This window comes from Falco cherrug, chromosome 5 (genome assembly GCF_023634085.1).
Source record: "Falco cherrug isolate bFalChe1 chromosome 5, bFalChe1.pri, whole genome shotgun sequence".
Lineage (NCBI taxonomy): Eukaryota > Metazoa > Chordata > Aves > Falconiformes > Falconidae > Falco > Falco cherrug.
Window position 1 is genome coordinate 8,440,825 of NC_073701.1, and position 70,742 is coordinate 8,511,566.

Sequence of the window (70,742 nt, forward strand, 5' to 3'; positions counted from 1 at the left end):
ATCCCCAGAAAGTTAGCCTCAGAATAAAAGCCACAAGAAAGAACACAGGTGGGAGAATTTTGCTGCCACAGTTCTCACCACTGGGCCTACTATACATTTCTTACCCAGACAAGTGTGAGCTGAGAAGGGGAAGGAGACTGTCCCTTCACCAGAGAATAAACCACTGTCCCACCATAGTTCTTACTGTGGCATGGATATGCAATACTTGTAACAGTGCCAAGTCACAAGGCCAGGGCTCAGGATAGTGACGCAGGAACATGAAATGCTGACTGGTGGGATTACCTGGCTGTCATCTAGTGCAAGTAACTACCAAATTATAAAAACAGGCTTTTTTTTTAAAAAAAAAAAAAAAAGCTATTTCCAGTTAAAACATCTCAATGACAATGAGGCCTTTGCATGGGGTGGGAGAAAGGAGTGAAAATGAGATAAGTTCCTCCAGTGAACCCGCAAACCAAACAAGGAGCCTCAAGATGGGGCACCCACCTGGAGCTACAGCACAATGGCAGCAGGTCTACTCAAGGACTTGCATAACTCCTCCCACAAGAGCACAGGAACATTGAGCACTATCAATTGCACCAGACAGGAAGAGTAGTGCGTGCATAGGGAGGCTCACTCCTCACCACAGACATAATTCAAAGAAGGTTTTGTGTTGAGACTACCTCTCTCCTTGCCCATCTTGTGAGGAGTCAGCATGTTCGCTTTAGGTTCAGTGGTTTCACTGTGGGATCAAAAATAGTAAGTTCTGACTGAAGTGAAGATCTGGTTTAAAAAGGAAGGATTGTCCCGATTTGTTTCTGATTGAAGACTAGAGAGGTTTGTGCCCCCTCTGATCCCATTTGGTGCCTCTAGAGCCTCTTGGTCATCAGTTTGTCCCATTCCATTGCTTTGACCATTCAGAACTGGACCCAGTTGGACTGCTGAGGAGCCTGATTGGGAACAGCACTGAAATAAAAGAAAGGAGAATCAAAGGAGCAGATCTAGTAAGACTTCTTAACTTACAGCTCTTCCAGTGCCCGTCAGGACATTACGCTTCTTGTGTACAGTTCCCTTCACCAGTTTACCTGGATGCAGTGCTGAAGTCTCCCCAGAGGTCTGTGGTAGCTGATGCTGGTGCCTTGGATGCAGATGCAGGGGCATCTAAGTCTAATAGAATATCTAATGCAGAAGAAAACAAAAAGGAAAAAAAAAAAAAATCAAGGTAATCAAGAAGAAAACCTTACAAGCATTTAAACTGTCATCTTACACAAACTGCTGCATGCAGGCACAGAGAATCTTTGAAGGGACTCCAGCTATCCCACCAGAAGAAGGAAGTTACAACTTTGCTGAAAGTGCGCAGAGCATCCAGCTCATGCCGCAGGGGTACACTCTTCAGGCACTCTTCAGTCCCCGTGCAGCACACCAACTGGCAGATTTGTGACGTAATACCTCTCCCAACAGACATGGCTTAGACTCAGCCCAAGCTCAGCAATTATTAACAGTTGCCAAAAAGGCACCACCTTAACCATACGAACCATGCACTGGAGCCCCGCCCTATCCAGAAGCTTGTGGTTTCTTCTCACTGATCTGCATACAGCACTGCTGAAGTTTCTGGCTTCATTAGGGTATCATCAGCTCTCCAGACACCTCTGTATGGTCACGCTTTTCACACAGCATCCGGAAGACTGCAGCAACCTCTTTGTTACAGAATCACAGAATGGTTTGGGTTGGAAGGGACCTTTAAAGACCATCTAAGTCCAAACCCCCTGCCACGGGGAGGGACACCTTCCACTAGATCAGGTTGCTCAAAGCCCCATCCAGTCTGGCCTTGAACACTTCCAATGATGGAGCATCCACAACTTCTCTGGGCAACCTGTTTCAGTGTCTCACCACCCTCACAGCAAAGAATTTCTTCCAAATATCCAATCTAAATCTACCCTCTTTCAATTTGAAACCTGGGCCCTTTGTCCTGTAACTACAGGCCCTTGTAAAAAAAGTCTCTCTTCATCCTCCTTACAAGCCCCCTTTATACACTGAAAAGGCTGCATAAGGTCTCCCCAGAGCCTTCTCATCTCCAGGCTGAACAACCCCAACTCTCCCAGTCTTTATTCACAGGAGAGGTGTTCCACCGGCCTTCTGATCATTTTTGTGGCCTTCCTCTGGACCCGCTCTAACAAAGCCATGTCTTCCTTGGACTGGGAACCCCAGAGCTGAATGCAGTACTCCAGGTGGCGTCTTAAGAGTGGAGCAGCAGGGAAGAATCACCTCTTTCAATCCGCTGGCCATGCTTCTTTTTGTGCAGCCCAGGATACAACTGGCTTTCTGGGCTGCAAGCAAGCGCACATTGCTGGCTCATAACCAATTCTTCATCCACCAGTATCCCTAAGTCACTGTCTGCAGGGCTGCTCTCAATCCACTCATCCCCTAGTGTGTATTGATACTGGTAATTGCCCCACTGCAGGTGCAGGAACTTGAACTTGGCCTTGCTGAACTTCATACACATACATGCGTGTATATGCATACATACACACATATATGAAGTTCAACATATACATTTTAATGATTATTTTTATATGTAATACATACTATATAAAATTATCTACATATTTTTAATATGTATAGCTATATCCACAATCCCACTACACTTTGCACCTCTTTCTGCTGTTCATACTAAAGCTTGCAGTCTCCCTATTCAAAGATTGCCAAGAAGTGCTTTTCTTGCATCTTTCAAGAAGAACCACAAGTCTAGCTGTATTTTTCTGCAGAAAGCAAGTGACCATGCAGTACTTTTCTGGATACCCTACACAGCTCTGCTAGTGCCCCTAAAGCACACACAAGTTCAGAAAAATCCAACTACTTAAATTTCATACCCATCCCACTGTCCTAACTGTTTTGACCAAGTCGCTTGGTTTCTCCTTTCGCAAAGAGAGAAGCTACAATTCAGTCCTTGTTGCAAGGAGAACAAGCAAGTACTATTAAACAAGCACGGAGATCCTCACGTCAAACACAGCAAAGCCCTCAGGAAAAATTATGTCTCACAGGCACTACTGGCACCAGACTGAACACCGGTTCTCTAAAGCAGGCCTCCTGCCTCTCTTTGCACCTACTAGTATCCAACAGACTGTTTGCTGTACGCTGACATTTACCTGCATTGCTCACAGTACTGGATTTCTGCACGGGTGGCGGTGTGACATGGTTGGCAATGGCTGTGGAAGAAGGGGGAGGTATAGGAGGGACTGCAATTTTGCCTCCTGGTGGGGGTGGCAGCAGGCTTAGGCCCCCCGATCCAGACACACGGGGTTTAGCTGCTCCTCCTTTCTTTGTTGTCATGTTCTGTATAAAAAGAAAGGACAAGTGAGGAAGAGTCTCCACTGGCATATGCAGAGAAAGAAGCAGGGTAAACTGTGCTGCTTACCCCAATGTTCAGTTTGATGGTCTGCCCTTCCTTAAACCCCAAGTCTAATTTGGGACGTGTGTCAGCTTCCTGGGACTCCTTGGAGATCTCAGTCTCCTGCTTCACCCACCTAAAAAGAAGAGGAAGATGTAAGACCCTGTGGCAAAGGGGAATGGGGTTTCAGAAAAATGCATGGCTCCTCTCCCCATCCCGCCAAAGAACTACCTTGCCTTGACAGACCAGCTACCTCCCTACTCCCAGTGTAGTACAGCAAAAAGCTGGGACCACCACAAACCCAAGAGACTTTCTACACTGCATCTGTAGTATCACAGGACCTAAGCTTAAGACTTATAGATCTGACTCTGCAGGACTCTCAGCTCATACAACAGTTGGCAGCACACTCAAGTGTCCCTGATGGAGCCAGAGTAGGACTTCAGGACCATCCCATGGAAGCCTGCACTAAATGAACATGCACCACCACCCACCATGTTCTACAGGCCAGAGGAAAAACAGCATTCCAGAAAAGCACAACTCACTTGAAGTGATCCTGCAAAGAGACGTTGAAGTCAAAGGCATCACCACGATCCGTGAAGCCAATGCCTATAAAAGCACTTCGTCCTAGCAAGGAGACAGGAGGAGTCATTGGAGGTGCCCTGCAAATGGGCCCTTGTGTTCATTTACTCCAAAATCCTTCTGCTTCTCCTACACCACTCTGTGCTGCCTCCCTCCGACACACCTGCAGCTGGACGCTAGCAGCTCACAGCAGTTCATTGTTCCTAGACTTCAGGATCCACCCTTCTTCCCACGTGGCACTCTCAGAAACTGAACGTTCCTTCCCAGCCCCTGGACTCTGCGCAACATAAAGAACCCTCCTATGTTAACCTTGCCTTCCTAGCCCTCTAGGCACACTACCCAGACCTTACAGTATTCCCAAAACCATTTCAATCCACCTGGCGCACACCCAGCTCCACCAGGCTAAGTCTCCTCCACCCCTAACCCTTGGCACATACACGATCTTGCAACTCACCAGTCCCATCCTGAATTCGAATGACAAAATAGCGGCTGGAATCTGTCACAGTCTCTACTGCAATGCCAGGGTACTGATCTATAGGAGCCTGGGCAAAGAGTTCTCCTGCAGACAAAGAATTGAGCGTTGAGAGCAACCTCTTGCTAAAGCATGGCCAGGGTTGCCACGCACAGCTCTGAGCAGGCTTAGAAGCACAGGCTCATAAGCAGCAATCATAGTCACAGTCTTGTCAAGCCACAGCCTTTCCCTTACCTGAAACCTTGTCCTCCAGTTTTATGTATGCAGTTTTGCCTTTGGAGGTGACACGAAGCCGCCCTGTCCAGTCTGGATGGTCCAATTTCCAGTCTGATGCCCTAAAAAGAAAAGCAATTGTTCACTGACCATGCATCAACGCCTCCACTTATGTCCAACCATGTCAGCAAAAGTCTCTGCTCACAAACCTTCATCACCTCCAGCTGCCTTATTCCACTTCTCTCCCCAAACAACATATGAAGCCTCAGCTCCTCCCTGTTGCTGCCAGTCAACACACAAGGCTCTGACCAGCCTCTTTCCGCTGGGTAAAGGCAAACAGATACAGTCCAGAAAACAGCAACTCTGACTTTACCTTGATAAGCTTGCAGACGCGTGAAGACTGAAACTCACTTGGAACAGCAAGCCCAAAAGCAACTAATAAATGACTTGTGAGCATCAGGAAGACCCCAGAGTTAGTTACTAGCATGTTGAAAAACTACTCAATTATTCTACCCTATTGCTGTAAAATGGTATCAAGTACTTCTGGGCAAAGAGGCAACTAGCTTACACTAGGGAAAACATCATATGCACAGCCATCTTGACTAGCCCAAACTCTTTGCTACAGACTGTTGTGAAGGGAAAAAAAAAATATCAAAAAGGCCCAACCTACGGATTTTACAACTGGAAACAAACACCTGTGGCCAGACACGACATCCACAGTGGCAATGGTTTGCCAAGGTCATCAAACCTTGTACCACCAACAGCTATGGGCGCTTCAGAGCGCAAACCCCCTTCTCCAGCAGGTCTGTGGGCTCGGCCTGCAGCTGCGCTCCCCTGGCTCTAGCTAGAGAGAGGAGGGCTAGGGAGAGGAAGCATTTTTAACTCCTGGTCCTGCAACCTGTTCTCAAAAACCATGCTGAACTCCTGCCTTCTTCCCTGCTAGCTGCGAGAGCCCACAGGCCAAGTTCTGCATGCCGCTACACCACACCGCTGACAGCCCAGGGAACTGGGCAAACCGGGGGCAGCGGCCAGCCCCGGAGGAGCACGTTGCTCAGGTGCCCTCACGGGATTCACAGAGCGGCCGCTGCTCCCCACGGCGCGGGGCACACGCTGCCGCCGCCGGGCCCACAGCCCCCGCCACAGGCGGCTCAGGCCGCTGCGGGCCAAGGCCCCGGGGGACGGGCCTGACCCGCCTGCAGCCGCGGGCCACGGCTGCCTGAGACCGCGCTCGGGGCTGGACGCCCCAGCCCGGGCCCGGCCCCTGCAGCCAGGGCTGGGCTGGGCCGCACCGAGCCGGAGCGACCCTGGGCCCCGCGCACTGCCTCACCTGTACCCGCGGTTGGAAGTGCGCGGCGGAATGCGGTAGACGTTGACATCGGGCTTCACACAGAGGACGGACTCGTACTCCAGCTCTGCCGCCGCCATCTCGGCCGCCGAGCCCAACCACCCGGCACGGAGCGACGGGCGGGAGCCTAATAACCGGGGACGCTTCCGACCGCCATCTTTGATGAGGGCAGACAGCGCCTAGGGACGCTGGGGCGGCCGGGCGGGAAGCCAGCCACGTCAGAGGCGCGGCAGGCGGGCGGGCAGGCAGGCAGGCGGGCGGGCAGGCATCTTGGATCCTGGCAGCTCAAAGCGCGGGGGCGGGGAGGAGGCCATCTCGGAGCCCATCTCGGAGCCCCTTCTGACACAGCAGGGGGCGTTGGCGCCATCTTGGATCCTGGCAGCTCCGCACGGAGCCTGCCGCGGCCATGTTCGGTTCGGGCCGATGGAACGGTGCCGGGCGCCGTCCTGGGCCTGGGCGGAGCCGTGGCGGGAGCGGGCAGAGCCGGGCGGGATAAGGCGCCCCCGGGGAGGCCGGGTCCGCGCTATGGGGCGGCCCTGACTGCCGGCAGCCCCGCGGGGGGGCCGGGGGAGGCCCTGAGGCACCGGCCTCCCGCCAGCCCGGTACGCGGCGGCACCGAGCGAGAGGCGGCGGGGTCAGGCCGGGCCGAAGCACGGGGCTGGGCTTTGTGCCGCCACACGGTTGTCCTGGGGGGCTCGTGGGCTCCTGGTCGGCCGCGGGCCCGGGCGCTGCCCCCCGGCGCGGGGTCCTTTCTGCAGCCTTGGGCCGAAGCTTGGGGTTTAAGCGAATGGAGTTTGGTGTGGCCTGTGGCGCCAGGCTCGGGAGGCCTGTGGCAAAACGCCAAGCCAAAGAGCAGACGCAGCACAAACCTTTACAAGCTTTGCAGCTAGAAGTGGTGAAAATGCCTGCTATGTAAACGTTAACTTCAGGAGTGTGACTTCCCAGAAATGTGGCCAAAATAAGTGTATAGATGCTAGTTTTATTTATTAAATATGGTAAAACTACTAGCATTTAAGCTGCTGGGTTTTTAATAGTGACTTTCTAGTGACAACTGGCGTTGCAGTTCACTGCTATGCAGTAGCCTATGCCTGAGTCTCTAAAAAGTACTAAATACTTACTCTGAAAAGTGGAAGACAAGGTGTGAGAAAAGTTACAAGCAAACTTACGTATCCACAGAGCCAGGGGTGGGCGTAGCGTGAGCTAATTGTGCTAGGAAGCAATTTAAGCTCTCCATGGAAGACAGTAAGCACAGTTTATTGCTGAGGGTAAAGCAAAAAGTGAATGAAACAGCACTACGTTTGAGGAATTACTTTTTTCCGGTAGGGAGTAGTGTTAGTCAGTGCAGTGAGAGCTGAAATGGTACCTGGAGGTTTGTTTCTTGCTGTTCCCAGAGATAAATGGAACAAGATGGTAATGAACCTCAGTCACAGCAGTCAAACAAGCTGTCCTGTCAGGCCAAGCATCCAACTAGCCCAGCACTGTATCTCTTGACAGCAAGTGGTGCAGAAAAACTTTGAAACAAAGAAACGGGGTCTGTACTGGTGATTCCATAGCCCTAGTAAGTGAAGATATTTTGAAGCCAAGGACAGGAATTATCTTGGGTCATTAAGAATAACAAAGTAGGATAGTTGTAATTTAACTAGCATATCTAAATGTAATAAGCCTAGTTTTCCCCAGAAATTATGCTCGCAGCTGTACGAGTAGATACACGGGAAAGACGCGTGACTGGGGTGAGCTAAGTACCTGAACAGATACAGAATGACGCAAATGCGCAGCTTCCTTTTCCCTTTCCCTCTGCCAGCTTGCTCTGCCTCCCTGCAGTGGGAGGGAGGGGCTGACACGCTCTGCTTTGTGGCAGATTTCGATGCCCCAAGGAGCAGAGGCTCACACCCTGCTGTGTGGGTGCCCTGCCAGGCTGATTGCCGGGGCGGACAGGTACCAGCCCAGAGAAGAGAGATTTGAGCCCTTTTATGCAGCCTGCACAAGAGCTAGTAGGAGTAGACAGCACTGATAACCAATGCCACAGTGTAAAGGCAGGCTCTGCCTCCCTGCTTGCAATATGCTAGTGTTGCATTGCTTGCCAGGCTGCCAGAAATAAGGCGAAGACGTCAGTGAGAGGCAGACCTTGGAGAGGAACAGAGCTGCTTAAATAAAGCCTATAAAACAGTACGGAATTACACTTTCCTAGTATACTATCCTAGCAATCTGTAGTATAACGGCTCTGTGGGCCAGAGGTTTGGTGTGCATTTGTTAGCAATATTTACAGACTCCTTTAGTGGATTCATCTATTTGCTTTTTTTAAACTTAAATGTTTGGCTGCCCATATCATCCCTGGAGCCGTGAATCTAATTATGCAGTATGAAAAAGTGTAGTTTTGTTATAAACTTCTACCTGATCATTTAATTTGATACCTCCTAGTTCTTGTGCTACAAGAATTCATGTCACCTTCTCCATGTGTGTCTCATATTGCCACTTTGATTCATCTTGGGAAAGAGACATCTTTCTCATCTATTTAGCTTGTCCGCCAAAAGAAGCCATTCTGATCCATGGCTATCTAATAATTTTCTGTATCATTTCTGATTCTATAATTGTTTTTAAGATCGAGGACCACAACAGCATTCGGTATTCAAGAAGCAGCTAAATACTTCCTGTTATATTTACCTTCCGTTGTGTGTTGACATGATTTTTCATAGAACTTTCTGCAGTGACGGGTGTTTTTTCTTCGAATGGTAGTAACTTACCTAGAGTACATCACCACTCTGTGTGTACAGTTGCAATTGCTTTACTGTTTAGTAACTGATAGACTGGTGCAGTTTTGTTGTAACAAACCTGAAATGGCAATATAAGTGGTAACTTGCATTAAGGTTTTAGCCGGCTTGTGGTGGCCAGTTGAGACTGTACATCAACATAAACTTCAATATGATCATCCTCATGGACAAGCTGATGGAGTACGCGCTAGATAAAGCAGTGAGGGGGACTGAATAGTGACTGAAATGCTGGTCTCAGAGGGTGGTGATCAGAAGTACTAAGTCCAGCTGGAGACCAGTCACTAGTGGTGTCTGGCTGCGGTTGACACTTGTTCCAGTACTGTTTAACTTTTTGTTAATGACCTGGACGATGAAGCAAGGTGCACCCTTAACAAGTTTGCAAGTGATACAAAGCTGGTAGGAGTGGCTGATGATTGTGACTGTTCAGAGGAACTGACATTGTGGAGAACTGGGCAGACAGGAACCTCATGTTCAGGAAGAAGTGCAAAGTCCTGTGCCTGCGGGGGGAACAGCCCAAGCACTAATACATGCTGGTGGCTAACCACCAAAGCAGCTTTGCAGAGAATGATGATGTTGTGGTCCTGGTGGACAAAAAGCTGAACGTAAGCCAGCAATGCACCCTCACAGCAAAGAATGTCAATAGCTGACAGGGCTAGATTAGGAGAAGCTCCGCTCTGGTTCATTTTTCAGGCGAAAACGGAAATACTGAGGCTGATTCTTGTATGCCTGCCCTTTGTCATTTCTGCTAGCGGTCTTCATTTCCCAAATCAGGTGTGTACGGAGGAAAACTATTGTTGCACATTTGAAACGCCTTGCCATAGATGTCTTTTCTTGGTATAGTCTTGCCACATTTTGTGCTATCAGCATTTCAGTGAACCACTTCTAACTTTTCATCCGTCAAGTTCCTTCTTTAAAAGAAAAAGAAAACAACAAGACTTTTAATACCCTGAAAGGTCAAAAATCAGATTAAAATCCCTTTGACATGACCAGTTATAGTTTGAGTACAGTGTGCTGTATTTGGTGAACTAAGCTCTCTCAAGCTAGGACAGAAGCTGATCTGGATTGATAAAAATTCCCCAAATGGGATTAGCTAGGTGAATGTGCTAATCTGATAAAACATGGAAGTGGATACAGGACAACAGATCAGACACCTGACGGTGGCATGGCAGGGTTTGGAATTATGGATTATATCAAGCAATGGTCAGCATTATGCCAACAGGCAAGACAACTGATGCAGTTGTCTTATGGAAACTATAGTAAACTATAGTCTATGCTTATCTGTAATGGTTTGACACTGGCTGAATGCCAGGTACCCATGAAAACTATTCTGTCACTCCCCTCCTCAACCAGACGGGAGAGAAAATAGAAAAGGCTCATGGGTTGAGATAAGGACAGGGAGATCACTCCGCTATTACTGTCACAGGCAAAATGGACTCAACATGGGGAAAATTAGTTTAATATATTACCATTCAAATCAGAAAAAACACCTTCCCCCCACCCCACCCCTTCCTCCCAAGCCAAACTTAATTCCCAGTTTCCCTATGTTCTCCCCCCAGGCAGTGCAGGGGGACAATGAATGGGGGTTACGGTCAGTTCACCACATTAGTTCTGCTGCTCCTTCCTCCTCACACTCTTCCCCTGCTCCCATGTGGGTCCTTCCCACAGGAGACAGTTCTCCATGAGCTTCTCCAGCATGAGCCCTTCCCATGGGTTGCAGTTCTTCACACACTGCTGCAGCGTTGGTCCTTCCTATGGGGCGCAGTCCTTCAGGAACAGACTGTTCAAACGTGGGTCCCCCATGGGGTCAGAAGTCCTGCCAGCAAACCTGCTTCGGTGTGGGCTTCCCACAGGTCACAGCCTCCTTCGGGTATCCGCCTGCTCTGGCGTGGGGTCCTCCTGGGGCTGCAGGTGGGGATCTGCTCCACCGTGGACCTCCATGGGCTGTGGGGGCACAGCCAGCCACACCGTGGGCTGCAGCACCTCCTGCCCTCCTTCTGCACTGGCCTGGGTGTCTGCAGTTGTTGCTCCCGCACAGTCTCACTCCTGTCCCACTAGTGCAGATATTTTTTTCCCCCTTTCTTACTATGCTGTCACAGAGGCACTACCCCCATCACTGATGAGCTCAGCCTTTGCCAGCAGCGGGTCCGTCTTGCAGCCGGCTGGCAGTGGCTCCATTGCACATGGGGGAAGCTTCTGGCATCTTTCCACAGAAGCCACCCCTGTATCCCCACCCCCCACCAAAACCTTGCCACGCAGATCCACTGCACTATCGTTCCCTTGCTTTCTATTATTATTTTACTCGGGCACTATATTATTTCGACGATGTTGGGAGAGCTTCATTTGGTTGACTATTTTATCAGCAGATCATATCTAAATATTCAAATATCAGTCATTCTAAACCTTTCCATGATGATGAAAGAACATACTTAGCACACACACTTGCACATACAGGAAAAAAGCAGTTCCTGAAATGTCATGTGAGTTCTTTTCTTCAGTCACTCCAGAGACGAGACTGATGGTACTTGCTCTCTTGACACATCGACATACCTGCTTCACTCAGGTAGGTATAATAAGCTGCAGAATTCTGTTTTCCTCTTCAATTTGCAGTTCCTTACTCTTCACTCCTGAAAACCTCTTTCTCCCCTCCAGTTCCCCCTTCCATTTTCATAACCACATAGCAGCCCTTTTAGCACTTTTGAAAACACAGCGTGGGCGGTATTTTCTTTTTGATTCATCCCTCAGTTTGCTGTGGAGTAGGGATTTGTACTACTATCTTTACAGCATTCCTTGATTCCTTACCCCCTTCATACCAATTTCTGTAGCTATATGGGGAGGCAGGAAGATGCAGCTCTTGCAGCACTGCTCTCCCATTGTCCCTGTAAAAGTCGCTTCTGCATATATCAGCAAGACCACGGGAAATGGAACAAATTTGTTAGTTTTTAATTTAAGCCCCTTGCTGCCTTCCCATGACTTCTTTCACAGCTTTCCTTGCAGGTCACCCTCACCTAAAAGCCTCTTAGCAGTTGTTAGCAAAAAAATGGTAAATTACAATGTTTGTAAAACTGTTTATCTCATTTTCTTCATGATGAAGTGGTTCTAACACTTACGTGTCACTCCACATTTAGACTATATGCTATACAAGAAAGAGATTGCTGATTTGGGAATTATTTTTTTTTTTAAAATAGTATTGATATTTAGTCCTGCACACAACAGTCCCTGACTGTCATTTAAGTACTGGCATAATAGAAGTTAAAATAGAATCAGTCTGGGTTGTCTTATTTGTGTCTCCTCAGCTGCTTCTGCAGAGTGTATTCAGCTGTCACCTCTGCAGTTTCCTTGCGTTCTGGGACCTTTCAGCAACACAGCTGTCTTCATTGATTCGGCAAGGGTTTAGTTAACAGGGGTTTTATAAACAATTCTATTAATGCCTAAAGGACAAAGATCAGGCTATTTTTCTGTTTTACCTTGACTTTGCTAGGTTTACTTTCCCTTCTAAATTTACTAAGATGTAAGTCCAAGAATAATTGAGCAATCAAAGTTTTTCCACTACTGGTCTTATAGTTTTAAAACATCACTTAAGTATTCTGTGGCTCAACTTCATTGTCTTGCAATAAGACACCTTTTCTTACATCTAAAATGGCTCAAGAGCATTACTGCTATTACTCTGTGTTTTCATTTTTCTTTCTAAAACTAAATCCCTGTCTGTTCTTCTTAAACTGCTCACTTCTGGCTTTTCGTCTCGTCAAGACTAGGTTTCCAAGAAATGTGCAGAGAGCTCAGAACAAATACAGGGAGAAGGAAGTGCTTGCTGAGACTTCCCTAAAAATACCCCTTAGCAAACAGAGTTGCTGTCCTGTCCTATTTATAGTGTCCAGAAAACGGAGCAGGGTTATTTCTTTAAGACAAGCATTGCTTTCTTAACATAAACCCATTTCACTGGTTGTGCCAGAAGAAATCACTCATTTTAGAGGGAAAAGGAACTAAAATGCTGACTTACCTTTCCAAAGCAGAGCGTATGTAAGGGAAGACAGGAAAGACACCTGCTGACAGTGTGGGCATGTGAGCGGAGAGCTCCAGTTTGGGGGGTAGGCATGTGAACAGACACCTCCATTCCCGAGATTAAAAAGAACCAGACTGAAATCAAAGGGGATGACAGAGGTACGAGAACTGAACGGTACACAGCCCCCTGGTTGAGTAGTGGGCCTTACGTAGCTTAGCCACCATGGGAATGATGGTGGTGTATAATGGTCAGATTAGTAAAAGCCTTTGACAGCTCTGTACTGTCACCTGACTCAGAGACGCTTCAGTACAGATAAAGGGAAGACTTCGGGGAGGAGGTGTGAATTGCTTACTAATTTGCTTTCTGTTCTATAGCTACAGAAATGCCTGAACTCCTGGATCACAGCAGTTCACATGAACAGGCTGCTGTGTATTATGCATCAGAATCCATTGTCTCCATTGTTGTCTTCATCATCGTTTTCATCTTCGGTATCCCTGGCAATGGACTGGTGATCTGGGTAGCTGGTCTGAAAATGAAAAAGTCTGTGAACATTGTCTGGTTCCTAAACCTTGCTGTGGCTGACTTCATGTGCTGCTTGTCCTTGCCGTTTTTTGTTGTTCACCTGGCCCTCCATGAACACTGGCCATATGGTTGGTTCCTCTGCAAAATCATCCCATCAGTCATAATCTTCACTATGTTTGCTAGTGTCTTCCTACTTGTGGCCATCAGCATTGACCGGTGCCTCCTTGTGATGAAACCTGTCTGGTGCCAAAATCATCGGACAGTGAAACCTGTATCAATAATATGCCTTGGCATTTGGATCCTAGCCTTCATTTTCTGCTGTCCTGTCTTCTACTACCGTGACACTAGCACTCTTGAGAACAGAACTCACTGTGGGTACAGTTTTGGAGATTTTGAGGAGCAAGATCATATAGAGGGTTCTGTAAATGAGTTATTGGAAGAATACCCATCTTTAGCCTACAACGGTAATGACACATGGGGAAATTCCTACGAAGATCTCTCTTCTGTGCCGCTTCCCTTAGTGCTAATTAACATCACTAGAGCTGTCTTTGGCTTTGTACTCCCCTTTGGCATAATGGCAGTTTGCTATGCTCTTATTGCTTTCAGAATGCGTGCCAATCAGTTTCACAAGCCACGCAACAAGATGCTGCGAACAATTGTGCTCGTGGTAGCTGCATTCTTCATCTGCTGGGCTCCGTACCACGTAGTTGGGATTCTGTCCATTGTACCTACTCTTGAAACAATGGAGGAGTCATTGATCCTCTGGGATCACCTCTCTACAGCACTTGCCTATGCCAACAGCTGCATTAACCCCCTGCTCTATGTTTTTGTGGGACGGGACTTCAGGGCAAAGGCATGGCAATCAGTGCAACAAATCTTGGAAAATGCCTTTACTGATGAACCAACACGTTCGACCACTTACTCCCTTCATGGAAGCAAGAGTTCAACAGAGAAGGATGTAAGCAGCACAGTGTAATGCAGAACCACTGTAGAAAGAGGGCCATGGGCCCGCACATCAATCACTCTCCACAGCTTTTCTTTTGCTCCAAGACATTTGAGTAATTTGCAGATCCACACACAGGACACCAAGACTGTCCAGATCATAACAGCTAACCGCTTTTACATCCTGCTCTAGAGAGATGGGACATTGGAAGTACCCAGAATAATAATCTGAGGGAAGACTCCGGTGAAGCAGGAAACACAGAATGCTCTATAGAAGAAAGCAAGATCACGTAGTTTAACCTCCAAATTGCTGGATGAGAATGTCATTAGAATTATTTGCGTATGTCTATGTTCTACATCCGTCGTTGATAAACTGCAGATGAAACTAGCTTTGATGTATCTCCTTGGAATCTCTCATCCCATCTTTCCTCTCCTTTGTCTACACTGGGGGTCTAACAGGTATTTTTCCTGAAGATTTCCCTAGAGGACAGCACTACATTTTCTTACAGCAGTACAGCACTTGCCCCAGCCAGCTGCACTGAGCCGATTCTCACGCCCTGGTAGATGCCCAAGATACTTCTTTGTCGCAGCAAACAGTAACTGGTCCGACACACATGCTGTAGCTATGTCCCTTAGCACGCACTCACTGTCCCCAACACTCCCTCCACCACCAGAGTCCCAAATCTTCCTTTCCAAAGAACAGCCAGCCGTGAGACCTTTCAACTCTTTGACATCCTAAAGCCTCAGTCACAAAGTACATACGGGTGTGGGCTGTTAATTTAGCTATGTCCACACCCAAATTCTGTTTCTAAGGTAAAGTAGGTGGGAACTGAGCCCACCTGACGGGCGCCGCTGAAAAAAAATTCAATACTGGCACCAAAAGAGTTAAACCATAAACATTCACTTTTTCTTTTTATTAAGAAAGCATGCACAAAAATAAACTCGTGAGACCACGCCCCTCTCTCCCTGACCACAGACACAAAGCACAGGGTGGGCACACCACGCCGGAGGGCCCGAGTCCCTCTCTGGGACAGGCGGCATCCCTCCCGCCCTGGCCCTGCAGGCCGGTACCCGCGCACCCGGCAGAGCTCCACGCCGCCCACCCGGTGCCTTCCCATACACTAACAACGCACATTGATTTCAGGGGCAGAGGAACGAGGCTAATTTGCACACTGACCGGCATGTATTTACATATGCAAATGAGGCACAACTTAATATGCGAATGAGGCAATTATGCAAATTAGGAGCACTTGGATACGCAGAAGGAGCCATCTCTGTTTGTTTTTCTTCTGGTGGTGTGTTCAGACTTCCACAGGGCCGGCTCTCAGTAACATCCTCTGCAAAGCACTAGCTGGCACCTACCAGAGGTCACCTCTCGTGGTTGTCTCCAGTGCTGCTTTCCACAGAAACCCATCACACATGCTTCCAAGCTGTATCATTCCCATCCTGAGGCAGCAGAGATAACAGCTGACTCCGTGTTGAAGTTGTCTGGGATTCCTCATTTCTCTTGGAAACACTCAATGACGAACTCCCCCCCCAAACCGCACACTTAAAAAAGAAAAAAAAAAAAAAAAAACCCAAACAAAAATGTCCCGTCGTTCCCCCCTCCCCCGCAATACAATGAGACTCTGTCCACTTTCCTGACAAAGATCCAATTGGTTTATCCCTACAGCAAACTGAAAAAGCAATGCTGGTTCCCCACCTTCCTGCAGTCAGAGCAGAGGCTGTTACTCCCCTGCCCCAGGTCTGTCAAGCAGCCATGATGCTTTATTCCTGTCTTGGTTCCCTTCACCGGTAAACAGGGAATAAGGGCTGGGGGGAGGCTTTACAAAATATTAAGAGGACACAAGAGGTTTGACAGAACAGAGCCATACCAGAAAAAAGGGGAACGCAGGACACAGCTCTGGGGAGGAGGCGTCTCAACACTCACTCCTGCTCCTGCACCTTTTCCACCTTCCTGATTTGCAAGTGCTGACAAAACTCATCGTTCGGGATTTACGCTAGATTCCGTTATCTCCCCAGCTGAACTGCAAAGGGTCTGACCCACCCTCCTCCCTTTTACACTACACTCTTTTGCTGTTCGGTTTAAAAATCTGCCCCGCTCCATCCTCTCTTATAATGCACCTCTTACAAAAACCACTTGTGAGGGCCTCCCAGTTACTTGACCGGAAGGTCCAGCCCCTTGCCCAGAAGTCCTCTAACGCACCTCCGCTCTGAGCAGCGGCTTCCTCTTCCCACCATTAGCTCATTCACAAAGTGGGAACCACTGCCTGAGAATTTGCACCTATGCAAGACTCCTGTCGCTGGCACTCTCAAACCACAGACAAGGACAATCTCCAAAGAAATATGAGGGGCAGAGGCCCAAATAACAACAGAACAAATACTGATAGGAGAAAACTTCCAAATTTGCATATGCAAGTAAGAGCCTCACTACATATTTTGAAGGGCTTGAAGGGGTGGGGGGTGAAATTAAAAGCTCTGGGGAATAGAATTTGCTGAATCACATGTGACACCCCTGACTGCTTATTTTACCTGATGGGTATGTAGGCTTCACCTGGAGACTGCAAAAGGCAGTGTAAAAATAGGCCAGGATTCCCTCAAAAACCTCTCTCAGTCCTCACCGATGGCACTGCGTTCTGAAACCGAACTTCTCTGCTGAAATACCACCTCTGCTACATTCTCCTTTCCCAAACTCGGGTCTACCCTCCCAGCTCAGCTCAGCTCAGCTCTCCCTACCTCAGGGATTACGCTCTCGTACTTGGGAACTCTTACTTCTTTTCTTGCTTTTCCTGCCGGTGCGAGAAAGTTCACAGAGCTAAGATCACCCCTCCAGTGTCCCTTTAGCCCCCTGACCTTTACAACATTAACGAAGCGACATAACTACAGGCTCCCAGGGTCCACTAGGCTCTCTCACTCCAGTAGCCAATACGACAGATTCACCGGCCACCTTGAAGGGAAAGAGGGATTGTTAAACGCAAAATGATGGAGGCAGAGAAAGATGCACTCGAGGATTCAGCCTTCCGAGGTCTTTTCATGGCACCAAGGACCCATCTTTCCGCCCTCTACAGGGCACCACACAATACGAAAGAGCCGATCTGATGCGTCCGAGGCCACCAGAGGAGGGGGAGGGCTGTGCTCAATTATTGGTAATAATAATAATAATAACAATAATAATAATAAACAAAAGAAGAAAAAGAAGATAAAACAGGACGCAAGGAAGGATTATCTTCGGCAGCATCTTGCGGTGGCTTCTCTGGCGGAGATAGAGAATATATATCTATATACAGGCAAGGCAGGGAGGCTGGGGAGGGTGGTGCTGGCACCATTGACCCCATGTCCCCCTCCCCTCCCGCGTCCTTCACAAAGGACGGGCTATCAAGTCTGTAACTCGCTAGGTGATCAAGTCCCAGTCGAAATCATCGGGGATTTCCTCATTGGCGCCTGGAGGAGGCCCTGGAGGCCGAGGGACCAGATGGTGAGCTGAGCCAAAAACAAGATAAAAAGAAGAGAAAGGAAAGAGAACAGTTAGAATAAAAAAAGAGTCACACTTTTTCACAGCAGGCCCTTGAGCAAAAGAAAGCATAAAATATTAGGGCCTTCTCCCTTCCAACAGTCTAAGCAAGAACACTACTGGCATGCGCTTCTCCGTCAGACAGCACCTACCAATGTCTGCAGGTGTCTGCTGTGAAATTCCCCACAGCAGCTTCTGCAGAGGTTAAGTTCCAGCCTCCTTAACTTCCCTTACAGCTGACTGCTGACAGAGCACAAAGGACTTCACCAACAGAAGCTTCTCACACAAAGTTGCCTTCAAGCAACTGAGGTTGAGGCTGAGCTAGACCATTTATGTGAAGTGAAAGAAATCAGGCCACTGAAATCCTAAACCTTGCCAGAGCTATGGCGGAGCCCTACACGGAGTGTCCCTTGCGGTCCGGGCTCCCTCTCTACCCTCAGTGCTCCATTTGATTAGCAAGTGCTTTGGGAGAACTGCACAAAGGGCTTTGGAACTGGTTCTTTAATGTTCATGGTATAATATGCCTTAACGTCACCCCTTACCTGGGCGATTATATCCTGGAGAGTCCTGGGTGGAAATCTGGTACATAGGAGATGGCCCGGAGAAGAGATGGGGTGGCTGGGGCTGACCATAGGAGTTCACTATGAAAGGAAAGGAATAAAAAACAAAAAACCCCACCCTGTTAATGTTCTGGTCAACTGTCTTGGCCCTGACTGGGTGGCAGCTCAGCCACAGAGCAACTCACTCAGACCCACGGGATACTGAGGAGATGTTCAGCTGTTGGGTCCTAACTGCAAGCTATAGCTTGGTCAGGGATCTTGTTCTTGGAACCAGCAGCAGTTTCTCTACTATTGTAAAAGAAGAAAATTTTCATCCAGAAACGCCACAAGCTGGCTCAATATCATCCATTTAGTTCAGTACTAGATGACACACACCATTACAGTTCTACCAAGACTATGACATCCTGTCTCTCAAAAGCGCATCCTCCTATTCCCTGTCCAGTCAGTATTTCTCCAACATGGGTGCAAGAGCTTTCTTCTTTACAGCGCCTGCCATCTGGAACAGCAATCTCTCTACCTTGCCATTCCCTTCTGTTGGTCACCTACCAAAAACACACACACACACACCCTTCTCCTTTTATGGGTTTACCTTTTAAATGTATTTCTGCCTGGAGAAGTTGCCTGTCAGTGGTATGCGTCACATAACAATGGTCTGTCTAGGCCATGGACATAGGACATCCTAACTCTTTCAAGCCAGAGGAAGCTGAGCTGCTACAGACAGCTCTGACTAACAACTCAGCCCAGCCCTGAGTTGCTCAGTGTTACATTGCCTGGCAAGGCTGCAAGTAGTTTAGGATATTCACAGAACTGGACCTTCATTTACATGTCATTTTAGTCTCCCTCCTAATTACCTTGGTTCATGGATTGCTCCTGTTTGCCACTGTTCAGGGCACAAGAATCAGAGATTCGGGGGGGCTGCTGTGGGCCAACCAGGTGAGGGAGCTGACCCGTCTGGGTAAGGAAGTGATTAAGGGAGTCACAGAGGTTGGCAATATGGTGTTGATCCAGCGTCCAGTTCTTCCGCTCAGCCTGACGCAGACTCTCCATTAGCTCTGCAGGGGACGAAGAACAATGTCAAAGACAGCACTCACGCTGTGGTCCTCCCTGCAAAGAGCTTCTGTCTTCTACCCCTATATCCTACCTTCTTCCCACAAACCCAACTTCACTGCTTCGTATCTGTCACCAAACTCCTGAAGAGTTCCATACCTAGGATACTGTCTCACTGACTCAGGTAGGGGAGGGAAGAGTAGGAGGGAAAAATCTCAGTTACCTTTCTGACATACTTTTATGAATTAATTCCCCCTGCTCAAGATTCCTGCAGTGTTTAAGTGCTTCAAGGTCTTTAACAGAACCCATGAAGTAAGACACCGCATTTTACAAAGAGAAGGGTTGAATCATAGAACCATAGAATGGTTTGAGTTGGAAGGGGCCTTAATGATCATCTAGTTCCAACCTCTCTGCCATGGTTACACTGAAAAAAAACCAAACCTGGGCACAGCACCCACATATTCTAGACTACAGCCCCAGTCACTGAGTCACTAGATGTAGTCACTAGGCCAACACTGACCTGAGAATTGGGAGTGCTCAATGCTAGACCAGTTCAGCCGGTTTACCATCTTGAAGCTTTCCTTCAGGGAATCAATGTTGGAGCACCAGTCAGGGGGAAATGCTGGAATGAAACGGGGACAAGATTATTCCAATACAGACTGCCCTTTCCCTCCACCCTTTCACATAAAATGATTGGCCCCTCTTCACCAAAGAGCCTGATGCTACACTGGAAATCCTTTCTCCTTTGGAAGACCAGGGATGGTGCCTCCTCTTTCATTTAGCCCCTGACTTTATCCTGCATCCCTAAACAGAATCCCAGACTCAGCGTGGATGTATCCTCCTTTCCTTCAGTGAGGACACAATTTCGCTCTCAGATTTCAATCATAACTGGCTTTCACCCTTTTTCCACACACCACGCAGACACTACTTAGGGAAAGCTCACTTGCAGAATTTCTGTCTGGAGGATCCTCACTGCTCCCTTTTGCCCAGCTGTTCTTTCCACTGCCCCTGACTCACCAAAGCCAGCATTGTTGATTGAAGCCTGTGACTGCTGCTGCTGCTGGTGCTGATGTGGCTGCTGCTGTGGGTGGGAGTGTGGGTGATGTTGATGCTGGTGGTAGCCTCCATGCTGCATTGGGGGTGGATGCATGGACATCACTGGTGGAGGGCCATAACCTTCACCACCCTGCTGCTTTCCCCCTTGGGATGGGCAGCCCTCTGGGGTTGGAGTGTGGAGTGGGGGAGCAGCACCCACTGATGAGGGGCCTTGCTGCTGCTGCTGCTGGTACATGTAGTAGTTGTGGTTGGAGGGCTGCATGTCACCAAGGAGAGAAGAGAAACCTGCCGAGAAAAAAAAGGAGGGAGCTTTAAGACCTGCCTGGATCAGACCTCTGCTTAAATCATCCATCTCCAATTTCACACGGCTCACCCTGCTATTTACGAAGCTTTTGGAGCGCCCTCTACAGGCTGCCAACAACTCTCACTGCGCAGTTACGCCCTTTGCTGTGCTCCAGATTCTGTTCCAAACAAAAGGCTCTACAAGAAAGCTCCAGTAGGATTTAAACTTCCAGTACCGAGCTGGGCACTGAAATGCCTCCCTGGATTTTTCCTGTATTTACCAAAGTAACCCATGCTCTCCTGAAATGCCACGCACATGTTGTTTTCCTAGAAATAACCATTAAGCAAACTTAAACAACAAAACATTTAGAAAACAGGTAACTTGATAAATCTGATTCGCTGTTTCCGAAAGCTCCCTTCAGTTCCTGTCTTACCAGCAGCTTGGCTGGGAACCTTCACAGTTTTTCTCACACAGATCATGAGAAGTCACACATTCCACTGCTTTTGTACACAGAGCACACTGCACGCATCAGGGCTCCTTTATTACTCTCATTCCTCCCGACTCACTGGCTGCGTCATGTCTAGCCTCTTGTATTTCAGGCATCCCCCTACATTCAAGAGCATCAGGTGCTCTCCATTATTCCCCACATCAGGAGCTCAGCATCTCTCTTACGTCTGCTTCCCTGGTTCATTCTCCCCTTATGTTGTGGAACCTCCAGAAAAAAAAAAAAAATCACAGTGAAGGACGCTACACGCTACTAACCTGAACTACTCATCTCTTACTTTGAGTGCCCTTACTTGACCATCCACAAGCAAGCCTCAGTTTTTCATTAGATCCAAAATCAACCCTTAGAGCATCCTACTACTGCAATGGGGCAAAAGGATGAACACTGCCACCCTGACTCAAAATTTTCCCACAAAACTTTGTCCAAAACTGTGTGCTTTCCTAGACTACCTTACAGCTGAGGACTTGGGGGAAAAAAACCCAGACTGCTGCTAAGCTTTTACAGAGGCACACACTGAGTCAAGGTTGTTCTCTGTTTTTCTGTAGCTTGCTCATGCTACAACACCTCACACAACAGGCTCCTACAAGGCATCTCAAGTGCCAGCATGACGAAAGCAGTAAAAGTAATAAATTTTTATTGAAGCTACAAGTTCAGGAGGCTCCTCCTAGAGTAGCAAAGATGGCCTGCACTGTATGATGGCTGAGCACAGGTGAGAAGCCCATCTAATAATATATTCCTTTTTACACCAGACTACTATTTAGAAGAGTGTTTAAAGGCAGGGACAACCGTATAGATTTTTCTGAAGTGTTTTTGGTGGCCAGCTCAGCTCAGCTCAGCTCATCCCTACGGCGATTCTGCCCTCTGGTGGCTTCTTCCTCAATCCCAAAAACACAAGCTATGAATGGAGTTCTAGGCTTTTTCTTCCTCACTCTCAACCCACAAAGCTCAATTCTCCAAGGCCTTCTACAATCCTACTTTTAACAGATCTGAGCAATAAGGACTTTCCACTCTCCTTTTGGAGAAACTCCACATGCAACAATCCCCTCTCTCATGGTTTCTAGCCTGACAGATTATGAATACTTCTCTGACATGCTTTTCTTCAGGACTTCGTTTCTCTAAGCTTCTGCCATTTTAGTATCTGCGTTTGTATCAACACAAGGTATTTTTAAATCATTATTCTCTTTATTCTGAGACAACTAGGGGGAGCAACAGATAAAGGACATGCAGATTTCGTATCTGCTCCTGGCAGAACTAATTACAGCGTGCCAAAGAAGGAAAGTCTGTTTGCACAGCCTCCTAAATGAGGAAAGATCCGAAAGATACCAAGGATAGATCAGTGGACAAGACTGTGTGGGCAGATACCTGCCCACCCCACGACGCATATAGTTACTCACCGTGCTGAGAGGAAGATGATTTCTCCAGCATGGATTTGTAGAGGTTTCGGAAGGACCAGCTAAGATCCTGGAAGTTGATCTCAGAGTAGGAGAACTTGAAGTCATGGTTGGCACTGTACAGTGGGGGTGGCACATCGGCCCCTTCACGGCCCTGCCCCCCTGCTACAGTAGAGGCAACATCCACAGGCCCTGCACTCTGCTAAGGAAGGCAGAAGTAGGGGCTTTAGCTGGTACGTGTTTTGTAACTCGAGACAGGGATCCAGAGACTAGATGCACTGACATCCCATATCACTTAGCTCATTCCCAACAAATCTTCCCAAACTTTGCTTGAGGAAAATCAACCACCACTTCCCCTCTGCAGCACACTGGCTCCAGCCTTGTCTTCAGCTATCTAATACCAATATGCCTTTATCCTGGTCCCCATCCAACCCTTTGTTAAAACTCACTTCCTCCTTATTTTCTGTCCCTGCAATTTCAGCTTCTTCTCTTCTTTTTATTTTTGCCTTTATGTCACGATTTTCATGATTACCTCTCCTCCCCACTTCGCTTTTCCATTCATGCACTCCTCCCCCTCTCCTTTTCCCCCACCATAAGGCTTCTATCCTTTTCCCTGCTGCTCACCTGACTGTAGTTGGCAATGGGGGTGGTGCTCTGGAGTGACAGCTGAGGGGTGGCCTCAGGTGGCAAAGAGGCTTCTGTGCTGACTGGAACAGCCCCTCGGGGGCTTTTACTTGCCTCTTGCTCTGGGGAGTCTTGTGGTATCTGTGGATAGGGAAGAAAGAGAAAAGGAAAGGAGCAGAAATTAAAAACAGATGGAGAAGTGAAACTGCAGATGGGAAGCCAGCTCCCCTGCTGTAAAAGTTCATGGCTTAGAAAAGAGGAGGACTGGGCTTTAGTCACTGAGCAGTCCGGATAAAAGGACTTTAAACAAGATTAACTTTGCTACTGAACAGCAGCAACCACAGCCAATCAGCAGGACACACGCTAGTTCATTCAGTCCTAGCCTTTGTCTCCCCATGTGTACACCCTACCCCCAAAATGATACCATGGTCTGGTGCTGGAAGGACTCCTTGGAACAAGAAGGGAATTCCCCCTCCTGCTTCCACACCGTCTGGAAAGAACAACACTCACATCATCATCTGGAGGATGCCGCCTCTTGCGAGATATATCTGGACACGTGTCTATTGTCCAATAAGAGCCCTGAAAAGAAGACCCATTGGTGAGTGCATGATTAAATCAGGGAGCTTCCTGAAGCTGCGGGTTATTGACTCAAAGAATGAAGCACCAACTAAACACAGAACCACAAGCACCACCCTCCAGAACATCAGACAACCAAGACTTGGGTGTTGGAAAGAGATTCCCCTCTTGCATTGGATTCATTGAACAATGAGGTACGATGCTACTGGTGGAAGGCAGAATGCTTTATATTTCCGTCACTCTGAGACAGGACACCAAGAAGACCAAAGGATGCTCTCATCCAAGCTAGGCCAACTCTTTTGGGCCTGCACACCCCCTTCAGTATCTTGCTCACAACATAAATTTATTATTGACTGATGGGAATCAACTCAATATTCAGGTTGGGCAGAGACAGCTAGAAGGATCGCTCTTTTTTCATGCTTATGAAAATGCACTTTGAGTACTGTGTCCATCTGGGGGGTTCCCAGTTCAAGACAGACACTGATGTGCTAGAATGGATCCAAAGGGGGGCCACCATGATGGTTAAAACCTAAAACTCATGATGTACAAGCAGTTCACACAGAGAGATCTGTCCGGCTTGGACAAGAGAAGGCTAAGGGGATCTAACCACTACCTTCAACCGTGTACGGAGATTATAAAGGAGACAGAATCAAACTCACTCGCACAGCACAAGAGTAAGATCCAACAAACACAAGTTACAGGAAGGAAAATTACAATCAGATACAAAGAAAAACCTCTTTACAGCGATGGTGGTGCAGCAGTGGAACAAGTGTCCAGTTGTGATATCTCCATCCCTGGAGGTATTTAAAACTCAATGAAGACCTCAACAACCCAATTTAATTGTCCCTGTCTGGTAGGGGGTGGGGGTGCATGTTGACCTCCAGAGGTCCCTTTCAACATAAAATAGTCTATAATTATGTCTGTTGTTTTCTGAAGTGTAAAAAGAACTCTAGACTGTGATTTAGGTCATTTTAACCTTCAGTTGAAATCTGATTCATCAGTGACAAGCACAGGATGGCTTTTCATTATAAACCCAGCCCAGCACGCCAATGAACACCTGAAAACATATATACTGAAGTCAATTACAATTTCCTGGAATAAGCCATATAATCAATGGTATTTTTGAGCAGCGATCTTCAAAGATATACTACTTCTGTTTATAGATGCCAGCTGAGCGCCATTTAGTCACTGAAATATAACCCGAAATAAAAGACCTGAGCAAGTAGCCTTTTCCAGTAACTTTAGGATGGGGGAGTGGAGACAATCTTTCTGTCTAAATACATAGCTGCTTGTCCCCACCATTTCCTTCTGCTTGTTTAGTTGGTTGTTTTTTTAACAGTAATAATATCTGCATGCCAAGATGCCAAGTCTAGATATTCCCGTTTACAATCTATATATACTAATAGAGTTTTGTTAGCCCTTACTTAGCCAACGAATTCTTAGATTCTTGAGTTTTACTGGTAAATGACTTCTGTAGATTTAAACTATCTGATGGTGACAGTTTTCCCCAACACCAAATGCTTTGCAGTCTAAATAGATTCTGCTCTCACTTCCATGGATCTTGCCTCCATGAAGCTCATGATGTCACATCATAGTCCTGCCACTCACCAGCAGCCACTACAGTCTTTCATAATAGAACAGGTTGGACTAGACCCACGTTATACACATAAAGATCAAGAAGAAAAAGAAACAAAACTAATAAAGTACATTCAACGCTACTTTTTCCTTCTTCTACTACCTTTAAAGTCAACCGAAGATCACAGATAAGAAAAATAATTGCTAAAAACATTAAGGCCCCTTTACAGGTTCCCTTTAAGCAAATGCTTCTGTAGCCAAAGCACTGCAGTAAATCTTACTACTGCTTCCATTTTTGCCTACACTTTAGGTTTCAAATTCCAACCATGAGTTAGAAAGGGCAACCCCGGCTTATTCCCTGCAGTTTTAAATTGCTTGCCCAGGAGCATGCAGTTCTTACCTTCCCAGGATCATCTCTCGGTCGAGGCACCTTCCGAAAACATTTATTCAGAGAGAGGTTATGACGAATAGAGTTCTGATGAGAGAGTAAGAGATACAGGTAAGTGCCAGAACAAAAACATACAGCCTTCTGAGTATGTCTGGGAGTGGGGAAAGAAAATAGAAGGATGGTGCATACTCAAAAGCTAAAGCTCACTACACAGACCCGGAACAGAGCACAACAGAAGCTGTGGAAAGGGAAGGGATGGGTTAGGATAAATAATACAGGGTTGAACCACCTATACATCTACAGAAGCTGCAATGAAGATTGTATCAGTGTGATGCAGAGGTTGGTAGTGATGCAGGTTTTGGGGCGGGGGGATGTTTTGTTTTTCTTGGTTGTTGGTAGTAGGTTTTTTGCACACTCCTTAAGGGGCCACCACATACATACAACAAAATTCTCAGAGAAAATGGGACTTTTGACTCTGTATTTTTCTCCAGTTGGTCAACTTAGTTTCACATCTGTCTTTTTATTTTGCTCAGTGAGGGTATTTTGCACAGAATTAAGAAAATAAGTCTTGTAATTAGACCAAAAGCGTACTTTAGCAATGCAAGTCCTCACCTTCCAACCAATACCAGCATTTTTGTAGTAGGGAAAGTTGTCACAGATCCAACGGTAGATCTCACTAAGTGTCATCTTCTTGGCAGGTGATGAGTTGATGGCATATGTGATCAAAGTGGCATAGCTGTAACGTGGCTTCCCATCTTGGTGCACTGCAGCCTCATCCTTACTCAGGGTGGCATTGGGATCTGTTGGTGAGCCCGGGGGACACTTTCGGGCAGCCCCTGGAGGTCCTGCTTGTGAAGAACCCCCTAATTTTTCAATAGTAGCCCTTAAAGTAAGCTGTGGGAGCCAGTCTATGGAAGTAAGGCTGCTTTCCAGGTCAGAGGCCATGATGCTGGGAAGCAAGAGTATCTGTGAGAAGAAAGAAGCAGAAAGGGAACTCCTGAGTTATAAACAAGGTGAACCCTAAGAACAGAAACATCCATTTGAATTCCTCCTCTGCTTCTCCCCCTATCACAAATACCTGTGTGAAGATCATCCCACTTCATATACCTTATTCACAGCCAGAAAGAAGAATCCAAAAAGGCATATGACTGTGTCTCTGGGAGGACCACCCTTGCTGATTGTAGCTGGGACAGTGCTGATGGTAACTGCTAGGACAGTCTTACCCAGAGCATCCCAACTGTTCCCAGGTAAAGCACCAAGATCTATTCAAAGGAATTGGTGCTTTTTCAGCAGCTGTATCGCAGTCACTCCTTTCCCACATAAGCAATATAGCTTTGGAACCCTTCACCAAGATTACCTGTAATCCAGTAGGTTTACCGTGTCAAGCAAGAGGAAAATCATAGCTAAAAGGGAACACTCCTTCATGCCATATACAAACCACAATTTAATTAGATCAACTGGAAAAGTCAAGACACTGACTATCTTAATTTGGGGGGAAATTAATTTCTCTCTAAGGCCTAGCCTCTCTTTTTGCATCAGGTGACATTATAATGAATCCTATTCCTTAGAGCTAGGATTACATATCTCATTTTAAAACACCAAGATCATGCATAATACTATATATAGATAATTACATCTACCATGTCGAGGTGGAACAGACTATATTAAGCTCATTATAGTTAAAGCTTTGCCTACCATAACCCATTTTTCCTAAATATACATATCGTTTTATTGAATTGAATCTTGCTTAATTCACAGTATAACAGGCAATTATTTTCTCCAAATCTGAGACACAAGAAGAACTTACTTGTCCCAAATCACACAACAAGTTTGCCACAGGGTGGAAACAGACTCATGATCTTTCCTCTCATGAACATTATGTATTTCCCCTCATAAAAATAAAATACACCTGTCTAACATGGCTAGCACTTGTATCCAGGGTTTTCTACTTATTTTTTTTATATGAAGAAAACATTTAGCAGCATGAACTTGCATGAACTTGTACACTTAGCACACAAACTTTTATGCTGTCTCTTGTCGTAATCAAGGCAGCAGAAAGATCACCATTCTTTTTTATCATTGGCTGCATCACTATACTAGCAGGAATCCCTTGAAGTCTGGACTGAGGTAGCTAAGTTTCCATGGTCACAACCTGCACTGCTCTGCACTTATTCTTTGCATAAAGAGAAAAATCGTGTCTTGAAGGGCTGCAAGCTCTGCACCTTTCATTTTTTAAATTAATCTTTTTAGAGGATTAGATAATATTATCTTTGAGCATGCTAGTGGATACAAAAGGTAAATGCACAAACACACATGCACATACTTATTGACACACTCATGTAACAAATTAAACACATGCACACATCTAAGAGAGAACAGACTCTCTTAGGAAAGATTCATCAGCAGACACCTCCCACCAAGTGCATCACTCAGAGTGGATCAGATGAGACAGGGAGACACCCATCTGCATGAATACCAATTAGACACTTGTTCTAAAAATAGGTATTTGACAATAACACAGTGTGGATGCACAGATCCAGAGACAGATGCACCCAGCATTTTGATACAGAAGCTGACTGTTCTTCCCCTACAACCATATGCATTATACCTTGCACTTCTGCACTGAAGTGCTCTCACAGCACAAAAGCACTTCAGAGTCTACATTTCAACATATTTGTATGCACTAAACCTTTCATTTTCATGCATGTGCTCATCACACTTCTTAGGGTTCAAACACCTACACAATACCCCAAGAAAATCCACCCTTCAACCACCACAAGCAGTGGCTCCAAAGCCCTGGGCTCAGAAAACACCTCCTAATTGCTCAGCTAACATTATCACTCTCACTCATATGAATGCACAGACTGAAAAGTAAAATTGCAGCACTACAGTATCTGTAGTGAGTGAAAACATTTTTCTGTCTGTGGAGGAAAGGAAAAGCCCAACTGCTAGTAACTTATCTATCTTCTCATCTGCCGCACTATCACATATGATAGCAATGACTGCTTGCTACACAGCTAACTAGGCAATCCGAGCTGCAAAAAGCTTTCCATTATCCACCCTCCTCAAGTTGTTGTTTATTGAATATAGCTCTTTTTGCCTAAATTGATCTAACCTCAAACATTTTAATTTTTTTTTAAAAGCAGCACTATTCCTTCCTGAATCATACAAGGGACAAGCAACAATGTATTTTTATCCAGTGTGGCTGGACAGACCACTGAGGTATCCATGTCACTGAAACACAGATACAATCTCATGGTAACTTTACAGGTACAGCCCTCACCAAAAGTAGTATTCAACTTGGGAGAAAACATGAACCAGGTATCAGTTGCATGCTTAATTTTGTAAGTGTACCTCATATAAATTTCAATTTCCACAGTGCAATCAAAGAACAAATTATTGCTGTTTATCATATGCATATTAAGACATTAAGAAATATCAGTTAAGCTAACAATACAAATCCAATAAATATAAATTTCCAGGTGCCCCCCTCCCCTTTCTTTAAGACAAGCACAGAAATCAAGAAAATCAGGTTATAAAAGCCTATGTCAGAGTAAGATACCAATCTGAAACACCAGAAATTCAAGAAGCAGAAGAAAACACTGCAGTTTTCACAGAGCTTCAGTACGCCCAGGTTATGTCAGCTGAGCATTTGGCATGATTGGCTATGCAGTAAAATGTAAGGTTGATATGCAACACGCCCATTGCCAAATATACAAGCTTTTGTGTATTTGTGTAAAATACACTTGACAGGAAGACATGCAAGGTTAGAATTGGGTCACCTTACACCCATGCTAAGATTGTGAATATTTTCATTCCCTGGTTTATAAAAATCTTTGACAAGAAAACAAAATCCCAAAATCTTAAATAAAAAAAATTCTGTGTATACATACACACTAATCACCCAGTACTGAAACAACTACTTTTCAGTAAACTACAGCAGCTCTTTAAGAACATAAATGCTAGATAGTAATTTAGGACAGAAAGTGAAGACTCAGACCCAACAGATACCACATGGGAAGTTTCAAAGCAATGTAATAAAATGTTTTTTCCAAGTTTGAACTTGATCATGTTACTTAATTTAGAAGTCTGTATCCTGGCAATATGGGATCTATAATAATCAGGCACAGTCAAACCTTAGGTAAGGTGGCAATTCCAGAACACTGTCAGTGCAAAAATAATCTGGTGTAATTGCTACTAAACTATTTGAAAGAATACTCAATATAACAGTAATACTTGCTATAATTTGTACTGCATATCTCATTCACCTGATCCAAGCAGTACACCAGCTTGACACTACTTAATGGTATGATAAAACAAGACTGCAGCCAAACCAGAGCAGCTGATGATTCTTCCAACTTTCCCTTCTCAGTTTATTGCCTGGCAATTCTTCTTTCAAACTCTTCTCTTATGATCCCACTCAAACAAAGAAAAAAAACACCCTAATGACTAACAAACACATTGAACTTAAATCAAGGGTGTTTAAAAAAATCCTACCACATTAGCAAGCCAGAATTACCTTCAAGCAAGTAAAAAGAAAGTCAAAGACCAGAATTCATGGTCTCACATTTTACATGGTAAATGGTATCTGTTTACGTATTTGGCCGACTTTAAAAACCAGTCTTAAGTTAGCCAAGTCATAACCACCATCAACAGCTGGAAATTGACTGCAGAGTCTTCATTTCTCAAGCACTTACTAGTTCCAGTACAACCCCAAATCAAGACTGGTCAGAGAGATGCAAAAATGGCAGCCAAGCACTGATCCAAAACTACAACTAAACAGAGAAGAATCTGTCTGATTCATAAGAAAAATTTATCAATCATTAACAACAATCCTAGCATTGAATACCTTTTAATAACCACTAATTCACCTGGGACTAGTAATACCTCACTATAGCTTTCCAGGAAAGCTACTGCCTTACTTTGAATATTTGCAACTAGCAAATTGAACCTCAGGTTGAAAACGCAAGCCAGCCTTCTGTCTATCAGACAGTACTATCCCTGCCGCTGGGCTGAAGAAATCTGTACTTTGCCTGCCCTGTTTTGCAAGTGCTTGCTCCAAGCCAGTCAGATCTCATCCAAGATCACTACTACCTATATATCAGGACTGAAAAATGCGTGAAATGTGGGGAACAGCACTCTGAGGGTCATATTGAATGCAGTTAATAAACATTTATAGCCTGAAACATTCTCTAAGGCTGAACCCAAAGGCTGGCCAGTCACAATCAGTTACAACTGAAGCAGAGTCACATAATGAATGAAGCTACGCTGTGCACAGTCTACAGAAGATGCATATTCTAGAATAAATCTCTACATTTACTCTTCTATATTTACTTTCACTGTTGCTTTATTTGCTGCCATTCCAATTCAATGAAACAGTGCTGGCAAAACATTCAAAGGAGATTCAACTTAAGTTTCTCGACATAAACATTGAGAAGGAAGAAAGGCACAACAGACTACCAAGCAGTGAGAGACACTGCTGTAGAACACCTATAAAAAACAAGCCCACTTCTATTAGGTGCCTGAAACACAGATCCAGTGATCTAACCAATAACATCAAATTTATTCAGAGATACACCTAACTTCTAAGGTATTTAACAAACAAAAAACTTCAAACCCAAGCTGGCAAAAAGGAACGATTTGACTGCAACCTTTCTGCAACAGGTGAGTGCAACATCAGTTAGAGGAAGCTGCCTCAAAAAGTAAGGAAGTAACACATCAAGAATATCCCATGCATGGAGAAACTGACAGCTTCTACTCTGATGGAAAAAGGCAATTTTGACATACTTGTGTAAATTACACATACAAGAAACCTGTACTCTTATACCAATACAGAAAGGGGAAAATAATCAGTTTTGCTAACTCTGGCAGAAATTTGCCATGCTAAGACATGTGCTTTGCCTCAAAAATAAGAAGGTATGAACTAAGAGGGCAGGAACAAAACACTTAAAAATCTATATTCTCTAAGCAAACAGTCTCACTGAGAGATACTTTTTTCATGTAAGAAATCAGAAAAAAATAATATTGATTACCTGCATAGTCTGAAATTGTTATCCATCATTTTGGTAACTACTTGTGAGAGCCTCCAGGAAGTATTTATGTTTCTGGAATCAAATCCAGAAGAAAGAGAGAGGCTGCTGAGTATTGTTCATAAACTGAAACTTAATCTGGAAGGAGTGGCAGGTGTCATGCTAGCATATCAGCAAACCAAAAGAAGAACACTGCAGTTTGAAAGTACACTTCTCTCTGGAGTGCCGTATGAAAGGAGAAAAACCAGTCCCTGGGGTGAAGAGAAATCATCATACCCCAGAACCATGTCTCTCTTCTTTGGGAGCTGTAGAACATGCCAAAAAACATTTTTCCAATAAACTATAAGCTTGCACATGTGGTAACAAGGGGCACACAGCTCTCCCTAGTCAAGAACCAGAAAGGCAAAAGGAATTCAGCCAAAGGAAGTTACTGTCACCTAAGAGCACACAGCACAGTTTCACCTACACAAATAGGAACTGTCACAGTCTGTGTCTGTCCCTGTCACAGTGGTCTGACTCTACACCCCTACTCAAAACTACCTGGTGTCCAAGACCGAATGGCTTTGAATGTTCAATGCTGTTTTGGGTAAAAGAACACGGGTGGCATCCTGAACTGGAAATCTGCTAAAAAAGTGACAACACACTAAGATGGTATTGAAAAAAATCAGTCGGAGGAAGATGAAAACTTCCTGATCATGTATAGCTTAATATATATCACTGGACTAACTGTTTTGTTTTAACTGAGTTGTCATACAGATAAGGTTTTCCTTCAACAAACAGAAATCTCAGTAACATAAGGTTTGTATCGAGGAAGAGTCATTTGTTTTCATTATAGTTACTAATTACATAAATATCATAATAGCACATTTTAACATAGGACCTTTCGATTCCCTCCATTTTGTGAAAGGTGCATGAGCAGAGTATAATTTTGTATTTTGAATTTAGTGAATGAATGGCACTGACTGCGCCTGCATTCTTGGTACTAACGAAGCAAAAAGTCTTGCGGGGACTATAAAGTCACCAAAACCCCCATGCTGGAAGTGCATCACGATCCAACTCCAAGGCAATTATGCACTCGTTTTGTAGGAAACTGACAAAATGGTATAGCTTACAAAACCTGACCTGCTTATTTAAACTTATCAACAGATGGCATTACAGCCAAAATCTAAAATATGCTCATGTCAAGGGAGACAGTATCTTTACAGGCATAAAAGGCTAGGATGAAGCATAGCTAGTGCCTTGCCAGATTTTAATAAGACCAACTAATCAAATATTTTTGTTGTCTGCTACATAAACATGCAGCAAAAATGTATTGAGAAATACAACACAAACATTGCAGAGAACCCTCAGATAGTCTGAAAATACGTGTTCAAAGTTAAGATTAGTTTGCTTATTTATGGTGCTGCGTAAGTGAAAGTGGGGAATATGTAACACCTGTCAAAAGAAACAGCAAATGATACTGAAAATACTGGTATGCCTAAAATACTTTTGAGCCAAAAATTATTTTCTTTGTAATAAGACTAATATAAAAGATTTATTCTAATAATAAGCCCAATGTCCCATGACAACCCTCCCAGTAACAGATTTGAAGTAAAAAGTAAACCAAGCACTTTGAAGAAGCACAATGAAAATACATCATCGCAGCAGAAATGTCTCTACAGCATCCCTCCACCCTCAGTACCACTATGCAGTATTTTACCGCTGGAAGTAGGAGCTGTAATTCTAAACATATGCCAAGGCAGGCAAGAGAAATCTTTGGCATTTGCTTTAAGAATATTAACAGAACAATTACTCTTACACTGAGAAAGGTATCGGGTATTGTTTTTGGAATAATTCAGATTTATGAGCACATATCTGGAATGAAATTTTCCCTTGGAAACCAGGAAGTCTGTGGTAGTGAAACCGTATCTAAGAGAAGGTATTTCCCCCAGCCTTGTGGGAGCACCCAGGTTGAAGAGAAGGATTTCAATTTTAGCTGCCTATCAGAATCACATCCAGTAGCAAACCTTCAGTACAGGATATGCAAACACTGATATGATTCTCAGATTGTCTCTGAAATCAGAAGTAGATCAGCATGCAGAGTATCTGGCTCAGAAAATCTTCTCATGGTTGCAAAGATAGGTACGGAAACCCAGGTTAAAAGAATGCAACATGCACTTATAAATGCAAACTGTATTCTTATTCCCATTACAAAATGGGTCTATCCGTGAAAAATTACTGTTAACCTTGCAGTTTAATAATACTACAAAGCTTCTGTGTAAGAGAGCTCCTAGGGCTAAATAGTGAAAACGAAAATCTGACTGCAAGTGGTGAGAACCTGTCCACCAAAGCCTGAACCACTGAAAACAGATTAGTCAATATGAACTCAGCAATAGTTGCTGAAACAAGCCACAACCCATTCCATCCCACTTGTGGAAATGGGCATCAAGCACTAGCAAGAACTATGTACTGAATTCATAGAAAATAAGGAAATTGGTATCAAGTGCAGATTAGTCGTATACCACGGGGCCAAAAATGTACACACAGCAGATGCTCCCAGAGTTAAGATTACCAAAGCACTGCACAAAAACTGTTCAAAAGGAGTTTGGAAACGAAGTGCAGATGAAATTGAAGTTGGAGAATGATCAGAAGAATCAAGTAATACTGTGTGAAGCTCATAAATTAGGTCTCAACCACTGTTTTAACATAATTCCTTTTCACTATTCTGTTAGTTGTTAATGTGAACTAAACTGACTGAACCGTCTTCCAGGAGACAAAACACCTGACAATCCCTAGCCACGCTCACAACTTGTAAAGATTGGTACCAAGCTTGAAGGTCAAGAGGATTGAGAACCACACTAGCAAGGAAGACACACACATTAACAGTTTCTTCTGGCTTAAAATGCTAGTATTGCTACGTGGCTTTCTACATCCTACTCATAAAATGCTTCATTTTGTCTATCATCCTCAAACTGAATCTCCTGTTAATTTCCTTACAGACATCGAAAGGAGCCCCCTTCTTCCGCACACATACTTGCCACAGTTGCCACCTTACAACTGTTAAGTATTATTCTGATTCTGCTCCAACCCTGATGTTCCTAGTCTTTGAGATGTTGTGTCTTTGCTTATAATGATCTTTATTTACTTTTGTAGTTATTATTTTTTACAAAAGAAGCTAGGGAGAGGAAGGTACATGTAATAAGACAACTATCTCTGGGTATCAGACCTTTTGAATAATTTTTAAATATGCAAATAAGTACTTTCCAGTACATCTGGCCTCTATTGGCTGGCAATTCTCCTAAATGTATCAAGGTATGAGTCAGCTGAGGAAGAATGTGAAGAGATGCTCATGCAAGAAATTGGAAAAGCACAATGTCATGCTTGTGTTGCTGGCAGAGCAAAGGACAATACAATAAGAGACAGTGACAGGGGAGAATGTGAAGGCCCCTTAGAGTGAAGCTGGAACCTTCTGTGGTGGATGACAGCCAAAGAACAGGCTTGTCAAGGTAGAGACGGCAACATGTTGAGAAAACATGCCAGGAGGATAGCTTCAGTAATCGTGGTTTTAACAAGACAAGTAGTTGTCAGAGGCCAGCAAGAACAGCTAGCAGTAACTGAGATGGTAAATGAGGGAGAAAGCATAAGGGTTATCCAAAGAGACCAAGAAAAAACAAGCAGGAGATTCAGGCCATGAAACTAGATGAGTCACTATCCTGTACATGCAGAGCAAGAAGAGTGCAAGAAAACCCATGTTATAGGCCTAACTGAAGGCTCACAACTGAGGAAAGCAGGAAACAAAGAGAAATCTCAAAGGAGCTTTCTAGAGTTCCATCTTGGCCTCAGCAGTCTTAAAATTACAGCAAATCATTCAAAAGAGATGTTAAGGTAGTATGCCAAGTTGTGTAATTTAGTATCACTGGCATGAAGGAGGCAGAGCAAACCAAAGAGAGGGTATCAGAGGTGGGTCTTTGTGTCTAATTTACGAAAAAAATAAATGGAAGCTGGTAAATAGCTTACTGCAGAAGCTACTGAATGAATGACTAGAACAGTAGGAGGGAAACCAGGAAAATACTGACACAAAAGTCAAGGGAGGACAAGATTTCAAGACTGGGCATGATCAAGTGTCAAAAACAGCAGGGAAGCCAAGAAGGATGAAGATGGAACAGAGACCCTGAGACCTGGCCAAGAAAAGGTCATTAGAGATCTTAGGAGAAGCTTCAAGGGAGTCAGAATATCTATACTTAAGTTAACTTAAAAACCAGTTCTAGGCTGCAGACATGGTACAGGATCTTTCTGTTTTGGAGTCACAGGTCCTTCCATGAAGAAAAAATTCACCAGTGCATCATGCTTTCACTGTTTCTTAATCCCACAAAAAGCAGCATGTAGAGGGTTTGAGTTGAATATCGTATTGTAATTAAGGTAATCAACAGCAAGAACAACCAGCCTTTATGAAGTGTTTTTCATCCTTATACTTTGGAACCCTTATAAAAGATCAATAACCTATTCCCGGATAAATGGGAAGCCATGCATGGAGAAGCGTGCAGCCTAAGGTCAGCCAGCAAAGAAGTAGCAGAACCATACAGAGAACACAAGTCTCCAAAATCCCAGACCAGTTCTCTACATTCAAAGCTTGTCTGCTTTGTCCAGGTAGAGGTAAAGGGAATTTCAGAGTTAACTATTTTAGCAGCTTGTTTATTTTTCTCTGCAAGTTCCTAATGGGGTGGGAGAATTGTTTTTGTTTTACTTAACAATAGGTTTTTTGGGGAAACTGAGAATTCAGAAACTTTGCTCCTTTAATTTGTGACCACAAAGAGTTCAGATTCTTTCCCAATTATTCAGATTTGAACTTTTAACAGTAATTACATATTACTGCTATAATCAGCCACAGTCTTTATACAGCAGAGAGCATAAACAAAATTTGAATTGCTAATTGTAAAAACCAAAAAAGCAAGTATTTTTTTCCTCGAGGTATAAAAGCTCTCACTCGTCATCTCCCTCATTAATCAGTCTCTCTTATACATAAAGGAAGGGGGAAAAAAACCCCCAAACACATTTCCTTATTTCTTGACTTCACACCAAATAAACTGACCAGCTTAGAAAGATGAGGAACAAGGTACCAGGCCTCACACAAACTGTTCACCCCAGTTCTAAAAACCAAGATCCTGAAGTGCTGGAAGGAACCAGAGAATGTAATACAAGGGGGATTTTCATTCTAACCAACTAAAATCTGGCTATTCCTGAGGAAGGGAAGGGGACAGGGGAAAAGGGAAGGTGGGAGAACGAAAGAGTTGGATTAGGGAGACAAAGCACCATTCCCCAGCCTAGCAGAACTGGGTATTTTCAGAGGAACAAAATTCCATTTATTATAGTGGTAAAAAAAAACAGGTTTCTTGACATAACCTCAGACAAAAAATGTGCTATGTGTCCACAAGCACATAATCTAATGAAAGCCAAACCAAGAACAGGTCAAAATGCAGGTGTGCAAGTAAGAGCGGGGCCTGTGAGATGTAGTAAGAAAGGATTCCTGCCAATGAAGAGTCCTGGAAAGGAGGTGAGGGATGCTGGCTTGAAGAAGAGAAGCAGCATTTTAGGCTTATAGGACCACAAGACAGAATGCCGAAGGGACAGCATGGAAAATGAGATGCACAGTGCAGCACAGAGAGAACTGGGAGGAGGAGTGGGGTGTAGGAGGAAATGAGCATAAAGAAGTAGGAGGGGTGGAAACATGCTGGGCCTTAAAGGTGCAGGAGAGGAACCTGAAAAGATGCTAGGAAGTCAGTATGGGACTCAAGAAAGGGTTCACAAAGGTCAGGAACTAGGAAAATCTGTGCCATCTACCTTTAAGACACCAACTCCAAGATTCATAACAGGATGGGGTAGAGGATGAGGCAGGTCAAGGACAGAAGAATAAAACAGCAGTCTAGTCCAAGTCTGGGCAAAGCACCACAGGACACAGCATTAAATGGGTCCTAAACTCTGTTGTGAGGTCTCCAAATTTTGAAACATTCCCAGTGTTTTGCATTTTCATTTCAAACTTCAAATGAAAATTTGCAATTAATTAATTGTGAAAACATACTGAGAGAGAACAAGCATGCCACAGTAATACACATACGCAGGCTGCCTTTTAAAAGTGAAAACATGAGTACAAGGCAGAAATATGTTATAGATTTTTAAGTTCATCATATGTCCCTTAGAAGGAAGAAGAAAACAAAACCAGCAGAATAAATAGCAAGTAGCAATACTGACTCCAACCAAAATGATAAGCATTTGGGGGATGAGCACATCAGCTGGATATTCTTGCTAAAGTAACATGATGTGCAACAGCCAGCAATACAGAGATTTACATGCTTCTTCTTAGGCTTCAGAGTTAACACAACTGGAGAGTTCATACATTTTGGAGATACTATTTTAGGCTGCTCATTAATCTAGGCACTACTTATCTTTCCAAAGTTATCTTCCAATTTGAAAATGCTAGAAACAGTATTTTTTCAAGTTTCAATTCTGAGGCATCACTCAGCAACAGATTCTGCAAATGAAGTACTAAAAACCTCAGAGGGTTCTGTGTGAAAGTCCACCCAGCGCTGGAAGAAGCAAATGGAAGAATGAGTCCAAAAGCATTTTACCTTTATAGTTTCTAATGACCTAGGTGTAATTCCTGTCTGACAGTTGTGTAAAATTAATCAGCTCAGTTGCCTGCTCTTGAGGGGCAGCTGTCCATATCACAGTTGCCATTGACCATACTTCATTTCTGGCACTTGGAGTAAAGGTCCAAAGATCCAAACTGGGATGCAGACTGAATCACCCACTACACGAAGGTCAGCTGAAGTTTAGAGGAGGAGGTAATAAGCAAAGATACCTGTACCTCTGCGGTAAGAAAAAACTTCTCCAGAGACACAAGCATTCAGTTGTATTTTTACAAGGGGTAAAAAAAAAAAGGGGGGCGAAAAAAAGAAGTACTACAGTAGTCACAACCCTATCTCAGATGGGGACATGGGACTAATATCCAAACTCCTCAAACTGTTTACTGTATTCCATTCCAACTTTTCTGACTCCTTATTCTATCCTAGAAATTTGCCTACAGAACCAGATTTCAAGATAAAACCCAAGAACTTACAGAACATGTACTTAAACATTAATATAACCTCATGATCTTTCAGTAATGTAATCTTTTTCCCACAACTCTCTAGACCTCCTCATTCCATTTTACTTAAGGGCTTGACCTGAGAAACGCCACACAGTCAGCTCTCAAATGGGAGCCGAGTGCCCATAGGACAGGATCAGAGTGCTTCAACTTAAAAAGTCAACTTTCAGAAGCACAAATGTCCAAATGCAAATTTACAAACCCATACACAAAACTACGTGTCTTTTTACTCAAATATTGGACTTCATTGCTTCTGTTGAAGTCAACTCTACGTGTCTGGGCATTTACAAGAATTATGATATTTATTTAGGTATCTAAATGTGGGTTTTAAAGTCTAATTTTAGGTGTTCGGGTTTAACATTCTTAATGTAAACTCTTAAAGACATAGCACTTTCATTTAAATGTGTATATAAAGTACCTTGCACTTTTATGAAGACAAATAACACTCTCCCTTTTTCTTTTATGGATACTTTTGTATAAAATAAATGGTGTGGAACAGTTGCAGTATTCCACCTCAGAGGAAACTGCATTTTTGCCTGTGATAAACATTTGATCTAAATGCCATGATCACACTGAAAAGCTATGCTCCTTAAAAATTATTCCCTTCCTTAAATTTATCAGTATGTCCTATCTTTTGTAGAACTGTGGTTTAAGCTACAAGATCTTCAGAGCAAAGACTGTCTTAATTTTGTGTGTCCAAGCCAGCACTGTCAGCAATTAACAAATAAATAACAATTACTCTACAGCACACAACTTTCAGCCTTGTATGTCTGTCATGAATATTTAAAGTTCACGCAGCAAATACAAAATTTTAATCTTTATCATTAATAATGAAAAAAAAAAAATTCATATACAGAAAGATAATTGTTGTGGGAGAGCAGAATTTTGTAAGGCTGGCATATATATTCTGTAAAGTGCCCTGGCATCCATCAGAGCCAAAAGCACTTGAAAAATGTCAAGTCATTACTGTGAGGAAGGGGGCAGCGTGAGGTAAATTAACCTCAAGAGCATGAAAAGTCAGTTACCCCCTTGAATGTACAAAGGCCAAAATGCCTCAGTTATCTCTTCCCTTGTGCTAGATAACACAGCACTGCTCAAAACAGGCTGATTGCATAACTATAGGGCAACAGGTAGGAGGGCATCTAACAGTACCCCCAGAACATATGTACACTTCATGGTTTAGCCTCCCCTTAGAAAGAGGCACCTTCTGAAGCTATGGATAACTGTCAAAATTCCCTGCCAAAATGGGGAATCACTTTGGCATCTTTTGTCTGATCTTGCTAGCAAATTACACCAAGGAGTTCCTTCTTCAGGGACTCCCTGTTAACCATTGTGCTCCCAAATGGATTCCAGAAGGGTTCCTGTCCTGGCCAAGGACCATTTGATCTTGGATTTCCTCACGATTATCTCACTGGAGAACAAAACCAGGAATCTCTCAGGTGAGATACCCTTGGGCATGATTCCTCTGCTAAGGAAATCTGCTTTGGCTTCATCCGAGATGAAGACTCCCTCGCACTGGATTTCTCAGGAAATCACTACGCTAGTGTTAGAATACTCATTTGTGACTGGAAATTAAGTGCCTCATTTACAAAAAGCAGCCAGCTTGGCTCACCACAGCACTGGCATTAGGATTCACATTCCTAGCCCCTGAACACAGCAGTATAAAACACAGATGAAGGTGGCAATGGAATGGCTTCTTTCAGCTTTTGGAGCAGGTTCCACCAGCACTGTCACAATTTTCATTCCCAGGCCCCTGAGCACCACAGAACCCACTCTCAAGGGCACCATTTCCAGAATTCATCTCACAGCACCTAGGTACATTTTAGGACACAGATCTCAGAGTACTAGCACTGGGATCTGTACATTCGGCTCCCAAGCACAGCAAGGTCTGCATTTGCACAATGATTTTATTCCCACAGTTACGAGCATAGTAGGACCCACATGGAGAACAACTGACACTCCAACCCCACGGGTGAATCCTTGAACATTAGCACTACGAATCACTGCTCCTGTCCCCTCAAAGCCTTTTTGGCCAGTATCATTCTTCTCAATGACCCCTAAATGACATAAATTAATTTCACACCGTTGATGATAAAAACTGAGCCTAGGATGAATACACCAGTGAAAGAAAGTAGAAGGGAAAGGGCAGAGAGGTTTCTTACAATTAAACAGGGCTAAGGTCTCCAATAAGCTAAAAAAGTAAGGGAAAGAATCAGGTCATTTCCATATAGCATATAAAGAAGCTCAATGAGAGAGACGGAGAAAGACATGCAGAAAACGAAGCCTGGGGAGAGGCTCAGAAACAGAGAAAAGATGAAAAGGGAAGCAGATACAGCAAGAAACATGGAAAACAAGGACAGAAGGCAAAAGAGAAGGGCAGCTAGGAATAGAGAGGTGATATAATGTGGTCACTCACTCTGTCTGGAAGATTTTCTGGAGGGAGGTGGATTATCTTCAGTGCTGGTTTCTGGGGTGCTGCCCTTCACACTCCTTCTCTGAGACCCATCCTCAGAGCGTTGCTGTCAGCTATTCCAAGAGCTTCTTTAAGAAATATCTTGAGCACGAAGCGATTGTGGATGAAATCTGGATCTTGAGTATTAAAACAATCTGCCTGGGACTGACAGTCCCCTAAAACTGCTGGTTTTACCCCAGGATGGAGATCCTCTCTCCCTTTTGGCAGCTAACTACTAAAGGAGTGTTCCCCTGGGAGACAGCCTTTTTTCACTGATTGTCAGATTATTTCAGAGATCAATTTTCCCAATCTCCCTACCTGTAAATCTATCCTCTCTTTCCTCTAGGTGCACCTTTTCCTAATGGGTGGGCAAATCTCTTTTTCTGAAAAAAATCTTGCTATCTTTGTGGATATTACCAGCAAAACCTGCCTTTTCCTTTCCCTGTAACTGGGAGGTGTGTCTTCTCTCCTTGCACAGGATATCTGAAGAAAACCCTCTTGGGATCAGGGGATGAGGGATCTTCTTTGGGATGAAGGAGGATGAGGTCAGTATCGGAAATTACCTTTATCTCCAGTGGTTAACAGCAACTGGAAAAGGGAAGAATAAATCTGTCCCTGCTTTCTCCCTCTCGTTTTGCTTTCTCTGCTGCCTGCTGAGCAGATGTAAATAATTAAAAATACTAGGTAAGCACCGGGAGCTCCTGCTTATTTCTGTCTTTGGGACTGCCTCTCTTGGGCATACAGGGTTTCTTCTGCGAAGACTCCCCTGTTCCTATCTGCTCTGGTGAAGGGCTGTCTCCTCTGCTTGGGAGAGGAATTTCCTCGGCAAGCGGTGGGGAGTAGGTAGCAAGAGTATTTCTCGCAGCCCTCCGATACTGGGGTCTGAGGACGCCTCCCCCCTAGCCAGGTCCTGCGGGAGCTCCAGGAGGCTCTATCCCACAGCGGGGAAGAGCAGACCTCCTTCTAGTTGCCAGGGCTCGGTGCCGGGGCCCTCTCTGCCCACCCTCGGCTCCTTAGTGGGGAAGAGGGCAGGTGTTAAGCTCCCGCACCAGCTGCGGGGAAGGGGGGTGGCAGGCGGCTGCGCCCCGGCCTGCCGGCGAGGCGGGGGCAGCGAGAGGCCGCCGGAGTGTCACCCCCGCCGGGAGCGGGGCTGCCTAACGGGGTGTCCCCTCACGGCCGCGGATGGGGCGGGGGGGCGGCGGGCTGAGTCTCTTCCCCCACCCCGGCAGGCTACGGGGGTGTCCCCCCACCCCGGCTGCCCGGAGGCTGTCCCTGGCTTCCCCCCAGGCCCCAGCTCCTCTTGCCCGGGCCCGGCTACCACGGGAGGCCGCGGCGGCTCACGGGCCTGCGCGGGGCTGAGCGGGCGCCTCCGCCGCCTTCCGCCGGGCCTCGGCTTCGTCCCGAGGGGGCTCCCCAGGCTCCGGTGCGGGGGGCCCCGGCCGGGCGGCGCTGAGTCTCTCCAGGCCCCGCCGCTCCCGCGGCTGCTGCTCCGGCTGCTCCGGGCTGCGGCTCCACTGCAGGCCCCGGCTCCTCCCCGGCCTCCGCTCCGCCTCCCCCGGCTCCCCCCGGCCGCGGCCGCCCCCGCCTCCCCGGGTTAAGGAGGCGCGGGGCTGGGGGAGCTGCGGCGGCCCAGCGGGGGCCGCGCCCGTTGTGCCCGGTGGCGGGGGACCCCGTTGGGGCCGAGGGCTCGATTCAACCCGGCGGTCGCGGCCGGCCGGGGGGCCCTCGCCAGTCAGGCCGCTGCCAGCAGCAGCCTCTTGCCGCCCCCGGGCTGGCGGCGGCAGCTGTTGGGCCACCCCTGCGACAGCCGCTCGCCCACCCGCCGGTCATCGCCCCCGGCCCCGGCGCGCTCCCGCCACACCCGCCGCACGATGCTCCCGAATGGCCGCCCGGGCCCGGGGCTGGGGCTGGGGCTGGCGCCGGGCCTGGCCGCCCCCACCGCACTGGCCGCCCCGGGGGACCTGCCCTGCTCCCACCAGCCCTGCGGTGGTTGTGCCCTGCGCCAGCCCAGGGCCATCGAGTCTTCTCCCACCCCCAAAAAATTTGTCTCTCCACCCCTCCTCATCTTCTCACACCTTGTCGATGGCCTGTTGCAGTAACATCCCCAGACCTTGAGCGTTGGGTATTTCCACCACAACCCTGTTACAAGTCTCATCGCTAGCTCTCCGATGTGTTAAACCAGCTAAAACCATACAGAAACCCCTGTGAGTTAGAAATGCGAGTTGCCCTGCTGTCGCCCAGCTGGCTAAAAACAGGGCATCTCCTGCTGGTGTGTTGTAAGGCTGGTCTTAGGGATGCGGACCAAGGCAACTGGCCATGATTTTACAACATTAAAGAGGACTGCACAGCGAAGTGAGCTAAATTGATGAACTACTCCAAAGTGTGTGTGTGTGAGAGAGAGAGAGAAGGAACAGGCACTGCCTGGGATCCCCCTGCATCTGAGGCCAATGTCATAGGCAGGCCACTTCTACATGGAGACCCAAAATGCACAATCATGAAACAGCCTCCCTGGGGGTCCTTACCACACTTGTCAGACCCCTGTGTTTGACAAGCTCTTGCTTCTCTGGGTAGTTTCACATTTGCATCCTCCCAAACAGTAACACTGCTATAGCTTGGCATAGAGGGTAGGACACATGCTGGGAGAAAATGGCATTTTCTGATTTTTTTTTTCCTTATGGAAACTGTAATACGGAAATTGTTCTGGTAGTAGAAGGGGTGTTGTAAGACTTGTTGCTTTGCAGGGCTTAATTTACTATTGTACCTGCAATGACTCTTTGCATGCCTTCAACAGGTCAAAAGCTGTGCCAAAGTCCCTGCCTTCATTTCAGGAAGTCACAAGGATGAACGCTCAACCTCTATCCATCCTCAGGTTGTTTTGCATCCTCTTCTCCCACACCAAACCTTTCTTCTGCTCCTACGCCAGCAGCTGTGGCCATAACTCTTCTCCCTGTGCTACTATTTGTTCGTCTATCAAGGAGGGTTTCCCGCCCCTTTTCCCATATTATTCATGTTATCTCATTACAGATCCCATTACAGTGTTCCTAATCATTACCAAGGGCCAATAACCATCTCTTTTCCCTCCCACTTCCACATCAGAGCTCTGTCCTACTCTGTCCTTTCCCCCCAGTCCTGCGTAAATATCTTAGCTCCAGTTCACTTGGCCTTCTGCCTCTCCTTGGACTTCTGTTTGGGCTAGGTGCTCTTTGGGTCTCCCTGCTATTCCCACACCAAGCTCTCCAGTTCCCCTTCAGCTAGGATTTGTGTCTATACTGTGCACAGGCTCCTCTTAACTCTACTGAGAGACAAGGCAGACATCATTTTGCTGGGAGGCACTGATGGGTGGTATCTGCGAGTTGTTTCATCTATAGCCAACTGCAGAGGTGTTGGAAAACTGTGGTTGGACTTGACACGTGCCAGGCATCCAATGCGTGTTCCCCATTTATTTTTCCTTTTGGTTTTCAGGATCCTGTCTCCCAAATGAATGTCTGAAACATTGCCTGCTTTTCATAGATAAAAAAAGACATGAGGTAACTAATTTATTACACTACTTGAAAGAACGTAAATACAAAAATGCCATCCAACACAAAAAAAGCCCTAGGGAGGCAGGCCAAAGAATCAGTGTTGCAGAAACACACAGAAGTGAATGGATCATGATCCATTATCATATTCAGCATTCAGAGAAGAAAAAGATCCACCCCAAAGCCTTTGCAAGCAAAGGATAGCAGATGGAGGCATGTGGAAAAAAAGTAAACTAGTCACCACGTACCTTATTTTTACATTACATTTGATGTATTTTATCCTCCCAGTTTTTCAAGATGCCACTGGCTTTGTGCATGACTGAATTGTTAATATTTGTCTAGGGAAAGCTATAAATTTTGACAGATGGGTAGCGGGCAGTTAGGGCTTCTGGTATCCAGGAAGGTGTAGGAGGTGGCTTTGTTTTTTGGCAGTTGGGACATTGAAACTGATGGTATTCGGGAAGGAATTATCTTCCACATCCTGGCTGAAGGACTGTTCCTTCCGTTTGCAACCAGCAGTAAACAGGCATCTCAGCAATCCCCTGTAGCATGCAGGTATCCCAACATATTTTTCTCCCTGAGCAGGATTTGGTGGTTGGCTTGTGGCTTTTTTTCCCCCAAACCCTCTTCTTACCCAGGAAAATCTTTCTTTTACATATTTGTGCATACATATAATTTGCTTCAGTTGTTCATGTTACACCCCCTGAATTTCTCAAGAGTACTACATGAAAATGACATTGCCTACCCCCTTTTGAGGCCACCCCCATGTAACGATGCATCATACACGCCAAGAGGCTACAAGTGGTGGTTTAGAACTCGGCGCTTGACATACACATTTAGGATCTTGCCTACATGCTTCATGCCTTATGCCTCCACCAGTGCCAGCTGGGCCTGGCAGGAGCTCCAATGGCTGGACAAGCGTCGAGGGCCGTGTTGGCTGTCCCAGCCTCCGACACTGGGCCCACCGCGAGCGGACACGGCCTCCGGCGGCCGTTCCCTCGGTGTGCCAGCTCCCCGTCCCTGCAGCTGGACACCCGACGGCACAAGCTCTTCCCTGCCGGTACATACGGCCACGGACGGTCTGCTCCTCCGCCCGGCGCCCCTGACGGCAAGGCGGGTCGTGCCCCACCAGCCGCCCCCCGCAAACCCGCGGAGGCAGCAGAGCCGCCGGGCACCGCCGCCCTCACCCCGGGCAGTCCCCGCCCGGCGCCATGCCGGCCGCCGCTACCGCACCGTCTACCCACGGCGGGGCCTCGCCCCCCCGGGGCCAGCCCCCCGCACCCGGGCAGAGCCCGCCCGGTGCTGCCGCGCCAGCGCCTCCTTAAGAGCGCACGGAGCCCCCGCACGCAGCGGCCGGGCGGCTCCTCCCCGCCCCGTGTCGCATCCAGCCTGGGAACGTGTGGCGGGGAGCGCAGCGGCAACGGGGACACGCAGGGCAGCCCCGGCCCGGGGCGGCGGCAGACCCGCACAGCGGGGGGGTTGGGGGCGGCCCCCCGGGCAGAGGCGCGCGGGCGGCGGCGCGGCTGCTGGGGCGGGGGCTCCGGAGCGCGGCCCTCCCTTCCCCCCCGGTCCCGCTAGCGCCTTCATTCCACAGCGCCCATTGGCGAGAGTCGGGGGCGGGGCTAGCCCGCAGCCCACAGCTTGGTTGGCTGCTGCATCCACCCATCAAAGGGCGACGGCGACCGAGGAGAACTCGCCCTTCCGATTGGCCGCGGCCTGAGAGAAGGTGGGCCGACGGGCAGACAGCGGTAACCCCCATTGGTTCGCCCCCCGCGTGTCAGTCAAACGAGTCACAAAGGGCCGCGCGGCCGGCTGGCGTGCGGCGCGAGCGGGGGGCCCCGGCGGCGGGGCTGTTTGTCACAGTGCGCAGGGGTCACTTCCTGTCCGCGCCCGACGGCTTCCGGGTTAGCTCGGCGGCCAGAGGCGGCCGCAGTTCGGCCGGCGGCCGGCGCATGCGTGGGGGGGGGGGCGGTGCCTGGCCGTGCTCCCGCTGCCCCCGCTGCGGACGGTTGGCCGGACGGTTGGCGTGGGGCCGTGTCCCGCGTCCCGCACACGGGGCCCATCCCGCACACGGGGCCCATCCCGCACACGGGGCCCGCTGGCGCTGGCAGCCATGGGCGGGTCCGGGAGGGCAGCGCGCTCCGCTCCGCCCCGGCGGTCCCGCGGGCAGCTGCGACCCTGTGGCCGTGCGGGGACCCCTGGGGCTTTCCCCTCCGCAGCCTCCTCGCAGGTGGGGCCGTGCGGGGGAGCCTCTCCCCGCCCCTTCCCCCCCCCCCTCCCCCCCGGGGAGCGGCAGCTGCAAAATGGCAGGAAGGGGCTCCATGTTGTCTCTCGCAGCAGCACCCGCACTGGAGCTGTGACGGCCGCGGGTGGAGCGGGGGGCTGCGCCCCCCTGCCAGGCGCTCAGGCCTGTGCCGAGCTCCTCATGCTGCGTCTCGGTTCAGATGCAGTGTGCAGCGTTCGGGTGGGTGCTGGTGATGGTACATGCGGGAGCGCAGTATCCCTCTTGTCATAGTTGTGTTCGTGAGTAAGAGAGGCCATTAAATTTAATTCAGCCGCTTGCTCAGCAGGTGTGACTGAAGTCACAGGGTGAAGTGTAGTAACCTTTTCCTGCTAAAACTCAGGCTCTTGGAGATGGAGCATGTTCTACCTGGTTACAGCCATGTCTGCTAAAGGATTGTGCCAGTGTAACGCTGCCAGGTTACATTAAAAAATAAATCAGCCCAGCCCCAGAGATTTTAGTCACTGGGAGAGGTAACTGACTGTTTTGGGTGGACAGAAGCCCTTCTGCCCCTCACCACCCCTCAAAGTACAGTTTCCACATGGACTATCCTGTCCGTACCACGGGGCCGCTCCTGCTTTGCAGCTGCAACTATACAAACCCTTCCCTGAAACCCTCGGAAGTCTAAGACAGGGATGATGGCTCTGCTTTCAGTACAGAAAGTCCTTTTTCAAAAGAAGGAAAGTCCCAGCCTTCATTTCTTAGTGACTGATGGTTTGGTCTTTGTTTCCTCCAAGCCTGACTGTGCAGGCTCTGTGCCATCGCATGTGGTTGTGATAGTCATTTTTCAGGCTACAGCTGCACTTTAATGTGCTTTGAAGCAGGTAGTTCTGTGAGTTGCAGAACTAACAAAGCCTGGTTCCTTACCAGTTTCAGTCTTGTAATTGGATTCTTTGACAACTGATAAGGTACAAGTTCTAACTGAAGCTTTTCCCCTAATTGGTGCATTTGTAATGTCTCTTCATTCTGGTTCTCTTATGCCTTTTACATCTTTAGTTTGTACCATGACCTTTCCCTCTGCAAGGACAGAAATAAAGTCTTTCTTGTCTATTTGGTCTCTTTATTTTTATGAACCCTACAGGAGTTCTTGGTTTTTTAGATCTCTGCAACAGACTTTCATTCTTCTCATGGCTTTATAGCAAAGGTTTAAACCTGGGTCAACTGCTTTTCCTGCAATATTTCAGACAGGCGTAGTGGCTGTAGGTAGGTACCAGGACAGAGCAGGGCTCATTCCCAAGGATCATGAGCAGGAGATTTCTGTGTCCACCCAAGACTGAATGCCCTATTTGAAAGACAGACGTGCCAGCGTATCTTAGGTAAATGCCCTTGTTACCCAGCTTTGCATAATTGAAGGCAGTTGCTCTTTTAAGGCTTTTTTTCTTGAAGCTCTTCCTCTTTGTGTGAATGATTAAATACATGCAGAAAGAAAAACGGATTATAAACCCCAGTCTTCAGGACATTCAGTCAGTATATGTGAGATACCAGGGAGAAACAACATGACAAAATTCAGACTCGGCTATCTCTGACAGAAAGCAATGTGGGGAGGCAGGGTTTGGGGTCCAGATCGGACAGGCTGGGGGAAATGTAACTGTGATGTACTCGGTCTGCCCCAGCCCTTCCTATGGGTTCCCTGTGGCTGAGATGTGCTCTGAATGGGCCTCTGGGAGTGACATCTTCTAGGCAGATTGGTGGGGGGAAATCGCACATAGGAGCCTTGTTCTGGGGCTTCTGGTCAAGCTGAAAAGCTTGGAGGGTGAAGTTAGAACTAACAGAATCAGCAAGTGCTTACATGAGTGTAATACTTAAATGCGGACTCCTGTGTGATTACAGCGTTTGTAAGGCTAGAGAGCAGGGGACCCCTGGGGGCAAGATTCCGGGCTGTCATGGTCTGGCAGACCAGGGTGTTGAGGTCTTTTGCAGCATTTATAGTGGCCTAGAGTCTGCTGTGCTCTATTCTAGCCGGCTTGGATGAGAAAAAGGAGCTTTCTTGGGAAGAGAAGTGGGTGTCAGTGAATGAAGTGAATTTGTTCTGTGTACGTTTTCAGTTAATGCTGTTTTTCCTTCAGTATAAAACACCTAAAAAGTTTTCCATGACAAAATTATTTTCGTCATAATCGCACTTTCCTGACTCAGGAGGTTTACGTAGTGTTACTGTTATATAGTGTTACCTATTAGAGATGATGAAGTACTCACAAGTGAGACATTTCAGTAGTTAGACAGACAAGACAAAGTGATAATGAATATCAGACCCTAAGGCCGAAAGCCCACAGAGGTAGTTACACGTTATGTTACTATAGGCTCAATGAATACAAAGCAAAGTGCAGGAAAATTGTGAAGCGACTCTCTGCTAAAAAGCTGTAAATTAAAAGGTACTTTCTTACTCAGCAGTTAAGATGCTCAGGTGTGTTCTGACTAATCTTCTGACTTGACAGGCTGAAATATTTTTTACAGTTTTTCTTGCTTGTTAACCCTGCAGAATTAAAATAGCTCTGAGAGGAAGCTGGATGCTGATCCTTCCTGTATCGAATTGACAAAATCGTATTCTAAGTTTCAGATAATTATAGTGAACAAACGAAAAGAACAATTAGTAGCTGTCCTTAAAGGAAAACCCTGTTTTGTGCATCAAAGTTTGGATCTTCGTATTAGGCAACAGAGCCAGAGAAGGAAAGCTGTGGTCACATCCCAGGATTGGCTCGGAAAGCTCTGTCTGCTGCTAAATGCAGATAGAGGTTCCTGTGAAACAGTAAATGTAGAACCACCTCAAGTCACTTTTCAAAGAGCCACTACACTTCACAGACACTAAAGCACAGTAAGTCTGATTAACAGTCTGTCTACCACTTCAAAAGCAGATGGTGTGAAAATGCAGACAGGATATAAAGTTTGATCGCAATAGCTCAAACTAATGAGCGGTTCATGCTGTTGCATTCTGACTGAGAAGCAGACATCAGAGTTAATAGTAAAAGATTAAATTCCTTAGAAATGCTACAGATACCTATGATATCAGCAATAATGATAGTCTTGATGACAAGCATTCCTGTGGATCAAAAGGAAAATAGGATAGCCGTGTGACATAACTTATAATTTCTGAGAAACTGGGAGTCATGCAAGAGATTCTTCAAAAATTACAGTAGGGAGAAGCTTGAATTTGCCGCATGTGATAATTAGGAGGAAACCTGGAACAGAGAGTTGCAGAGGAAACAATGAAATGCATTAAAAGTATAGATGAGAGTCTTTCAGGGTGTGAGAACCAGGAAGCCTGTGAAAGAATTAGTGGATGTGTTGGATCAGGGGAGGTTAAAGTGAACAATTAAGAAAAACTTTGCTTTTCCATATCCACCGTCAGTTTTGAGGGTGTAGGAGGCTTTTATGTCCCTGTCCTGCATCCATTCTGGTTTGTGCAGTGAAGCAGCTTTTGGAAATTGAGATCTCATAAGGAGAAATGTTGGGCCAAACTAATAATTTTAAAACATAATATAGCATACCTCCAAGAGTTCCAGAGAACTTCAAGTGAGAAGTATTTGGGTGATTTGGCTTCTTGGATTAGGAAAATACGTGGTCTCATAGAAAGCTGCCATAGTACCAGAGCATCAGAGGAGACAATACAGGCTGTACTCACAATTTTAAAAAGGGTGCTAGGGATGAAGCAGGGAAGTGGAATAGTGAAGCTTTTATCTGTTTCTTAAAAGCTGGTCAGAATGGTAATTAAAAATATGTCAAAACATCTGGAAGACTGTGATAACCAAGATGAATTCTTTAAGCAAAGAGTATCTCATAAATCCCCTTCTCAGCTTTCTGAATGTGTCAATAAAGAAGTTAATAAAAGAGAAACATTTAATCTGATATATTTAGATTTTTAAAAGGCCTTTGAGGCTGCTCCACAAAGACAGAATCTTGATAGGGAAAAGGGATTACTAATGTAGGTCACTTTGGGGCCTTATCTTGTTTCATATTTGAATTCATGGCCTTGGAATAAATAAAAAGAGCATTCGGATGAAATGTGCTGATGGCACAAAGACAGAATGATCAGGATGTTATGAAGGAATACTGAAAGACCTCTGAGATTTGGATAAAATAAAATCTTGGATGAGATTCAGGTATGCAAAATTTAGTGCCATGAATACAGGGACTAATAACTTCCCCCTCCCAGGGACTCATCAGTTGGAAATGAGGGAGAAGGAGGAAAAGGATCTTTGAGTATTAGCTGGTCACACACCATGAACTGCTAAAAGGTAAATAGGATCCAGGAAGGTACCAAGAGAATCTCCTAATTAAAAAAACCAACCAACACTCATATAGAATATTGTGAATAATTCTGATCCTTCATTCTTAATAAAGATTCATTCAGACTGAAACAGGTGTAAGAACAGCTCCTAGAATTTTCTATAGAATGATAGAAAATCCTATCACCATAACTTTGGCTTAAAAACCTTGCCTGGTAAAATGGAGACAGTGAAGTGGCCAGAAACACACCTGACCGTAAGCAACAGGGAAGGGAAGGAGCTTTTAATTGGAAGGATACTACTAGTTTAAGAACAAATAGGTGTAGAGTGGCCAAAGTTAGGCTGAACAGTAGGAAGAAAAATTCCAGAATTAAGTAGGGACTTTTCAAAATGGCCTTCCCTAAATTGTGCAAAAAATATTTAAAAATCATAAGCATTATGTGTATATATGTATATATATAAAGTAAGAGGAGAAGAATTGTCTTCAAAGAACTGTCCTATAAGCAGCAAGCAAGGGGTGGAATTGAACAATTAATTTTCATCATGGCAAAAGGTTGAAAGCAAAATGTCTTAAGGATTTATCCATTGTCTTGTGTTGTGTTTCTTCATTGTTCACCTGGAAAGAGGAGGGAAAAGTGAACAGTGAAGCACTGACTTCTGCAGAAGGCAAAGTAATTTAGAGCAGCTGTATTAGACTTCAGTCAGACCTAAACAGGGAAGGTGACTGGGCAGCACAATGGTAATTGAAATTCAAAGTGCAATGGCAAGGGACAATGCTACCCCTTCTGGGGTTTAAATTAACTCTATAGTAATCATAGGCACGAGATTTCAGCGCCAGTGTGGATAATCTTGTCTGAACGCTCTGGGGAGGACCCAGAGGTTTGCCCTTAAAGAGGAGACTTCAGGAAATGGTGACAGAAACGATTAAGGCATGTAAAAACTCTGAGAGAGAGATTAGAAAAAAACTGATGTTGCTGTTTTGGAAAGGAGAGATATAAAAGTGGATAGATAGTTTATAAAATAATTGCTAGAGTAGAAGTAGACTTCAGAGCTTCTGTTCTTCCTGTATCATAACACAAGAACAAAGAGACCGTTCAATGAAACTGGGGAGTGAAAACAAGGAAACACTTTTCCTTATCATGAGATTACACTGGTGAATTCATTGCCAAAGGAAGTGGTTGAGCCAAATGCTTCACTAGCTTTCAGAAAGAACTGGACATTGATACAGCTCTCACGAGTGTCTAGTGCTGTCATCAATGACCATACGCTTGGGCCGGGGTATTTGTTAGGGTTATGAGGGGGAAAATCCTGGCTGAGGACGCCAAATTATCTGGTAGGTGACTAATGCCCAGGAGAAACCTTAGCCAAGGTGTGTGAGTCACGCTGAAGTATAATTGAATTTGAAATGAAGATACAGAGCTGAAGAAGGGCACTGACTAATGTTTCCTTTCATGGACAGGCATCTGCTGTCTTTCTTTTCCACTCAGCCTGAGGTGGTAGAGTGGAAACAGGAAAAGGAAACAGCCATTTAACTTCAACTTAATTCAGTTTCTTCTCTGAACTGAACTTAAAGCTTTCTGATCAGTCCACATTTGAAAGCACAACATACTCCTTCAAGTGCTACCACTGGCCAGACACAGCCCTAATTCCTGGCAGGATTTTTTGACAACATTGCTGATTATGTTCTGAAGTTGTTGGTTTATAGGACTAGGCAGCATCAGATGCCCTTTCGTCCAAGGAATGAGGAACTAGTATAACTGTGTTCCTGTGCATAACCAGAAGATTTTTTGTCTCAAACATTTGTGGAGACACAGGATGAATAGAAGGGGGGAAAAAGTATTTACAAAGGCTTGTGTAAGGTTTCCAAAGGATTTTTGAATGGCTGCTGTCCTGAAAATACTGCATTCTGCTTAAGGAGTCTGTGTCAGGGAGAGAGATTAATTGATAACTTGGTAACAAATTGGTAGTAAACATTTGCAGAGTCCCTAAACACCAGTAGGCTTGGTTCAATGTGTGAGTTTTGAAATCTGAATGTGAATCATCCTTAGCCCTTAAGAATTGGTATGAGCCAGCAGTTCTGCTCTGGGTTGCTTAAAATGGCATTGCTGCAGTTATGACATGCGCTTGGTGATGATGCAAAATATTCAGAGCTGAGTTGGCCTGCAGCCTCTGGAAGAATTACTGTCAGCAAAATGAGTAACCATATACTCAAAATGACAGTTCTGGCCTGGAAGATTTGTTTACCATTTGTTTCCTGTTGGATTTAGAACTTCTATGCTTCCCCAGCTCTAGCTTTGTAGTGATTTTTGCCATATGCAGGCCAGTAGCTCAGGGATGCAATGAAAGAGGCACTTGTTTTTCCCAGTTCTCCCCTTTAGTTCCTGATAGGCAGCACAAGATTTAAGGAAGCTTTCCTTTCCAGCTCAGAAAGAATGTGGAGATCTGCAGATGAAGCTCTGGGAACACATGAACCCTATGTGAAGTATTCAGAGTAACCTGCCCTTGTTTCAAAGCAGCATTGGCTTTGGCTCTGATACCGAGTCTTTGTGTCTGGGATCAAATCAGTGGGAGTTGTCTGGTGAAGCACGACGCTGGGGTAGAGCAATGCACTTGACCTATTAACCAGTGTTTCCAGTAACCTGGATCCTGAAAACCAACAACAAGCTCTAATTTTTCTAAAGGCAACACAATTTTTGAAAAAAAATCAATAAACTTGGCTCTGTCATCATAGTGAATCCAGCATTAGGTGTAGACACATGCTAGTGAAAGATGACTTTGGACCTAACCTGCATTAGTCCCTTGCCCCAGATGGTTTTGGTACCCTGCAGAGAACCTAAAGTAATTGGGATGTATGAAAAGTGAACAGAGTGTCTGTAAACTGGCTCAGTGCCCATTCAGAGAGAAAGGCTGACTCCGTGGTAGTAAACTAAACAAGACTCTTCTCTGGCTCTGAGGCTAATGGGCATAGAGTGGTCATCCTGCTAAACTCTTTTACCTTCCATAACAGGCTGGCTGCATGCAGACTCCCTTCTGGACCATTCCTTGCCATGTGCTAACTCCTAAACCATGAACAGAACTGTTTGGAAGACTGCTAGTTGGCTGCTAATAAAACTTCAAACATCAAACTTCAGTGCTTGGGAACACTCCCAGCCACTGTTTCATTTACTGTTGTGGTTGTGTAACCAAATAATCTCTGTCACAGAATAGTTTGGAGTTAATGAAGATCTGCTCCTGGCCTAAGCTGTAAAATAACATTAATATTCCCAATAAAATCCTGTGTCTGTGAAGTTTGTAGAGATTCCGGTGTCTTTCAGACCTATGTGACCCATTGCCATCATACTGTGGTGCGATGAGGTTACCCCATTTGGGACCAGAGCAGTAGGCTGACGGGTCAGTGGGGTGTCTTGGACTGCCTGGATTTGTGGTGTCTGTGGAATCAAGTGTTTAACTCAAACCGGCTGAGGACCACCATCTATCCCCCCACCAGCATGGTGGCAAACAGCTCTCTAGTGCCTGTCTGCTCTGTGGCCTGACTGGACCAAACATGAAGTTAACATGAAGCTGTAGAGAGCTGGGTGAGAAAATCACTGCCAGTTATGAGACCCTCAAAATCTCAACCTTCCTGTCTCACCAGTGGATGATGTAAAGAATAAAAAACAAATTACCTAAAGCGAAGGGTTTTTATAGCTGCACCAGGACTTTCCCAATGTGCCCCTGTTGGGAGTGGGGATGCTGCACTGCAGGGTTCCTTCCTGGACCATGCCGAGGGTCATAGCTCTGCCAAACGTCCCCACACAGTCCCTCTGCCTCTGCTTTAATGCTGCAAGTGCAGCTTCTGCTGACTGCTCTCCTGTGGTCTGCATAAACAGCTAAAATACATACCTCACCTTCTGCAGCGGAGGGCTTGTTTGGGCCCCCACAACACCGTCAGCAGCACACGCAGGAGGCTGGTTCAAAAACAACTTATGGCATAGGTGAGCAGTACCGAAACAACACGGGTGGTCTTCATTAGTTTTGTGTCAGCTCTGAGATGGGGCTAGAGAAGGAGCTGCTGCACTTCCACAGATAAAGTTTCACAGGGGGCAGAAGCTGGTGCTGGAGCACCAACACCCACGTGGAGCTGGAGTGTGGCTGGCTGGCTGCTCCTGGGATTCCGTCAGCTGAGTTATTGGGAGCAACAAGATGTCATGAGTCATCCCTGCCCCTGGGAACACTGGAGTGGGAAATTCTCAGGGGGCTCTGTGCCTGACTTGGTAAAGGCAGTTTGTTGGAGTTTAGGCAAGAGGGTCACGAACAAGGTTGGGGGGTTCCAGCAGGCAGATGTGGCTGGGCCGGGGCAGGGAACAGGGACAAGAGCAAGGCTGCCATGGGGGGAGGCACAAAGGCAAGGCTCCAACAAGGAGCTAAGCATAGGTGGGAGCAAAACCACAAGGATGTCCTACTTCTGAATTGTCCGTGCAGTCTTTGGGTTTGGTGCCTTCCTTAAATGGGACAGGAATTATTCTCTACCAGGGAATAATGAGATTACAAGAGGGTGAATTTATGGCTACCTGCAGAAACTCTTGTGCTGCAGTTTAAGCCAGGGACCAGAAGAAGCTTCAATAATGCCCACGAAAGTGATGTGTCAGGGCAAACCATCCGACATGAGATCTCTGCCTTCTATGTGGCCTCTGCCTCCAGGGCAGCGGTGGGACCCTGGGTGAGATAAGGAGGGAGTCTGAGGCTGGCTGGTGGTTCGCACGTTCCTCTGTAAGCAGGGGTGCCATCCTACAAGGAGATTTCTGCAACAGGTAGGTGGGTAATTTTACGTTCATTCGTTAGCTGACCCACTGTGGATGACTCATTCAGCAGCTCTTGGGGCTAGAGTGAAGATTTCTAATTTAGGGTGAGCTAAACCACAAGCTTCAGAGGTTAGAAGAGAGTCTTGACTACATACAGCATGTGGAGCAGTCAAGAAAATTGCCAGTGTTGAACTGAAAACCGTGGAGAAGGCTTGCAATGGCAGGTGTAACCTGGAATCTAGATTAAATAATGAGTGAATTAATTAATAGCATGAACATTCTCCCCTGCTCCCTTCTAAAGGGAGGCAATTGAGATGTGGCCAGAGTAAAAGCCTGTGGAATAAATGGAGGAGAACAAGCCCGGCTCAGGGAACGGCAGGGGGGTTGGACCTCGGTGTCGGTGCTCCGTTTCCCGGTGCTCTTCGGTTGCCACCAGATGGCAACAGAAATCCGTTGCAGCGCGGCAGGATCCTGCGGCGACTGCTGGATTCGAGCTGTTTTCTGGGCTGGAAGGCTTGTAGGAGCTCTCCAAGACTGCCTGCCTACCCAACAAAAACAAAAAAAAACCAACCAAACCCCCCCCCCCCCAAAAAAAAAAAAAAGAAAGAAACAAGCCGACGTGGTGTTTCCGTCATTAGGCACGTCTGCGTTGGCTTGTTACGCAGCCGGGACCCTGGGGACAGTGGGGGGTGAGGGGTGAGCTGAGCTTTCCTTGCCGGGGGGGTGGGCTGGCAGCCGTGGGCAGCCCCCACTCGTGATGGAGAGCAGCGTGGATGTGCCAGCCCCCGCTGCCGTCAACCGCTGGTGGTGATGCACACGTGTTCTCGGTGACCCAGAAACGAAAATAGCTAGGGGTGAATTCAGGACAGGCATTGAGATAGATGACCAGGCTTTGGGAGAGCCCCGAGGAGCCCCGTCGCGGGGCGCAACGTGGTCCCGTTTGGGATGGGGGGGCGAGGGGCATGCAGGGCAGCTCAGGCATCCAGAGCTGGCAGACCGAGTCACGCAGTCACTGCTGTGGGATCAGATCAAAATTCGTTTTCTCTGCCAGTTTCAGTCATCGTTTTGACCTCAGATGACTTAAGCGCAGTTGCCATGGGAGCCGGTTTGCTCTTCCCTCTGTCCCATCCACTTACTGTCTCTGGCAAGCAACTAGCTGTCAGTCAAACATTACAATAAATCAGGCATCCCCTCTGGGGCCTCTGCCTGTCCTTGCCCTCGTATTTTGCAACAGGTCACTCTTAGAGAAGGCAACCAGATCTCAACCCTGCATCCCCCTCCCCTCAAGCATAAGCGCATCGCTTAGCAACCCCTGCCTGAGATGCGCGGGAGCGCCGGTTTCCAGGGCAACGGGCACATTTTTACATCATAAATAACTTGGGGTGCATCACCCCATAGCCTGTCCTGGGCAGGGCACAAGGGCTCGGTGCAGGAGCAAACAGCATCAGGCAGCTAAACAACCTCAGGAAACTGCACCTCTAAAAATGGACCTCCCCTGTCCCCGGCTGGCAGAGGTGAGCTTGTGGAAGAGGGTTTCCCTGTAGCACAGCTGATGCAGCTCATACAGCTCGGGTAGCTCATTCGGAGACAGGGCAGTTCATCTGACAAGTCCTGGCAGTGTTACAGGCATTCAGGAAAAGTGAAAAGGAAGAGAGGAGGAGGGAGGGGAGACTGGTGAGAGACACAGGGAAAGAAAAAGAGGGAGTGGGTGGGAGAGCTGGGGTGAGGAGAGGCAGTGGGGTGGAATGACTGGGAGGGCAACTGGGATGCTGTGTCATGGGCACCAGAGAGGAGAGTGGGACACTGCCGCAGGTGAGAGGTCTGGGGAGCCAGCATGTGTTGAAATGAATGCCTACCAAGATCTAAGTACTCCAGAAAACCTGTTTAAAAATTGTAGCTAAAAGCAAGATAAAGGAAATTTTAAGCTGCAAAAAGATCTAGAGCTAGGACCCTTAGAAAAAAAACGGGACTTCACGGTAAGCCTGCAGTCTTATAGCCATGAAGGAAATGCAGAAACTCTTCAATACAGACTCGGCAGACATGACGTACACTGCAGTTTCCCTGCAACAAAACAGGAAGAGCTCTGACGTAGCCAAATAGTAGTGCCTTCTGTATTGCACTGTCAACAGAAAAGCTCTAGGAAATTTCACAGATCTGTGCATATCTGGAGAGGAGGCCAAGAAGCTCTTTATGCCTGTTGAAACAAGATCATACACCAGTATTTATTTAAGTACAAAAGAATACAGCAAAACAAATAACTCTTTTTCATGCTATTTAGCATTATCCACAATACGTTATGGATACATGTTGCCTACATGGGTTTTAAATCCAGGCCACTGGAGGAAATGGTTAGGTGCCGTAGGAGACAAGAGTGCTGCAGGATGTTAATGTGCATAAAAGACCTACTAATTTACCTTAAAGTTGAATGGGTAGCACAAAATAAACATATAGAATTTAGCTAAGGTTCCCCCAATAATTCAGCCATCCTCAGTCTCAAACAAGAATGCTGTGGTTCAGCTAACAGAGATGGGTTTGGTGCTCATCGGGTCCCATTGTCTTGCAGGGCAAGGGAGCAAAACCGGAGCACCCTGTGCCCTGCCTGGTGTTCCTGGGCACTGGCCAGCAGTGCAGAGTGCTGGAGTGGGTCGGCTCCCCTTATGCAATCCAGTTTTTGCTACCACCTCTCCTCTCCTGGGTACCAAAGGCACCGCTGGGAAGGTGGAATCAGGCCTCCTCATTGTCCTTGACATTAGTTGTCACTCAGCCCTATCTGTGACCTTTTGCCTTTGTGCTTTCACTCCAGCCTTATTTTCTAGTCTTTCTTCTGTTCCCTCTCTGCCTCCCTGTATGATTAGCGACAGTCCTTCCAGATCCTGGCCTCACCTTATCCATATCTAAGATGGAAAAGAAGTTCTTTGTTCTTCTAAAAAAAACCCTAACAGTCTTTGAGTCAGAAGCGATAAACTCAGAATAAGAACCAAGCCCATATTAACACGCAAAGGGGAAGCAGCTACATGAGAAAAGCCATGTGATTCACCTTGTGCATAGCTGAGTCTGAAGGGGAAAAACAAGACTTGTGTCTTGTTTAGTGTGATGAAGAAGTTGTGTAAAGGAGCCTCTCTGGAGCAGAAAGCAGGGAAAAAAGAGATGGGTTCCAAAAGACGATGACCAGAACAAAACCAAGGAGACCCTTGGAAAGGATGTCAGAAAGTAATAAAAGCTGAGATATGCAAAGAAGCACTAATTTCTTGCTTCAGTTGGGATTTAATGTACACCTCATATTCTAATTTGATCCAGTTAACATGACCTAAAGCCAGACTCCTGTGTCTGTATTAGACTACTTAAATGACCAGATTATCCTTTGTGGCTAACATCACACCTTAAACTCAGTCTAGACTAAGCCTAAGAAAGAAAGAGAGAAAGATGTTGGAAAAAATGAGGCTGGAGACGAGAAAGGTGATGGAGAAGAGATGATGCAGAGGATCACTGTTGCAAAGGGGAATGTGTGATGTGCAAGAGAGGGAATGCAGGAGATGGGCAGTGCTGGGTACAGAGCACAGCAGCACAGAAGCTTGAGGGTGAAAGGGAGCCTGTTGCAGGAGAGAGTGCAGGGCAGATGTGTGAGCATGAGGGGCGAAGGGGAGGCTGTGGGATCCAGTTGCACATTCCCATCATATTACTGTTTTGGAGCTTTGGCTGCAGAGATGCTAAGGTGGAAGGGAACAGAAGAAGGGCCAGGAATTCCGGTTGCTGTGGAGGTGGGGAACAGGGGATAATGGGATTACAAAATTAGAAGGCTTGAAGTCTATTTCCAGGCCTGGCATGGTTGACCCTTGTCATATGGCAAAAGCATTAAATAACTCTGACCTTTGTAAACTGTGGGGAATATTAGTTGCTGCTGTTGTAGTTTCTCTGCGCAGTCCTTAACATGGTGTTCTGAGCAAAGGACTCAGTGACAAATCAAGGCTGACTTTGTCTGGAGAGCTATTAATATGCCCAAGAAGGTCCCCTTGTTCTACAGCCTTACTGGCTGCAGTGGGTCATGCTGCCGTTGAATCTAGCCATTCTTATTTATGAGGGGAAATAACCTGGTGTTCATCTCAGTGGCATAATTATTCTGCTATGGCTATCCCTACATCTGTTTTTATAGAAAACACAAATTACCTCAATCAGTAATAAGTACCCTGCTTCCAAAGCCATTTTTAGTCTGGAAAAAAGTGTAGACCTTTGAAACAACATGCACATCAGAAACGGGTCGTATAGCTATCAAAATAACCACTCACTGTGAAACAGACTGGGAAGAGATTGTTATAACAGATTAAGAGAAGAAAACTCACACGGAAAACTACAAGAGGAATTTTTTTACAGTTCTCAAAAGCTGCCTGTTTGTAACCTACACTTTAACAAATGTAGCTAGAAAGCCTAAATTGATCCAATGTGCAACAGAAGATTCACAAACATTTTCTCTGCCTATTTGGCCTGTGATGGGGTTGAAGGAAACATTGCTGGGAGAGCTCAGAATGTTTTAGCGTGGTCACAGATACCAACACTCCTTGACTGAAAGAAGTATGGTCAGCTTTTTGCAAAATTCATGAGCCAGAGTAACTCTGAAGTAGTTGTAATAGCTGTATACCTAAAGGCAGGTAGAACAAGTAGAACACCTGATGGTTTCAGCTGTGAGTGGAAGACAACCGGCGAGCTTTAAAGGGGAGGAAATGGCCCGTGGTGCTTCCGTGGTGCTTCCAGGTTTTCCTAGAAGCAGGCGAGCTGGTGAGGTGAAATGGATTGCACCGTGCCTTGTGGCAAGCCCAGAGGCACCAGGGAACCCGCAGCCTGCTCATGCTTCAGGAGCCAGCCTGGCCCTGCCGGGTCTGTGTCTTTGTCCCTCCAGCCCCTCTGGGGAGCAGGGAAAGGACAGCAAAGCCAAGACACCTTGCACAGCCTCCAGACCCCGCGTCTGTCTGGGATCACTGGTCTCGGGTCAGTGCTGGCATGCTGGCTCTGTCACTGTGACAGTGAGATCCCCTCAGCAGCACCGCTGCCTCAGCCTTTTGGAGGTGAGAGGGGGAGGAGGAGAATGGAGGTGAGGGGAAAGAAAATAAGGAACAAGTGAAAGGGCAAAGGAGAGGAGGTTCTGACGGTCCAAATCTTGGATTGGATCTGAGACCCAGCAATGCTGGAGTCTGGTTTACTGTCTCCAGTGCAGCTATATCCCAGTTCTCTTGGCCTTCTATTCCCTGTTTGGTCAGTGCTTGTGGTTGGGTAGCAAACGGGGGCTTTCTCAGGGGACAGGTATAAAGAGATCAGCCCCTCTGTTCTTCAGAATGGGAGATCTCCCAGGAGCAGAGGGTTGCGAAGTGGGGCAGATGGCACAGCTAACATGCTGACCCTGAGGTAACTCCTGTTGCTGCGCTGCCTTTTGCCTTCCTCTTTTCCTGGTGAAGGCAGGTGAGGCTGGCAGGCTGTGTGGAGGCTGCAGATCAAGCCAGGTCAGCTGAGGCTGCAAGCCTGGGGGGACACCTGTAGCACAGTTTCCAGAGGTGTTGTCCCGAGGAGAGCGCTTAGAAAGTGGGAGGGTAATTGCATGTCAGGGAATTAGGAAGGCAGCTGCAGAAAATGTCATAGGGCAGGTGCTGAGGGCAAAGATTTCAAATGGTAACAGAGCTCCTCCATGAGGATTACCTCGGTGTGTAACAGAGGGATGCTGCAGGTAGAGGGGGCCCCGAGGGAGAGAGGCTTGCAGGAGAGCTGTTGTAAGGCAGGAATGACAGAGGTTGTATCTGGGGTGAGCAGACACAGGCTTGTCGGTGTGGACTTCTGTGTTCAGTCTCCATCCAGTTTTTCACGATGTAGTAACTTGTGTTCATGATGACTTGTGCAGTGGGTGGGATAGCGACATAAGTTCTCCTGTTCTCTTTGAAAGGGAGTTAAATTTGTTGTTGCTTAAACTGCTGTGGGCCCCTCTTAATTTCACATTGGTGGAGGCTGACAGATTCCCACTGGTGGGTCACAAAGTGGGGGAGCTCTGGTGGGGCTCCAAAGCTGGAGGCAAGGTGAGGGTACAGGGAACACAGAGTGAGGGGAACACAATACTTGAATGCCATTGATTGCTGCCAGATGTTACAGCATCTGTCCAGCTGGGGAAGAGCCAGAGTGAAGTCAGGGCAATTGTAAGATCCTCCGCGCCTGCATAAAAACCTTCTCTGTTTCATGTGTTCTACTCCCACTGCTTAACATGCTCCCAGCTCCTGTGTATGTATGCATTTGCTCCTGTTCTGATCGTGCCTCCCTGCTTAAAGGGTAGCAGAAAGAGGTACGGAGGCAACAGAAGAGGAGGGTGAGCTCTTTCGTTATGGGAACTTGCAGTGAGGCATAGGGAATAGCTTATCCGCCTTATACGACAGCCTCAAATGGGAATTTAGAAGTGAAAATGTCCCCCTATCAGGGATTCTGCCTGTAGTTACCCTGCTGAGGTGTCTCAGGCACTTCATTGGTTCGGTGGGAGCTGGAACGTGACTGCCCACCAGCTGAGCCTGTGACAGGGGAGGTAAAGCAGAGTGGAACTGGAAGGGCTGGTATGGGCTGGGGAATGTGGGCACAGTTTACTGCCTGAGAGCTGTGCATACTTGTAAACCACATCTCTCTCTGGATATCTGTAGCTTTTTTTTTTTGTACTAGAAAACAGAGGACCTTAAACTGACCTCCCTGCTGTCTTCTGGGCACCTTGAAAACTGACTGATGGAAGGGGCTGGGCAGGTTCCACCTCCACACCTGCTGCCTGGCAGGAGGAGACAGCTGATCTCTGCACAGCGTGCTGGACTCGTATAAAACTGCTTCACCATAGCAGTTTACATCAGGTCCAGATATTAGGCGATTAGGGAGCCAAAATTAGAGACAGAAAAAGATGTACGGTATTCGAGCATGTCATGTCAATTCTGTGTGACTGGGGTCAAGGCAGGTCTTTTACTGCACTACCAGCCACCGAGGTTTGGTTTAGCCTTTTGAAGGTCCCACTGGGGAGAAAAGGCTGTAGGGCTACAAGAGTAGGCTGCATTTTTGGTATGTACTCATCAGCGTTGGTTTGGTCCTCTGTTTGACCCGATTATCTCCTGCCAACAACAGTTTAGGAGCAATGCCACAGTACTGAGCAGCTCTTACTCCTCTCAGCAAAAGGCAAGAATATGGTGGGGCTCACCTAAGCAGTCACAACGTGTTCTGTACAGCAATATCCCAAGGGCTGTAGCCCAACTTCTTCTGGTGCGTAACACCAACCAGTGGGTGGCTTTGGTTTTCTTCCTGGTTTAGGAAGAGCGTTGTACTGGAACATCAGTTTTCCAGTCATCTAACTACAAAAATTTGGAGTGTGGCTCCAAAGGTCATTTTCTTGTTTCTGGTCTGGGCTAGGTGGACAGAATCTGACATGTGTAGATACTCCTGATAGCATCAGCTGTGCACATTCCCGGCAGGCAAGTGAGGGTTTATGATCCATAACTACACTTTCTTGTTTCCCAGGAAATTATTCTTTGGTGCCAGAGGCTTCAGGTAAGTAAAGAGGCATGAAATCTGGGATGAACAGTGAACATACAGCTTTTGTAGTGGCTCTGTTCAGCAGACCTAGCAGCCACCTGTATTATGGTGCCTGCTTGTAGTCCCAGTAAGGAACAGGCCAGCTGCTGAGCGGTCAGGGACGCCTTCAGGAGTAGGCTTACAGGCAGAGATGGTTGTCTTCCAGAGGAAGATTGTGGATTGCTTAGCTGGTGAAGCACTGATCTGGGTCTCTGGATATTGGGGATTGATTTATAGCTCCATCATGGATTTTCTCTTGGTCCAACCGTGTAATCACTACACGCTTGGTTCCCATATCAGCAAAACAGAGTAAATACCAATTGTTTTCCTTTATGTATATAGGTCTTGGGACCCACATGGCTATCTCTTACTGTTTATATACATACAGTGCTTTCTGCAGTGTCATTCTGATTTAAGCTGGGCCCTTTAGGAGGACTAATTGTTAATAATCCATCCCTAGCTGGCTCCAGGCTCTGAAGATTGTATCATCGGTAGTTTCATTTGCTGGTTTCTGCAATATTCTGAGCTCTGCGGGGTAAACTCTGGAAGAATCAAGGGAGTGGCTGCCATGGGGAAATAATTCCAGATCTTACACTGAACCTGGCACAGGATGGGATGGGATTCAGGGAGGTTTGGTTCTGCTGTATGAACATCTGTTTGTCTCAGATGACAGCAAGAGTAGTCAGACATGTATTTTACTACTACATTTCACCCCACAGTTTAAGGTGTTCCAAGAAATCTTGCATCGAAACTTGATTAGGAATCAGTTGCAGATAAATACGTTATTCATGGAGTTTTGAGCTCCACTGCATTTTTAGGTCAGTTCAGGATTTAGGGTCTCATGTGACTTGCACATTGTCCTCTCTGTCTCTGATCCAGTGATTCTTCTGAAAGGCTGAAGAATGTGTTATCTGATAAGTCTTTGGACCTGTTAAAGGTGGTTTGGCTCAGGGTCCCAAATTCCCCGGGGAAACCTGAACCCTTGGCATAGGTTAGGCTGTGAATGGTTGTGGTGCTCTGCATCTCTGTGACACAAAAAGCTGCACAGAGCCTGCGCTTAACATCAGGGATAGTGCAAGAGATATTTCTTGACCAAGACAATCTTTGAAGACCTGAAACTTACTGAGTCGCTGAAGTAGTGGGTGTTCAACTGAAAAGAAAATCCTTCTGCAGGCACTGGAGGAATCCTGCACATATTTTGTCCCCATCGCTCAGTACTGCACTAATTGCTTCACTTCACACAAAGGTGCTGCAAGAACATCCTTCCCTCACACTCTCATGCAACTTGCACCCAGTTACTTTCTGAAAGTCAGTAGGTTATCACCTACTAGAAAGAGATAAGTTTCTTTGTCAGCTGTCTCTGTTTCTATTTCTTCTTTTCTTTGTTTTTATTACATTCTTGTACTTTCTTTCACAAATACGTTTCTTTTGCATAGCTATTAATTTCTTATATTTTCTTAACCTGAATCATGGTTTTCTCTCACGTTTTTTCCCTGTCCTTCCTTCATTTTCTGTAAGACAGATATTTTCCTCCCTTATTTGTTGCTTCAGTTCTTATTTTTCCCTTTTTCCATCTCTCTGTCTCAGTCACTGCTACCACAAGAAGATCTAGAAAAACAGATGAGAGTTAAAGTTGGAGAAAAGGAGTGATACAGTGGTTGTAGTGCCAGGACACTGGCTGGAATTAAGAAGCAGATCCGAACAGGCTGTCCACCACCACCACATATGCACACAGCTTCCTCCCTTGAGAGAGGCTCCCAGGACCACATCAATGTCTGTTGTAGTTCACCCACCCTTTGTTCAGCTGCTTATTCTAAAAACAGGTAGTGCAGTGCTTGTTAAGACAGACTTCAGTACAGGGGCTTATGAACCCAAAGGGGGCTATAGGCAGTGTTTTGGCAACTTCGCCTGAAAAAAACATGTTCCCAAAAAAACACACTCAGTGGCTGTCTGATACTGGAGGCAAATTTTTGTCATTGCTTTATTTCTGAAAATACTGTTTACATCCCTGCTAGATCAGACATGACATGAAATGCAGTGGTGATTAGTGTGCTTCCATAAAATAGCCTCCTTAGGAAGCCCTTCTCACCACTGGAGGTAACTGGAGTGGTAGAAGCCCTAAGAAGTTAGTGATTGCAAATTCTGGGTCGGGCAGTGGGACACAGCCCCACACAAAGAATAATTAAGGATGCATTGGGTAGGAGACACAAGGCAGCCTGACCCCTACCTTACCTGGCATAGGTACGGAGGGCGGCCAATCTTGTCTTCTAGTTTTTGCTCCAGTCATTTCTTCACCATGAGTGTGTTTTAATTTATTTAGGGAGAGCATATGTATATTGTAAGGACTATCACAGGTAGTTATGAGACCTAATCAGGCCTTCAGAGCAGCATGGTGAGTGGGTTTGTCTTGCAACAGCAGCTCATGGATCCATGGACACCATGTCTAGGAATGTAGAGAAAGAGTCCGTTAATGGAGAAGCTGAACACTGGCCCCACGTTCTTGGGTATTGCACTAACCGTAGAGCTACTCTGGCAATGGAAAGAAAGAGCAGATTATTTAGCAGCTGCTTTTTTAGAAGTAAAGAGAGGGGTGAGTGCAGGTTCAGAAGTAGAGGGGTAAGCACAGGTTCGGAAGGGCAGAGGTTGAAGGTCCACTCTGGAGGGAGACACCTCCCAGCGGTGCTGAGTACAGCAGCATAGCCTGGAGGATGATGGGCTTTACCATTTTCCTCTGAGCCATTTTGTATTACAGCTCCTCTGGCTGGTGGCTTTTGGATCTGTAGTAGCAATATTTATGTTTCCTTCCAGGCTTTTGGTTTCCATTAAAGGGACTGAGAAAGTGCTCATGCTGCAGTGCTCAGCATTGGGGCATCTCAGTCTGGGATCTACTTTTAGTCTTTGTCTCAGTCCTGCATCTGAAAAAGGCTCTTTCCTCTTTTCAGTGGGGTGCTGTGAAAAATCAAGGCTGGGAGGCATCTGGATCCTGCAGTGCTGCAGAAGCAGCCTATATGCATACGTGCTGCTTGGATGGTGGGACACACACACACACGTGCAATTAGCAACAGTGTGTGGAGCTGTGGGTATCTTCAACATATTTTTGAAGCACCTGACACATTGTTCTGCGATCTCCTGAAGACCGAGAATCTGGCAGGACACTGCTCTATTCTATGTCAAGTTTCAACTGGCTGTACCAGAAGGAGGAATAACCCAGCAGTCCTTCAGCTGGGGATATTTGGCTCAAAGGCACGGTCCCCGCCACCACACCTAAATTCCTGTGCTCGGTCTCACTCAGCTGGGTCCTGTTTGGTTTCCTCATTTATTTTTACTCCCTAAATTCTTCTACTGTGTTTCTGAGTGGAGAGTGTGTGGATGTCTTGACAGGAGATGCCTGCTCCTTGTTCTTCTGAGAAACCTCATTCTGTTACATCTGTCGCTTCGCTCTCCTTTGCCAAGGAGATTGAGTTTTCCAGGGAGGATGTCTGCCAGACTGACTGCTGCGAGGTATTAGCTTCTTTAGAAATTCAGCTGCTTTGGGATCTGAGATATGCACATATACATGCGTGAGTAGGTGGGTCAGAAGTGAGAATTACCAAGAGGGGCTCTGTGGTGTGGCTAGGCAAAGACAAGGAGCTTTATTGCAGCCTAGAGGAACACATGAGCAGCGTGCAGGACCGAGGGGCCTCTGCAAAGCGACTGAACGCAAGGACAATGATGGTGAATATTCTCCAGCTGCCTAAAAAGCAGTCACCATATCAATCCCTTTCAATCCTCACGTTTTTGAGGCTTCCACATGTGGTACTGGCTAGTGTCTGCCAAAAAGGCTGCTTTACCTGGGCTCCCTCCTGCCTGGCACTGGCACAGCTGATAGCGGGACCCTGCACTCACCCTGCCTGCTGCACTGAGGACGTGAGAGACCACACGAGGACACAGAGGACACAGCTCATCCCAGCCACCCCCTGCTTCTCAAAAGGCTGATGGCACTAATCAAGGACGGAGAAGGGCAGCCTCCCACCCCCACCCACTCATGCTTTTAACCCTGTGGTGACCATGGCATCCTTTCCCAAGGGACTGCGGGTTGGAAGTGAGGGATCACAGCTGCAGAGGCTGGGGGAGGATGAGGGAGGCGCAGGCGGTCCAAAATGATGAGGAAAGGAGTGGTGAGAGGGAGCGCAGCTGTGGAAAGGAGGAGCGCTGATGAGTAACAGGGTGAAGAGGCAATACGTGTTGAGGGGGGGAGTGCGCAGAAAGGCATACACTTACCAGAAACACACACTGCAACAGGGAGAAGGAGGACAGAAAGAAACCACAAAGAGATGGAAGGAGACATGAAGAAAAAGAAAAAAGGGAAAAAGAAGAGACGTGTGGCCTGACAGGGAGAAGGCATGAAGGCAGGGGGTGCCAAGAGCTGGCTAGAGGGTTATGTGACATGTGAAAACCCAGGCACCAAGCCAGTGGGTACCAACATGGCATCTGGCCCTGCCTGGGGCAGAGTTTTGTAGAAGGGGAATTGCTGACGTTAAAAATGCTTTTTAGTGAGGAGGAGATGACTGGCTGAAGAGCCCAGGTTTAAAGACTGAGTGGATCCCTCGATCTTTCCCTGCAGGTGTTTTCCCTTCTGTACGTCCCCTCGTTAGCACTCGTGTAGCTCTGTCAGTAGCCAGGGTTAATGGACTGGCCACCATCTAGTCCCTGCACTATGGCTCCTTGCTACCCTAGACCTGTCATCTCATCTCTTTAGCTTAATTTCTGAGCTGGGGAATGGTCAGCTCTGCTTATCTGTGTCATCAACAGAGGAATCTACACTCTTCCTCATGCATCTAGTCTCTGCTTTCCCAGGTCCATTTCCCCATACTCACATTGTTTGCAGAGCGATAACAGACTTGGCAGGAGAGCTAATTCAGGAGTATAATCTCTTTCAAACAAAGTGCACCCTGTTCCCATCTGGTCAATTAAACTGGAACAAATCTGTGCAGAAGCACTGACCTGAGGCCAAGCACTTTCCCTCCTGGAAAGATGTGTGATGGCTTCCCCTGTGAACACCACCTCAGCCCTACCTGGAGCTGTGGGATGGACAGTTCATCCCCTCTGTCCACCGCCTGTCTGCTCAGGCAGACCACAGCAGGGTCGGAGCCAGCTGTGCCGGTGTTTTCTGTGCAGTACATACCTGTGCAGTCCACCCCATCCCTCGAAGGAATGGCTCCAAGAGTGAAGCCCCTGTTGGAACAAGTGGTGTAGATGCTTTATGAAGCTGTTGCTGTCACAGACCAAAAGCCACAGAGCAGCGCTGAGCGTGTTTCCTCCCAACTGACCTACAATGTGTGTTGTCTCTGGGGAACTCAGACCTGAAGCTTCTCAGTACTGAGGATATTTCAACCATCTCTGCCTGTAAACCTATTCCTGAAGGCGTCCCTGGCTGCTCAGCAGCTGTCCTGTTCCTTACTGGGAAACAGGGCCACAGTGAGAGCTTTTTTGGAGCAAGCAAAGTATTTTTGGGGGAGGACTACTCAGTGGAGTAACATGGATTGGAAGGAGGGAGCCATGCAGCCAGACCTGTGACCTCTCCAGGTTCGATAGATTTCCCTGGGGGAGCCCTGGGCCAGAGGAGCCACCGTCCCTGTGCAATTCCCACAGCAACTTCTGTGGGAAGTACCAAGGAGCTCTTCAGTGTAAAACGAAGTACATTTGGCTGTAAGGCAAAGCACAGCTGTGCAGAACAGCAGTTGTGGCCCACCCTGTTGCAAATGGTGATATAAAATATTAAAAGTATTGCCCTCCACATCTTGTTGGAAAACCTTGTACAGGTTTCTTTTGTGGGTTTGGTCAATAGTACTAAGTTTCTTAGTGCTTTCAGCAGAATTCTTATCTCTTCTGTTCAAGCTCTATCTTTTTCCGCGTTTATTTTGTAGGTCTTTATTTTGCTATTATTATTGTTAATGTGAATGCTAATGTGAATGTGAAAGGTAATGTTTGGTTTTGGACAAACTCTGCCCAGTAGAAATAAGCAATAAAAATACAGGCTTTCAAATAAGGAACAAGTGAATACTGGTACACAGAAATGCATACATATAAACAATTATAGTAGATACATGAATGCAAGCAAGCACAGATATGCAAAACCAAACAAAAATACAGCTATACATGTATACACTCATATGAACATACCTATGCACATACCTGTGTATGTACAAAGTAGTATGTGTGAAAATATCTGTAGATATTTAAATGTATGCTCAGAAATAAGAGCATGTGCATAAATATATATATATGGACATAAAGTAACACACGTACACATTTTAATACTATGAATTTATGCACTGTAGTCTCAGTCAGGGCACAGGTATTTGTACAGGTATGCAATAGCACACATTGCATATCTGTTTGTGTATCAGAATAGAAACTCACCCAGATATAAACAATTTATATAGAAATGCAAATGTAATACAGGCCCCAGAGAATCCTGCAGCTGCTCACAGAAACACACCTGAGCAGCTGAGTACACAGCATCCTTGCACAGCCAGGCTGGCTGAATGTAACCACTCTCGTTTTCAAAAAGGTGAGGAAGGCCACAGGCAAGCAGATACATGTGTGTGTAGGAGTGGAAGTGAGCTGTGAAAGGGTGCAGGAATGGTCCTGGGGGAGGACAAAGGGTCTGTGGAGCACCCAGAGGGAGCATGCAAGAGCCAGATGGTTTTGCTTGCAGAGTAGAACAGCGTCACTGGAGGGTGAGGAAGGAGGCTGGGGAAGAGACAGACAGCATGTATCAGGAAATGCTGCGTAGTCTTCCCCTGAAAAGAGTCTGTATAAAATGAGGAGGCGGCTGGGATGGGGTGAGGCTGCATGCCAGAATCCCTCCTGCCCCCTTTCTGGTGGCTGACCCTGCTGGCAATGCAGAGTGGGACTGGCTGCATGAGGCAGCTTTTCCTAAAGGTGGGTTTAAGCTTGTCTTCCCTTGTCTGCTTTGCCTGGATCTCAGCACAGGAGTGGTGTGCAGGGTTTTTGGAGCGCTCTTGACATCGCACTCTTTCTCGTCCTACACAGGCTGCTCCTTGTGCTC

The 70,742-nt window shown here is 46.5% G+C and overlaps 3 protein-coding genes across 4 annotated transcripts; 1 reads left to right on the plus strand and 2 right to left on the minus strand.

Moving 5' to 3' along the window:
* Positions 1-341: 341 nt before the first annotated feature.
* NECAP1 (NECAP endocytosis associated 1) lies at positions 342-6,163 on the minus strand. The gene is made up of 8 exons (XM_055712518.1): positions 5,956-6,163; positions 4,650-4,750; positions 4,398-4,502; positions 3,907-3,988; positions 3,392-3,500; positions 3,123-3,309; positions 1,062-1,155; positions 342-942 (listed from the first exon to the last, which is right to left on the minus strand). The coding sequence occupies exons 1-8, from the start codon at positions 6,051-6,053 to the stop codon at positions 894-896; spliced, it is 825 nt and encodes a 274-aa protein (XP_055568493.1). The 5' UTR covers positions 6,054-6,163; the 3' UTR covers positions 342-893.
* A 4,116-nt stretch (positions 6,164-10,279) lies between these two features.
* C3AR1 (complement C3a receptor 1) lies at positions 10,280-14,593 on the plus strand. The gene is made up of 2 exons (XM_005446086.4): positions 10,280-11,301; positions 13,116-14,593. Exon 2 carries the CDS (start codon positions 13,124-13,126, stop codon positions 14,237-14,239), a length of 1,116 nt encoding a protein of 371 aa, XP_005446143.1. The 5' UTR covers positions 10,280-11,301; positions 13,116-13,123; the 3' UTR covers positions 14,240-14,593.
* Positions 14,594-15,090: 497 nt separating this feature from the next.
* FOXJ2 (forkhead box J2) lies at positions 15,091-42,868 on the minus strand. 2 transcript variants are annotated; one of them, XM_005446046.4, is made up of 11 exons: positions 41,287-42,868; positions 26,334-26,687; positions 25,734-25,808; positions 23,693-23,761; positions 23,183-23,323; positions 22,562-22,757; positions 20,341-20,664; positions 19,844-19,945; positions 19,128-19,328; positions 18,259-18,357; positions 15,091-17,685 (listed from the first exon to the last, which is right to left on the minus strand). In XM_005446046.4, the coding sequence occupies exons 2-11, from the start codon at positions 26,664-26,666 to the stop codon at positions 17,597-17,599; spliced, it is 1,629 nt and encodes a 542-aa protein (XP_005446103.1). In that variant the 5' UTR covers positions 26,667-26,687; positions 41,287-42,868; the 3' UTR covers positions 15,091-17,596. The 2 variants fall into 2 exon arrangements, with proteins under 2 accessions (XP_005446103.1, XP_005446102.1); XM_005446045.4 differs by having other exon boundaries at positions 22,562-22,760; positions 41,287-42,867.
* Between the last annotated feature and the right edge of the window lie 27,874 nt (positions 42,869-70,742).

Bases quoted from the DNA above. Each gene is read 5' to 3' on its own strand.
- NECAP1 (XM_055712518.1), bottom strand. From the start codon at position 6,053: ATGGCGGCGGCAGAGCTGGAGTACGAGTCCGTCCTCTGTGTGAAGCCC. The intron at 3,989-4,397 runs GTGAGTTGCAAG...TCTCCTTGCTAG, and splicing joins TCGAATTCAGGATGGGACTG to GACGAAGTGCTTTTATAGGC. The intron at 3,310-3,391 runs GTAAGCAGCACA...CTTTTTATACAG, and splicing joins CCATCAAACTGAACATTGGG to AACATGACAACAAAGAAAGG.
- C3AR1 (XM_005446086.4), top strand. From the start codon at position 13,124: ATGCCTGAACTCCTGGATCACAGCAGTTCACATGAACAGGCTGCTGTG.
- FOXJ2 (XM_005446045.4), bottom strand. From the start codon at position 26,666: ATGGCCTCTGACCTGGAAAGCAGCCTTACTTCCATAGACTGGCTCCCA. The intron at 25,809-26,333 runs GTGAGGACTTGC...CTCTCTCATCAG, and splicing joins ATGCTGGTATTGGTTGGAAG to AACTCTATTCGTCATAACCT. The intron at 19,946-20,340 runs GTGAGTCAGGGG...GTTTCATTCCAG, and splicing joins AATCAACAATGCTGGCTTTG to CATTTCCCCCTGACTGGTGC.